Genomic DNA, 72,089 nt, shown 5'->3' with positions numbered 1-72,089 from the left:
AAGGGTATTTTGTTCTCAATTCTAAGAAGGGCCAAAGTATCCACACTTTGGTCTTCCATCTTCTTGAGCTTCATGTGGTCTGCGAATTGTATCTTGGGTATACCAAGCTTCTGGGCTAATATCCACTTATCATTGAGTACATACCATGTGTGTTCTTTTGTGACTGGGTTACTTCACTCACAATATTTTCTCGTTCCATGCATTTGCCTAAGAATTTTATGAATCCATTGTTTTTAATAGGTGAGTAGGACTCCATTGTGTAAATTTACTACATTTTCTTTATCCATTCCTCTTTAGAAGGACATCTGGGTTCTTTCCAGCTTTTGGCTATTATAAATATGGCTGCTATGAACATAGTGGAGTGTGTTTGCTTACTACATATTGGAGTATCTTCTGGGGTAACATGTTAGAGCATGTCCTGGAGTGGTAGAGCTGGAACATCAGGTAGTATTATGTCTAATTTTCTGAGGAACCACCAGACATATTTCCAGAGGGTTTGTACCAGCAGCCAATACCACAATCAATGGAGTGTTTCATTCAGAATTCCTCAGTTGAGAATTCTTTGTTTAGCTCTTTACCCAATTTTTTATTTTTATATTTTTAGTGTTCTGGAGTCTAACTTCTTGAGTTTTATGTATATATTATATATTAGCCCTGGATCGGACGTAGGGTTGGTAAAGATCTTTCCCCAATTTGTTGATTGACATTTTGTCTAATTGATAGTGTCCTTTGTCTTACAGAAGCTTTGGAATTTTATGAGGTCTCATTTGTCAATTCTTAATCTTAGAGCATAAGCCACTGGTTTTCTGTTCAGGAAATATTCCCCTGTGCCTATGTGTTCCAGGTCCTTCCACACTTACTTTATTAGTTTTAGTGTATCTGGTTTTATGAGGAGGTTCTCCATCTACTTGGACATGAGCTTTGTACAGGAGCTAAGAATGGATCAATTTGCATTCTTCTACATGCTGACTGTCAGTTCAAGCAGCACTATTTGTTGAAAATGTTGTCTGTTTTCCCACTAGATCTTTGTCAAAGATCAAGTGACCATAGGTTTGTGGGCTCATTTCTGGGTCTTCAATTCTATTCCATTGATCTAAGTACCTGTCTGTGTACCAATGCCATACAGATTTTATCACCACTGCTCTGTAATACAGCTTGAGGTCAGTAATGGTGATTTCCTCTAAAGTTCTTTTACTGTTGAGAATAGTTTTCATTATCCTGGGTTTTTTATTATTCCAGATAAATTTGCAAATTGTTCTTTCTAACTTTATGAAGAGTTGAATTGGAATTTTGATGGGGATTGCATCGAATCTGTAAATTGCTTTCAGCATAATGACCATTTTTTTTTTTTTACTATATTAATGTCGATAATCCATGAGCATGGGAGATCTTTCCATCTTCTGAGTTCTTGTTGAATTTCTTCAGAGACTTGAAGTTCTTGTCATAAGATTTTTTTTTTTGTCTTGGTTAAAGTCACACCAAGGTATTTTATATTATCTGTGACTACATTTTCCTAATTTCTTTTTCAGCCTATTTATGCTTTCAGTAGAGGAGGACCACTGATTTAAATTTATATCCAGACACTTTGCTGAAATTATTTATCAGATGTTGGAGTTGTCTTGTGGAATTTTGGGGGTCACTTAAGTACTCTATCATATCAACTGCAAATAGTGACATTTTGTCTTTCTTTTCAATTTGTATCCATTTGACCACTTTTTACTGTCTAATTGCTCCAGTTAGGACTTTGAGTACTCTATTGAATAGGTATGGTGAAAGTGAGCAGCTAGTCTAGTCCCTGATTTTAGTGGGATTGCTCAAGTTTCTTTCCATTTAGTTTTACATTGGCTACTGGTTTGCTATATATTGTATTTACTTTGTTTAGTTATGGGCCTTGAATTACTGGTTTTCCAAGACTTTTATCATGAAGAGATGTTGGATTTGTCAAATGTTTTCTAAGCATTTAATGAAATGATCATGTGATATTGTTCTTTGAGTTTGTTTATGTAGTAAATTATGTTGATGGATTTCCATAAATTGAACCGTCCCTGCCTCCCTGGGATGAAGCCTACTTGATCATGATGGATGATCATTATGATGTGTGTTGGATTCAGTTTGCAAGAATTTTATTGAGAATTTTTCATGGATATTTATAATGGAAATTGGTCTGTAGTCCTCTGTCTTTGTTGGGTCTTTGTGTGGTTTAGGTATAAGGATAATTGTGGCTTCATAGAAAGTATTGTATGGTGTTCCTTCTGTTTTTATTTAGTGTAAGAGTTTGAAGAGTATTGATATTAGGTCTTCATTATAGGTAGAACTCTGCACTTAACCCATCTTGTCCTGGGCGATTTTTGTTGTTGTTGTTGTTGGAAGACAGACTATCAATGACTGCTATATCTTCTGGGGACTGATTGGATGGGTTATCTGATCATCATTTAACTTTGGTACCTGGTATCTGTCTAGAAAATTGTCCATTTAATCCAGATTTTCCAGTTTTGTTGAGTAAAGGTTTTTGTAGTAGGACCTGATGATTTTTTTTAAGATTTCCTCTGTTTCTCGTTATGTCTCCCCTTTTAGTTCTAATTTTGTTAATTTCAATACTGTCTCTGTTCTCACAGTTTAGTCTGCCTATCTTGTTGATTTTGCGAAAGAATCAGCTCCTAGTTTGGTGATTCTTTGTATATTTATATTTGTTTCTACATGACTGATGTCAGCCCTGAAGTTATTTTTTTTTTTTCTATTTCATGTGGTCTACTCCCCTTGGGTGTATTTACTTATTTTTTTTTTCTAGAGCATTCACATATGATGTCAAGTTGTTACTGTGTGCTTTCTCCAGTTTCATTTTGGAGACACTCAGAGCACTGCTTTCATTGTGTTCCATAAGTTTGGGTATGTTGTGGCTACATTTTCATTGATTTCTAAAAAGTCCTTAATTTCTTTTTTTTTAAATTATTTATTTCAAATGATTTCCCCTTTTCTAGCCCCCCCCCACTCCCCGAAAGTCCCGTAAGCCCCCTTCTCTTCCCCTGTCCTCCCACCCACCCCTTCCCACTTCCCCGTTCTGGTTTTCCCGAATACTGTTTCACTGAGTCTTTTCACAACCAGGGGCCACACCTCCTTTCTTCTTGTACCTCATTTGATGTGCGGATTATGTTTTGGGTATTTCAGTTTTCTAGGTTAATATCCACTTATTAGTGAGTGCATACCATGATTCACCTTTTGAGTCTGGGTTGCCGCACTTAGTATGATGTTCTCTAGCTCCATCCATTTGCCTAAGAATTTCATGAATTCATTGTTTCTAATGGCTGAATAGTACTCCATTGTGTAGATATACCACATTTTTTGCATCCACTCTTCTGTTGAGGGATACCTGGGTTCTTTCCAGCATCTGGCAATTATAAATAGGGCTGCTATGAACATAGTAGAGCATGTGTCCTTATTACATGGTGGGGAATCCTCTGGGTATATGCCCTGGAGTGGTATAGCAGGATCTTCTGGAAGTGAGGTGCCCAGTTTTCAGAGGAACCGCCAGACTGATTTCCAGAGTGGTTGTACCAATTTGCAACCCCACCAGCAGTGGAGGAGTGTTCCTCTTTCTCCACACCCTCTCCAACACTTGCTGTCTCCTGAATTTTTAATCTTAGCCATTCTGACTGGTGTAAGATGAAATCTTAGGGTTGTTTTGATTTGCATTTCCCTAATGACTAATGAAGTTGAGCATTTTTTAAGATGCTTCTCCGCCATCCGAAGTTCTTCAGGTGAGAATTCTTTGTTTAACTCTGTACCCCATTTTTAATAGGGTTGTTCTGTTTTCTGGAGTCTAACTTCTTCAGTTCTTTATATATATTGGATATTAGCCCTGTATCTGATGTAGGATTGGTGAAGATCTTTTCCGAATTTGTTGGTTGCCGATTTGTCCTCTTGATGGTGTCCTTTGCCTTACAGAAACTTTGTAATTTTATGAGGTCCCATTTGTGAATTCTTGCTCTTAGAGCATACGCTATTGGTGTTCTGTTCAGAAACTTTCTCCCTGTATCGATGTCCTCAAGGGTCTTCCCCAGTTTCTTTTCTATTAGCTTCAGATTGTCTGGCTTTATGTGGAGGTCCTTGATCCATATGGATTTGAGCTTAGTACAAGGAGACAAGGTTGGATCAATTCGCATTCTTCGGCATGCTGACCTCCAGTTGAACCAGCACCATTTGTTGAAAAGACTATCTTTTTTCCATTGGATGTTTTCAGCCTCTTTGTCGAGGATCAAGTGGCCATAGGTGTGTGGGTTCATTTCTGGATCTTCAATCCTGTTCCATTGATCCTCCTGCCTGTCACTGTACCAATACCATGCAGTTTTTAACACTATTGCTCTGTAGTATTGCTTGAGGTCAGGGATACTGATTCCCCCAGATTTTCTTTTGTTGCTGAGAATAGTTTTAGCTATCCTGGGTTTTTTGTTGTTTCAGATGAATTTAAAAATTGCTCTTTCTAACTCTGTGAAGAATTGAGTTGGGATTTTGATGGGTATTGCATTGAATCTGTATATTGCTTTTGGCAAAATGGCCATTTTAACTATATTGATTCTACCGATCCATGAGCATGGGAGGTTTTCCCATTTTTTGAGGTCTTCTTCCATTTCCTTCTTCAGAGTCTTGAAGTTCTTGTCATACAGATCTTTCACATGTTTGGTAAGAGTCACCCCAAGATACTTTATACTGTTTGTGGCTATTGTGAAGGGGGTCATTTCACTAATTTCTTTCTCAGCCTGCTTATTATTTGAGTATAGGAAGGCCACTGATTTGCTTGAGTTGATTTAATAACCTGCCACTTTGCTGAAGTTGTTTATCAGCTGTAGGAGCTCACTGGTGGAGTTTTTTGGGTCACTTAGGTAGACGATCATGTCGTCTGCAAATAATGATAGTTTGACTTCTTCCGTTCCAATTTGTATCCCTTTGACCTCCTTATGTTGTCAAATTGCCCGAGCTAGTACCTCAAGTACAATATTGAAAAGATAAGGAGAAAGGGGGCAGCCTTGTCTGGTCCCTGATTTCAGTGGGATTGCTTCAAGTTTCTCTCCATTTTGTTTGATGCTGGCTACCGGTTTGCTGTATATTGCTTTTACTATGCTTAGGTATGGGCCTTGAATTCCTGTTCCCTCCAAGACTTTAAGCATGAAAGGATGCTGAATTTTGTCAAATGCTTTTTCAGCATCCAATGAAATGACCATGTGGTTTTGCTCTTTGAGTTTGTTTATGTAGTGGATTGTATTGATGTATTTCCGTATATTGAACCAACCCTGCATTCCCGGGATAAAGCCTTCTTGATCATGGTGGATGATCATTTTGATGTGTTCTTGGATTCGGTTGGCAAGAATTTTATTGAGTATTTTTGCATCGATGTTCATAAGGGAAATTGGTCTGAAGTTCTCTTTCTTTATTGGATCTTTGTATGGCTTTGGTATCAGCGTGATTGTGGCTTCATAGAAGGAATTGGGTAGTGTTCCTTCTGTTTCTATTTTGTAGAATAGTTTGAAGAGTATTGGTGTTAACTCTTCTTTGAAGGTCTGGTAGAATTCTGCACTGAAGCCATCTGGTCCTGTGATTTTTTTGGTTGGAAGACTTTCTATGACTCCTTCTATTTCTTTAGGCATTATGAGACTGTTTAGATGGTCTATTTGGTCCTGATTTAATTTTGGTATTTGGTATCTGTCAAGGAAATTGTCCATTTCCTCCAGATTCTCCAGTTGTGTTGAGTACAGGCTCTTGTAGTAGGATCTGATGATTTTTTGGATTTCCTCAGTTTCCGTTGTTATATCTCCCTTTTCATTTCTAAGTTTGTTAATTTGGATACTTTCTCTGTGCCCTTTGGTCAGTCTGGCTAAGGGTTTATCTATCTTGTTGATTTTCTCAAAGAACCAGCTCCTGGTTTTGTTGATTTTTTGTATGGTTCTCTTTGTTTCTACTTGATTGATTTCGGCCCTGAGTTTGATGATTTCCTGCCTTCTACTCCTCCTGGGTGAAATAGCTTCTTTTTGCTCTAGGGCTTTCAGGTGTGTCATTAAGCTGGTAATGTATGCTCTCTCCATTTTCTTTTTAGAGGCACTCAGGGCTATGAGTTTTCCTCTTAGCACTGCTTTCATTGTGTCCCATACATTTGGGTATGTTGTGTTTTCATTTTCATTGTGTTCTAAAAAGTCTTTAATTTCTTTCTTTATTTCTTCCTTGACCAAGGCATCATTGAGTAGAGTATTGTTCAGTTTCCACGTGTATGTGGGTTTTCTGTTGTTTCTGTTGCTATTGAAGACCACTTTCACTCCATAGTGATCTGATAGGAGGCATGGGATTAGTTCGATCTTCTTATATTTGTTGAGGTCTGTATTGTGACAAATTATATGGTCGATTTTGGAGAAGGTACCATGAGGTGCTGAGAAAAAGGTATATTCTTTTGTTTTAGGATAGAATGTTCTATATATATCTGTTAAATCTAATTGGTCCAAAGCTTCAATTAGTTTCATTGTGTCCCTGTTTAGTTTCTGTTTTCCTGACCGGTCCATTGAGGAAAGTGCAGTGTTGAAGTCACCCACAATCATTGTGTTAGGTGCAATGTGTGCTTTTAGTTTTAATAAAGTTTCTTTTACGAAAGAGGGTGCCCTTGCATTTGGGGTATAGATGTTCAGGATTGACAGTTCTTCTTTTTGTATTTTTCCTTTGACCAGCAAGAAGTGTCCCTCAGAGTCTCTTTGGATGACTTTGGGTTGAAAGTCAATTTTATCTGATATTAAAATGGCTACTCCAGCTTGTTTCCTGAGACCATTTGCTTGTAAAATTGTCTTCCAGCCTTTTACTAAGGTAGTGTTTGTCTTTGACCCTGAGGTGTGTTTCCTGTAAGCAGCAAAATGTAGGGTCCTGTTTACGTATCCAGTCAGTTAGTCTGTGTCTTTTTATTGGGGCATTAAGTCCATTGATGTTAAGAGATATTAAGGAATAGTGATTGTTACTTCCTATCATTTTTGACGTTATTTTTTAAATTTGATTGCTTAACTTCTTTTGGGTTTGATGAAAGGTTACTATCTTGCTTTTTCCAGGGTGAAGTTTCCCTCCTTGTATTGGTGTTGTCCTCCTATTATCCTTTTTAGGGCAGGATTTGTGGATAGATATTGGGTAAACTTGGTTTTGTCATGAAATATCTTAGTTTCTCCATCTATGGTGATTGAGAGTTTTGCTGGATATAGTAGTTTTGGTTGGCATTTGTGTTCTCTTTGAGTCTGCATGAGATCTGCGCAGGACCTTCTAGCCTTCATAGTCTCAGGTGAAAAGTCTGCTGTGATTCTGATAGGTCTTCCTTTATATGTTACTTGGCCTTTTTCTCTTACTGCCTTTAGTATTCTTTCTTTGTTTAGAACAATTGGTGTTTTGATTATTATGTGACGGGAAATATTTCTGTTCTGGTCCAGTCTGTTTGGAGTTCTGTAGGCTTCTTGTATATTCATGGGCATCTCTCTCTTTAGGTTAGGGAAGTTTTCTTCCATAATTTTATTGAAGATATTTGCTGGCCCTTTAAGTTGTAAATCTTCACTCTCATCTATGCCTATAATCCTTAGGTTTGGTCTTCTCATTGTGTCCTGGATTTCCTGGATATTTTGGGTTGCAAGCTTTTTGCATTTTGCATTTTCTTTAACTGTTGAGTCCATGGTTTCTATGGAATCTTCAGCATCTGAGATTCTTTCTTCTATCTCTTGTATTCTGTTGTTGATATTTGCATCTCTGTCCCCTGATTTCTTCCCAAGGCTTTCTATCTCCAAAGTTGTCTCCCTTTGAGTTTTCTTAGTTGTTTCTACTTCTGATTTTAGATCCTGGATTGTTTTTCTTAGCTCCTTCACTTGCTTGTTTGTGCTTTCCTGTAATTCTTTAAGAGATTTTTGTGTTTCCTCTTTCATGATCTCAGCCTGTTCACCAAATTTCTCCTGTATTTCTTTAAGTGTTTTTTGCATTTCCTCCTTGTTGGCTTTTGTATTCTCCTGGATTTCTTTCAATGATTTTTGTGTTTCCCTTGCAAGGGCTTCTAACTTTTGATCCATTTTCTCCTGAATTTCTTTAAGTATGTCCTTCATGTGTTCCTGTACCAGCATCATGACCAGTGATTTTAAATCCAAATCTTGTTTTACTGGTGTGATGGGGTATCCAGGACATGCTGGTAGAGGAGAATTGGGTTCAGATGTTGCCATATTGCCTTGATTTCTGTTAGTGACGTTCCTGCGTTTGCCTTTTGCCATCTAGTTCTCACTGGTGTTAGTTTGTCTTGTCAGTGCTGGACTCACCAGTGCAAGCTGCCCCTTCCCCATTGGCCTCTGGTGCACAGCTTACCCCCTGCACTGCCTGTAGACAGGGTGCTGCTGCCCAGGCTGATCAGATCCCGAAGCAGGCACCAGAAGGCTCCCGCTGGGGCCCGCTGGATTCACTGGAGCACACTGACTTCTCCCAGCTGGCCGCCCAGAAGCCCAGCTAGCCTCAAGTCCTTAATTTCTTTCTTCATTTCTTTCTTGACCAATTTATCATTGAGTATAATTTTGTTCAGATTCTGTATATATTTTGGCTTTCTATTTTTTCTATTGTTTTTGTTGTTATGGAATACCAGTCTTAGTTCATGTTGTTCTGATAAGATGCATGAGGTTATTTCCATCTTTTTGTATCTTTTGAGGCCTGTTTTGTTACTGATCATGTGGTCAATTTTAGAGAAGGTACCATGAGGTTCTGAGAACAAGGTATATTCTTTTGTTTAAAGATGGAATGTTCTATAGATAACTTTTAAATCCATTTGGTTCAAAACTTCTGTTAGTTTCATGGTGCCTTTGCTTTGTTTCTGTTTCCATGATCTGCCCATTGATGAGAGTAGAGTGTTGAAATTCCCCACTATTATTTTGTGAGGTACAATGTTTGGCTTGAGCTTTAGAAAAATTTCTTTTATGAATGTGGGTGACCTTACATTTGGAGCATAGATGTTCAGAATTGAGAGTTCATCTTGGTAGACTTTTCCTTTGATGAGTATGAAGTGTCCTTCCTTATCTTTTTTGAGTACTTTAGGTTGATTGTCGATGTTATTTGATATTAGAATGACTGCCCCAGTGTTTGTCTTGGGACCTTTTGCTTAAAAAGGTGTTTTCTGGCCTTTTACTCTGAGATAGTGTCTGTCTTTATTACTGAAGTGGATTTCCTATGCAATAAAATGTTGGGTCCTCTTTATGTATCCAGTCAGTCTATGTCTTATTGATGAATTGAGTCCATTGATATTAAGAGATATTAAAGGGAAGTAATTATGGTTTCCTGTTATTTTTGTTGTTAGAGGTGGAATTATGGTTATATGGTTATCTTCTTTTTGACTTGTTAAAAGATCATTTTCTTGCTTTTTCTATGGTGTAGTTTCCCTCCTTGTGTTGGAGTTTTCCATTTATTATCCTTTGAAGGGATGGACTTGTGTAAAGATATTGGGTAAATTTGTTTTTTTCATGGAATATCTTGCTTTCTCCATCTATATTAATTGAGAGTTTTGCTGGGTTTAGTAGCCTGGACTGGCATTTGTGTTCTCTTAGGGTCTGTATGGCATCTGCCCAGGATGAGAAGACTGGTGCAATTTTGATAGTTCTATCTTTATATGTTACTTATTTTTCTCTTACTGCTTTTTAATATTCTTTCTTTGTTTAGGGGATTTGGTCCTTTGATTATTATGTGACTTGAGGAATTTTTTCTCTTATCCAATCTATGTGGAGTTCTGTATGTTTCTTGTATAATCATGGACATCTCTCACTGTAGGTTAGAGACATTTTCTTCGAGAATTTTGTTGAGGATACCTACTGGCACTTTGAGTTGGGAATCTTCACTCTCTTCTATACATTTTATCCTTAAGTTTTGATCTTTTTATTGTACCCTGGATTTCCTGGATGTTTTGTGTCAGAAGCTTTTCTCATTTTGCATTTTCTTTGACAGTTGGGTCAATGTTTTCTGTCTCTTGTATTCTGTTGGTGATACTTGCATTTATGACTACTGATCTGTTTCCTAGCTTTTCTATCCCCAGAGTTGTCTCACTTTGTCATTTCTTTATTGTTTCTATTTCTATTTTTAAGATCCTGGATGATTTTGTTCAATACCTTCACCGGTTTGGTTCTGTTTTCCTGTAATTTTTAAGACATTTTTGTGTTTCCTCTTTATGGTTTCCTACCTGTTTACCTCTGTTCTCATGTATTTCTTTAAGTGAGTTATTTTTGTCCTTCTTAAAGTTATCTAACAGCATTATGAGATGTTATTTTAAATCTGAATCTTGCTTTCCCGTGTGTTGGGGTATTAAGGACTTGTTGTGGTGGGAGAACTGGATTCTGATGATGCCAAGTCATTTTGGTTTTTGTTCAAAAGATTCTTGTACCTGACTCTTGCCATTTTGTTATTTCTGGTATTAATTGGGTTTTGCTGTTTCTGTATTTATCGCGTCCCTTCTATGGGCCTGTAAACTTGTGTCAGCACTCCTGGCAAGATCATTTCTCTTCTGGGCAGAGATTGGGTGTGGAGGGGCTGTCAATCAGTTCCATGAGGTACAGAGAAGTTATATTCTCATGTTTTGAAGTGGATTGTTCTGTAGAGGGGATGGGAACATGTTCTTGGAGATGAGGGGAGAGAAGATAAGGGATGCAACACAGTCAGAGGGAAGACTGGGAGTGGGATACAGACTGGAATGTAAAACAGATTAAAGAATAATAAAATAAAAAAGAAAGAAATGTTCTGTAGATATCTGTTAAATCCATTTGGTTCATACTTCTGTATCTAATCCTCTGTTGAAAGATGTCTAACTTCTTTCCAGCATCTGGCTATTATAAATAAGGCTGCTATGAACATTGTGGGGCATGTGTCCTTATTATATATTGGAGTATCTTCTGTGTATATGCACAGGAGTGCTATAGCTAGGTCCTTCTGTAGTACTATGGTCAATTTTCTGAAGAATCAACAAACTGATTTCCAGAGTGGTTGTACCAGCTTGCAATCCCACTAACAATGGAGGAGTGTTCGTCTTTCTCCATATCCTCGCCAGTACCTGCTGTCATCTGAGTTTTTGGTCTTAGCCATTCTGAATCTTGTGACATGAAATCTCAGGTTTGTTTTGATTTGCATTTCCCTGATGACTAAGGATGTGGATCATTTTTTAAGTGCTTCTCAGCCATTTGGTATTTCTTAGTTGAGAAGTCTTTGTTTATCTCCGTGCCCCATTTTTAATAGGGTTATTTTCACTATCCTGGGTTTTTTGCTGTTCAAGATGAAATTGCGAATTGCTCTAATACTATGAAGAATTGATTTGGAATGTTAATGAAAATTGCATTGAATATGCAGATTGATTTTGGCAAATTGGCCATTTTATTATATTAATTCTGCCAATCCATGAATATGGGAGATCTTTACATTCTCTGAGTTCTTTCTTCAGAGACTTGGAGTTCTTGTCATACAGATCGTTCACTTGCTTGGTTAGAGTCACACCAAGATACTTTATATTGTGTTTGCCTATTATAAAGGGTGTCATTTCCCTGATTTCTTTCTCAGCCTCTAAAGAGGCTTCCTTTGAGTATAGGAAGTCCACTGATTTAAGTTAATTCTGTATCTGGCAACTTTGCTGAAGTTGTTATCAGCTTAACGAGTACTCTGGTGGTGTATTTCTGCATTAGTATTCATAAGGAAAATTGGTCAGAAATTCTCTTTCTTTTGGATCTTTGTTTGGTTTTGGTATAAGTGTAATTGTGGCTTCATAGAAGGAGATGGGCAGTGTTACTTCTGTTTCTATTTTGCAGAATAGTTTGAAGAGTATATTAGGTCTTCTTTGAAGTTCTGATAGAATTCTGCACTAAACCCATCTGGTCCTGGACTTTTTTTGGTTGGGAGACTTTTTTTTTTCCTTTTCTTTTTTTATTCGATAAAATTTTTTATTTACATTTCAAATGATTTCCCCTTTTCTAGCCCCCCACTCCCCGAAAGTCCTATAAACCCCTTTCTCGTCCCCTGTCCTCCCACCCACACCTTCCCACTTCCCTGTTCTGGTTTTGCCGAATACTGCTTCACTGAGTATTTCCAGAATAAGGGGCCACTCCTCCTTTCTTCTTGTACCTCATTTGATGTGTGGTTTATGTTTTGGGTATTCCAGTTTTCTAGGTTAATATCCACTTATTAGTGAGTGCATACCATGATTCACCTTTTGAGTCTGGGTTACCACACTTAGTATGATGTTCTCTAGCTCCATCCATTTGCCTAAGAGTTTCATGAATTCGTTGTTTCTAATGGCTGAATAGTACTCCATTGTGTAGATATACCACATTTTTTGCATCCACTCTTCTGTTGAGGGATACCTGGGTTCTTTCCAGCATCTGGCAATTATAAATAGGAGTGCTATGAACATAGTAAAGGATGTATCCTTATTACATGGTGGGGAATCCTCTGGGTATATGCCCAGGAGTGGTATAGCAGGATCTTCTGGAAGTGAGGTGCCCAGTTTTCGGAGGAACCACCAGACTGATTTCCAGAGTGGTTGTACAAATTTGCAACCCCACCAGCAGTGGAGGAGTGTTCCTCTTTCTCCACACCCTCTCCAACACCTGCAGTCTCCTGAATTTTTAATCTTAGCCATTCTGACTCATGTAATGTAAAATCTCAGGGTTGTTTTGATTTGCATTTCCCTAACGACTAATGAAGTTGAGCATTTTTTAAGATGCTTCTCCGCCATCCGAAGTTCTTCCGGTGAGAATTCTTTGTTTAACTCTGTACCCCATTTTTTAATAGGGCTGTTCGGTTTTCTGGAGTCTTACTTCTTGAGTTCTTTATATATATTGGATATTAGCCTTCTATCTGATGTAGAATTGGTGAAGATCTTTTCCCAATTTGTTGGTTGCCAATTTGACTTCTTGATGGTATCCTTTGCCTTACAGAAACTTTATAATTTTATGAGGTCCCATTTGTCAATTCTTGCTCTTAGAGCATACACTATTGGTGTTGTGTTCAGAAACTTTCTCCCTGTACCGATGTCCTCAAGGCTCTTCCCCAGTTTCTTTTCTATTAGCTTCAGAGTGTCTGGCTTTATGTGGAGGTCCTTGATCCATTTGGATTTGAGCTTAGTACAAGGAGACAAGGATGGATCAATTCGCATTCTTCTGCATGCTGACCTCCAGTTGAACCAGCACCATTTGTTGAAAAGGCTATCTTTTTTCCATTGGATGTTTTCAGCCTCTTTGTCGAGGATCAAGTGGCCATAGGTGTGTGGGTTCATTTCTGGATCTTCAATCCTGTTCCATTGATCCTCCTGCCTGTCACTGTACCAATACCATGCAGTGTTTAACACTTTTGTTCTCTAGTATTGCTTGAGGTCAGGGATACTGATTCCCCTGGACTTTCTTTTGTTGCTGAGAATAGTTTTAGCTACCCTGGGTTTTCTGTTGTTCCAGATGAATTTGATAATTGCTCTTTCTAACTCTGTGAAGAATTGAGTTGGGATTTTGATGGATATTGCATTGAATCTGTATATTGCTTTTGGCAAAATGGCCATTTTAACTATATTGATTCTACCGATCCATGAGCATGGGAGGTTTTCCCATTTTTTGAGGTCTTCTTCCATTTCCTTCTTCAGAGTCTTGAAGTTCTTGTCATACAGATCTTTCACATATTTGGTAAGAGTCACCCCAAGATACTTTATACTGTTTGTGGCTATTGTGAAGGGGGTCATTTCCCTAATTTCTTTCTCAGCCTGCTTATTCTTTGAGTATAGGAAGGCCACTGATTTGCTTGAGTTGATTTTATAGCCTGTTACTTTGCTGAAGTTGTTTATCAACTGCAGGAACTCTCTAGTGGAGTTTTTTGGGTCACTTAGGTAGACTAACATGTCATCTGCAAATAATGATAGTTTGACTTCTTCCTTTCCGATTTGTATCCCTTTGACCTCCTTATGTTGTCGAATTGCCCGAGCTAATACCTCAAGTACAATATTGAAAAGATAAGGAGAAAGGGGTCAGCCTTGTCTCGTCCCTGATTTCAGTGGGATTGCTTCAAGTTTCTCTCCATTTAGTTTGATGCTGGCTACCGGTTTGCTGTATATTGCTTTTACTATGTTTAGGTATGGGCCGTGAATTCCTGTTCCCTCCAAGACTTTAAGCATGAAAGGATGCTGAATTTTGTCAAATGCTTTTTCAGCATCCAATGAAATGACCATGTGGTTTTTTTTTCTTTGAGTTTGTTTATGTAGTGGTTGCATTGATGGATTTCCATAAATTGAACCAACCCTGCATCCCTGAGATAAAGCCTACTTGATCATAGTGGATGATCGTTTTGATGTGTTCTTGGATTCGGTTGGCAAGAATTTTATTGAGTATTTTTGCATCGATGTTCATAAGGGAAATTGGTCTGAAGTTTTCTTTCTTTGTTGGATCTTTGTGTGGTTTTGGTATCAGCGTAATTGTGGCTTCATAGAAGGAATTGGGTGGGGTTCCTTCTGTTTCTATTTTGTGGAGTAGTTTGAAGAGTATTGGTGTTAGGTCTTCTTTGAAGTTCTGATATAATTCTGCACTGACACCATCTGCTCCTGTGCTTTTTTGGTTGGAAGACTTTCTAGGACCCCTTCTATTTCTTTAGGGGTTATGGGATTATTTAGATGATCTATTTGGTCCTGATTTAATTTTGGTATTTGGTATCTGTCTAGGAAATTGTCCATTTCCTCCAGAGTCTCCAGTTTTGTGGAGTATAGGATTTTGTAGTAGGATCTGATGATTTTTTGGATTTCCTCAGTTTCTGTTGTAATATCTCCCATTTCATTTCTAATTTTGTTAATTTGGATACTTTCTCTGTGCCCTTTGGTCAGTCTGGCTAAGGGTTTATCTATCTTGTTGATTTTCTCAAAGAACCAGCTCCTGGACTCGTTGATTCTTTGTATGGTTCTCTTTGTTTCCACTTGATTGATTTCAGCCCTGAGTTTGATGATTTCCTGTCTTCTACTCCTCTTGGGTGAAATAGCTCCTTTTTGTTCCAGGGCTTTCAGGGGTGTCATTAAGCTGCTGGTATATGCTCTCTCCATTTTCTTTTTAGAGGCACTCAGGGCTATGAGTTTTCCTCTTAGCACTACTTTCATTGTGTCCCAGAGATTTGGGTATGTTGTGTCTTCATTTTCATTGTGTTCTAAAAAGTCTTTAATTTCTTTCCTTATTTCTTCCTTGACCAAGGTATCATTGAGTAGAATATTGTTCAGTTTCCACATGTATGTGGGTTTTCTGTTGTTTTTGTTGCTATTGAAGACCACTTTTACTCCATAGTGATCCAATAGGAGGCATGGGATTAATTCGATCTTCTTATATTTGTTGATGTCTGTCTTGTGACCAATTATTTGGTCGATTTTGGAGAAGGTACCATGAGGTGCTGAGAAAAAGGTATATTCTTTTGCTTTAGGATAGAATGTTCTATATATATCTGTTATCTAATTGGTCCAAAGCTTCAATTAGTTTCATTGTGTCCCTGTTTAGTTTCTGTTTTCCTGATCGGTCCATTGAGGAAAGTGCAGTGTTGAAGTCAACCACAATTAATGTGTTAGGTGCAATGTGTGCTTTGAGTTTCAATAAAGTTTCTTTTACGAAAGAGGCTGCCCTTGCATTTGGAGCATAGATGTTCAGGATTGAGAGTTCTCCTTGTTGTATTTTTCCTTTGACCAGCAAGAAGTGTCCCTCAGAGTCTCTTTTGATGACTTTGGGTTGAAAGTCAATTTTATCTGATATTAAAATGGCTACTCCATCTTGTTTCCTGAGACCATTTGCTTGTAAAATTGTCTTCCAGCCTTTTACTCTAAGGTAGTATTTGTCTTTGACCCTGAGGTGTGTTTCCTGTAAGCAGCAAAATGTAGGGTCCTGTTTACGTATCCAGTCAGTTAGTCTGTGTCTTTTTATTGGGGCATTAAGTCCATTGATGTTAAGAGATATTAAGGAATAGTGATTGTTACTACCTATCATTTTTGACGTTATTTTTTAAATTTGATTGCTTAACTTCTTTTGGGTTTGATGAAAGGTTACTATCTTGCTTTTTCCAGGGTGAAGCTGCCCTCCTTGTATTGGTGTTTTCCTCCTATTATCCTTTGTAGGGCTGGGTTTGTGGATAGATATTGGGTAAACTTGGTTTTGTCATGAAATATCTTAATTTCTCCATCTATGGTGATTGAGAGTTTTGCTGGATATAGTAGTTTTGGATGGCATTTGTGTTCTCTTAGAGTCTGCATGAGATCTGCCCAGGACCTTCTAGCCTTCATAGTCTCAGGTGAAAAGTCTGCTGTGATTCTGATAGGTCTTCCTTTATATGTTACTTGGCCTTTTTCTCTTACTGCCTTTAATATTCTTTCTTTGTTTAGTACATTTGGTGTTTTGATTATTATGTGACAGGAAGTATTTCTGTTCTGGTCCAGTCTGTTTGGAGTTCTGTAGGCTTCTTGTATATTCATGGGAATCTCTCTCTTTAGGTTAGGGAAGTTTTCTTCCATAATTTTATTGAAGATATTTGCTGGCCCTTTAAGTTGTAAATCTTCACTCTCATCTATGCCTATAATCCTTAGGTTTGGTCTTCTCATTGTGTCCTGGATTTCCTGGATATTTTGGGTTGCAAGCTTTTTGCATTTTGCATTTTCTTTAACTGTTGAGTCCATGGTTTCTATGGAATCTTCAGCATCTGAGATTCTTTCTTCTATCTCTTGTATTCTGTTGTTGATATTTGCATCTCTGTCCCCTGATTTCTTCCCAAGACTTTCTATCTCCAAAGTTGTCTCCCTTTGAGTTTTCTTAGTTGTTTCTACTTCTGATTTTAGATCCTGGATGGTTTTGCTTAGCTCCTTCACTTGCTTGTTTGTGCTTTCCTGTAATTCTTTAAGAGATTTTTGTGATTCCTCTTTCATGACCTCAGCCTGTTGACCAAACTTCTCCTGTATTTCTTTAAGTGTTTTTGCGTTTCCTCATTATTGGCTTTTGTATTCTCCTGGATTTCTTTCAATGATTTTTGTGTTTCCCTTGCAAGGGCTTCTAACTTTTGATCCATTTTCTCCTGAATTTCTTTAAGTATGTCCTTCATGTGTTCCTGTACCAGCATCATGACCAGTGATTTTAAATCCAAATCTTGTTTTACTGGTGTGATGGGGTATCCAGGACATGCTGGTAGAGGAGAATTGGGTTCAGATGTTGCCATATTGCCTTGACTTCTGTTAGTGACGTTCCTGCGTTTGCCTTTTGCCATCTAGTTCTCACTGGTGTTAGTTGGTCTTGTCAGTGCTGGACTCACCAGTGCAAGCTGCCCCTTCCCAGTTGGCCTCTGGTGCACAGCTTACCTCCTGCACTGCCTGGAGACAGGGTGCTCTTGCCCAGGCTGTTCAGATCCCGAAGCAGACACCAGAAGGCTCCCTCTGGTGCCCGCTGGATTTACCAGAGCACACCGACTTCTCCCAGCTGGCCGCCCACAAGCCCCTCCTGCCTCTTGCAGGACCTGTAGAGGACCTGGGTGCTGCCACCCAGGCTGATCTGGATCCAGAAGTGGAGAGAGTTGAGCTGAGGTCTCCAGCCAGAGGCCTCAGGACTGGGACCCAAGCTCTGGGCTGCAGGAGCAAGCCGCGCTGCGAGCTCCCAGACTGCCTCTGGGTGCACACCATGTCTCCCGCACTTCCTTGAGACTGAGCACTGTGGCCCTGGTCGTTCTTATTCCAAAGAATGCACCCGAAGGCTCCCGCTGGGTTCACCGGAGCACACCCACTTCTCCCTGCTGGCCGCCCGGAAGCCCCTCTTGCCTCTTGCAGGAACTGGAGATGTGGTTTTGTTGCCCAGGCTTATCTGGATCTGGAATCTGAGTGAGTTGAGCTGAGGGCTCCCGCCAGAGGCCTCAGGACTGGGACCCAAGCTCTGGGCCGCAGGAGCAAACCGCGCTGCGAACTCCCAGACTGTCTCTGGGTGCACACCAGGTCTCTCGCACTTGCTGGAGACCGAGCGCTGTGGCCCTGGTCATTCAGATCCCAAAGCAGGCACCCGAAGGCTCCCGCTGGGGCCTGCTGGAATCACCAGAGCACACCGACTTCTCCCCGCTGGCCTGCTGATGTGTTCTTGGGTGCCCTTGCAGCTCTAGTGTGCTTTGCCCCAGATTGTGTCTGTGAACCAGATGGAGCCCGTGTGCACCCCCAGGGAGCGCAGACGGTGTACGCTGCCGGGACCTCACCCGTGTGCTGATCACTCCCCTGGGCAGCTGATCCCCCAACTGGGCTGGCGCACACAAGGTTAGCCTGTCCTCCCAGGTCCTGGGTCCATGCAGAAGCCTGGGAGGCCAAGGTCTGAGCAAAGTTCCCCTCGGGCTATGACTGTCAATGGGGTCCGCCAGGTGACCAGGATGGCGGGCGTGCGCATTCGCGTTCCCTGAAAGCTCTGGGAGAGTCTGCTGGGCTAACAACCTCCTGGGCGAGTTGACACACAGATGGCCCACCAAGCCGCCCAGTTCTTGGGGTCAGTCCAGGGCCTATTGGGGCCTAGACCCCCACTTTGTTAGCCTCAGGCTATGCTTGTCAGCCGTCTCTGTCCTCCCGAGCACTCTGGGTCCTGTAGGCAAAATGGCGGCTCATGTGCCGGCCAGGGTAAAAAAACCTCCTGGCTGGGTTGGCACCACGATGGCCCCCCGAACAGCCCAGGGCCTGGGTGCTGGCCAACGCTCGTCGGGCTCAGACCCCCGCGATGTTGGCCTCGGGTTATGTTTGTGTACCTCAGTCTGTCTGATTTCTCTGGAGTCCGAAACCAAGATGGAGGTGAGCCTCTCCTGACTGGCAGGAGGCCGAGTTCTGAAGTGGCTTCCCTGCAGCAAAAGGCCGGTTGGGAGACTTTTAATGACTGCTTCTATTTCTTTGGGTGTTATGGGACTGCTTAGATGGTTTACCTGATCCTGATTTAAATTTGGTATTTGATATCTGTCTAGTAAATAATCCATTTCATTCAGATATTCCAGTTGTATTGAGTAAAAGCTTTTGTAGGATCTGATGATTTTTTGAATTTCCTCAGTTTCTGTTGTTGAGTCTCCCTTTTCATTTCTGACTTTATTAATTTGGATACTCTCTCTGTGCCCTCTGGTTAGTCTGTCTAAGTGTTTATCTATCTTGTTGATTTTCTCCAAGAACCAGCTCCTGGTTTTGTTGATTCTTTACATTCTTCTCTTGGTTTCTACTTGGTTGATTTGGGGCCTGAGTTTGATTATTTCCTGCCATCTACTCCCCTAGGCATATTAGCTTCCTTTTGATTAAGTGCTTTCTGGTGTTCTGTCAAGATGTTAATGTATGTTTTCTCCAGTTTGTTTTTGGAGGCACTAAGTGCTATGAGTTTTCCTCTTAACACTGCTTTCATTGTGTCCAATAAGTCTGTATATGCTAAGCTTTCATTTTCTTTTTTAAATTATTAGATATTTACATTATTTACATTTCAAATGGTATCCTCTTTCAGAGTTACACCTCCGAATGCACACTATCCACTTCCCTTCCCTCTGCTCAACCACCCAATTTCCTGAATTGCCTTCCTCTATTCTGGGAAAGTAAGCCTTCACAGGACCAATGGCCTCTCTTCTCGTTGATGTCTGGAATGGTCATCTTCTGCTACATATGTAGTTGGAGTCATGGGTCTCTCCATGTGTACTCTTTGAGTGGTGGTTTAGTTCCTAGGATCTCTGGGGGGTACTGGTTCATATTATTGTTCCTCCTGCAGCTCTGAAAACCTCTTCAGCTCCTTGGGTCTTCTTATTAGCTGCTCTATTGGGGACCCTATGCTCATTCTATTGGTAGGCTGTGAGGCATGTGTGTTGTGATCTACCTTCCAATAAGGATCAAACTATCCACACTTGGGTCTTCCTTCATCATGAGCTTCATGTGGTCTCTGAGTTGTGTCTTGGGTATTCTGAGCTTTTGGGCTAATATCCACCTATTAGCAAGTGCATACCATGTGCGGTCTTTTGTGATTGGGTTACCTCACTCAGGATGATAGTTTCTAGTCTACAGAAACAGTAGTCTATTATTGCTTTGGAAGGGTATTTTCTGTGTTGCCTGACACCACTACCTATATAACAATATAAATTTCCATGGAACAATCTCAAACACAAACATGGCACCTCAACTTTCATCTCCAAAATTTCCTTCATAAGACTGTAGAGATTCTGAAACATTGCCTTGCTCTCATCCATTTTCTTATCATTTTCCTTAGTCTCTAGTAGGGTTAGACCCTTCTTAGTCACGATGTACAGACAGTGTCCATCATAGTCCTTGAGTTACTCCATGCAATACTCATCAGTAGAATCAATTATATACCCTACCTCAGTGCTTGGCTTCTGTACACACTCCACAGGTATAATTGAACACCTATTCTTTCCTCTTATCTAAAGGACTGTTTACACAATATGACTCAATGATTTAAAGTAAGTCCTCACTTTCAAGTAGGCATCAGTTGTAGGGTAGGCTTTGATGTGTCTGCCATTCTTCCACTTCCATTACCTTAAGGTAACTTGATCAGACCCAACAGAAAAACCAACGATGCAGTAGATAAACTTCTGTGTCTCCTTCATGCAAGACACATAATTACAGGGAGGTCATTTCGAAAGGTCGGTTAGCAGAGGAACTCAGTCAGGCACTGTCAGTTAGGAGAATTTTCATGGATTCCAAGTTTCAAAGATAAAGAAAGAGAGCCCTAATTGTGTCAATGACCAGCTTTGGCATCCCTGGGATGGGTAAACCTAGGTAATCAGCCAATCAGTGTCAGTGCTAAGAACCACTGATATGGATCTGTCCTGATAGCAATGGGGGCTGCTGCCTGTGGTAGACAGTGATTAGAGAAATTACTCAGCAAACTCTTTTCTGAGAGAACAAAGTTTAATTTGCTGGAACTGGCATTCCCTGTGGCCTGAGGCAAATGTCTGAATTCTTTTAACTCCTTGGGTCTGGCTAGAAAGCAAAAGAAAGGAAAAAATATCTGTATACATACATACATATACATATACATTGAGTAAATGAAGAAAAAGGCAGACTCCAATAACAATACATACAAATACATGCATGCATATATGCATTCAAAAAAGAGACACATATATCAATGAAAATGAATGAAAATCTGCCAGTAACTAAAGTGAGGAGGTAAGGACATCTCCAGGAGGAGATAGAGACCAGGGCTATAGGAGGTACACAAGAAACATTGGGGGTGACCTTTACTGTGACTCACACCATTGAGAATATGTAACCTGAAGAGGCCACTTCCTGTACCTGAGCAGGAACCCTAGTGAAGCAATAGAGTCACTAATGAACCCACAAACCTTTCAACCCAAAATGTATCCTGTTTACAAGAAATGCAGGCACAGGGAATGGACTAAAGACTAAGCGAATGGCCAAACAATTATCGCCCAACTTGAGACCCATCCCTTCTACAAGCACCAGTCCCAAACAATATTAATGATAGTGTTGTTCTTGTACACAGGAGTATGTTGTCCTCTTAGAGGCTCCACCCAGCAGCTGACTTAGACTGATATAGACATCCACAGCCAAACACTGGATAAAGCTTGGCGACTCTTAAGGAAGAATGGGGAGAAGGAATAAGAGCCCAGAAGGGGATAGAAACTCCACAGGAAGATCAACAGAGTCAACTAACCTGGATGCTTGTAGCTTTCATAGTTTGAATCACAAACCAAAGAACATAAAATGGCTGGACCTAGTACACTCCACACATATATGCAGCTCAACAACTGGAATGGGGGTTATTCCAAAGTTGTTGCTTATACCTGGGATATGTTCTTCTACCTGGGCTGCCTTGTTTCTCCTAAGTGTGAGAGGAAGTGCCTAGCTTTGAAGATACCCAAAGTGCCAGGGTGGAGTGCTACCAGGGGTTGCCTCTCCTGGTCAGAGAACAGGAGAGGGGATGGGTATAGGGGTGTGGGAGGGGTAACCGGGAAGGGGCAATGAGTGAGAAGTAAAGTGAATAAATGAAATACTTTTTAAAATTTAATTAAAAAAATGAATCATCACCTTAGTGAATCATGTCATCCAGTGCTGCCACTATTCTTGTTCCTTGGCCAGAAAAAGTCCCCAGGTTTACTATTAAGCATGCACCATTCTGAACTTCAAATTGTTCCCTAAGCTTTTATACACCAAAGCCAGTAGCAGAAACATCTTAACCTTACTTCACTAACAATTTTATTTTTCCAAATAGTTTCTAAAGGGTAGTGGTCATAGCTGACAATCTTCATCTCTTAGTTCTTTCCTAGAGTGATGATTAATTCACAAGAGCATGAAGTCCTCAGGACAAGTAGTCTTTGGGGTCTACCCTGAATCAACTAAGGTGCACCCATTATGCCTTTGATAAGTGGTAGGCCACTTTCCACAAGACTTACAGCCATTAGATGTTTCTGTTTTATGGCTACTGGCACAATTGTGAGTTGGAAAGCAGTATCTCAAGCACAAAATGTTTAGAAGAAAAAGGACTTGCCCATCTTACCTAGAAATTTTTCTGGTGTTCACCAGTTCTGGAGAACACCTCTCAGAATTTCATTACTTTCATTTTTTCTTCTGCCAACTCAGAAAACCTGAAGGCTGTTCTTCATATGTCTCTTCCTGATTACTTGCAGAATCTTGCTCTGCTGGACCATTTCCTGAAGAGACATTTAGCAACATGTACCAGAAGTTTACCATGCCAGAGACAATAAAGTATACAATCAACCGAAGTAGAAATTTCAAGTTAAGACCTGGTCTGGTTATCACATTTAAACAACCCAGCCAAGTGTGGGTTTGGGGAGACAAATATGATTAGTATTTGTATTGAAGACAGTTTCTGATGTACACTCAACATTACTAGAAGAGAGTTTACCTGAACGACGTACATTAACCCTGGAGACAATTACTGAGATACTCTAGTATCAGATCATCAAAGTTGTCCGTGAGGAATACGTGAGAGACATAGAGTTTGATATCATTCACATTCTTGTTCTTAATAAAGTAAAATGGATCTTGGCAAGGAAGGAAGCAATGCCCCAAATTCCAAGGACCTTCCTCAAAGAAGTGCTGAAAGAAAACACAGAGCATACTTCAGGACAATATTGTTACAAGTCCTAATATCAAACATTTGACAATGGAATAGTGTCACACTCCTGAAGACCTAGGAACAACATAGAAACTATCGTTAACTAAAACAAAACAAAGCAAAACAAAACAAAAAAAAAAAAAAAACATCCAACCAACCAACCAACCAAACAAACAAAACCTAGCTTTTAAACCAAGTCAAACTAGACAGAACGCTAGTATCAAAGAATGTCCTTTCAATCAGAATAGTGTCTGCCATGGACACCAACAAGAATTGACAGTGAAGACACTGCCTAGCACAGGACTACCTCAATAGTCATCAGTGAATCAAGTCAAGCAGTTCCATGGCTTTCAGTTCTCAGCTACCAACCTGTAGGAAAATTATTCCCTACCACATTTGGCACATTATAAATGCCCCTGCAATTTAATTGCACACCAGAAATGCAAAAAAAAAAAAATTATGCTGCCCTTTGAGAAAAGAGGACTATAATTGAATTCAATCATCCTTTGTCTCTAGAAATGTCTAGACTACAAAACAGAATAGAACAACTTGCATATCTCTCTGAGTATACATGTGCATTGGCTGGCACTCTTTACTTTGATTCCAATTTGCAAAGTTTCAGTTGCAAATGTTTGTGCTCCATAGAGCCTATTATATCCTGTTTGGTCTTTCTCCCTCTGGTCCTATCTTAGCCTAGTAAAAATTAATTTGTGGCAGCCATGGTCATGGGCTCTCCTAATGTCAAATTGTTCTAGTGCATTTCTTTTATGGACTCCCCAGGTGGAGCCTATCCCTTTGGGCTGCATTATTTTCTATATCTTCCTGGGACAATTTGGTATGGACTCTGTAGGCAGGGCCAATCACATTTGGGTTCCTCTTATTTCCAAGTCTTCCAGGGTCTATGCCATCTCATGAGCTTCTGTCAGTAGGAATCTAAGGCCACTCACATATTCTGAGTCTCAAATCTCCCAGGAATCTTGTTGAGACCTCCAAATGTTGTAGCTTTTTAACCCACTGGGAAAGACTAATGACTTATGGTCTATTTAATTTCAGACTAAGGGGATTTATTCTCACTGCTAACAGAACTGGAGACTTAGAGTAAAAAAGCTTGCCATGCAGATGGGTCATTTAGGTGAGTGTTAAAATGGACAAAAAAAAATGGTGTATAATATAAATATCTATGGAATCCACACTCGGAAGTGTTTTCATACTTTCCCAATATAGTATTAAGAATATCATTTCGGCTTCCGGACGGCCAGCAGGGAGAAGTCTGTGTGCTCCAGTGAATCCAGCAGGCCCCAGCGGGAGCCTTCGGGTGCCTGCTTTGGGATCTGATCGGCCAGGGCCACAGCGCTTGGTCTCCTGGAAGTGCGGGAGACCCGGTGTGTACACAGAGGCAGTCTGGGAGCTAGCAGCAAGGCTTGCTCCTGTGGCCCAGAGCTTGGATTCCAGTCCTGAGGCCTCTGGCGGGAGCCCTCAGCTTTCTAAGCTTCCAGATCCAGATTAGCCTGGGCAGCAACACCACATCTCCAGGTCCTGCAAGAGGCAAGAGCGGCATCCGGGAGGCCAGCTAGGAGAAGTCAGTGTGCTCCAGTGAATCCAGCGGGCCCCGGCGGGAGCCTTCGGGTGTCTGCTTCGGGATCTGAACAGCCTGAGCAACAGCACCCTGTCTCCAGGCAGTGCAGGAGATAAGCTATGCACAGAGGCCACATGGGAAGGGGCAGCTTGCACTGGTGAGTCCAGCATTGACAAGACCAACTAACACCAGTGAGATCTAGATGGCAAAAGGCAAACGCAGGAACATCACTAACAGAAATCAAGGCAATATGGCAACATCTGAACACAATTCTCCTCTACCAGCATGTCCTGGATACCCCATCACACCAGTAAAACAAGATTTGGATTTAAAATCACTGGTCATGATGCTGGTACAGGAACACATGAAGGACATACTTAAAGAAATTCAGGAGAAAATGGATCAAAAGTTAGAAGCCCTTGCAAGGGAAACACAAAAATCATTGAAAGAAATACAGGAGAATACAAAAGCCAATAATGAGGAAACACAAAAAACACTTAAAGAAATACAGGAGAACTTTGGTCAACAGGCTGAGGTCATGAAAGAGGAATCACAAAAATCTCTTAAAGAATTACAGGAAAGCACAAACAAGCAAGTGAAGGAGCTAAGCAAAACCATCCAGGATCTAAAATCAGAAGTAGAAACAACTAAGAAAACTCAAAGGGAGACAACTTTGGAGATAGAAAGCCTTGGGAAGAAATCAGGGGGCATTGATGCAAATATCAACAACAGAATACAAGAAATAGAAGAAAGAATCTCATATACTGAAGATTCCATAGAAACCATGGACTCAGCAGTTAAAGAAACTGCAAAATGCAAAAAGCTTGTAACCCAAAATATCCAGGAAATCCAGGACACAATGAGAAGACCAAACCTAAGGATTATAGGCATGGATGAGAGTGAAGATTTAGAACTTAAAGGGCCAGCAAATATCTTCAATAAAATTATGGAAGAAAACTTCCCTAACCTAAAGAGAGAGATTCCCATGAATATACAAGAAGCCTACAGAACTCCAAACAGACTGGACCAGAGCAGAAATACTTCCTGTCACATAATAATCAAAACACCAAATGTTCTAAACAAAGAAAGAATATTAAAGGCAGTAAGAGAAAAAGGCCAAGTAACATATAAAGGAAGACCTATCAGAATCACAGCAGACTTTTCACCTGAGACTATGAAGGCTAGAAGGTCCTGGGCAGATCTCATGCAGACTCTAAGAGAACATAAATGCCAGCCAAGACTACTATATCCAGCAAAACTCTCAATCACCGTAGATGGAGAAACTAGGATATTCCATGACAAAACCAAGTTTACCCAATATCTATCCACAAACCCAGCCCTGCAAAGGATAATAGGAGGAAAACACCAATACAAGGAGGGAAACTTCACCCTGGAAAAAGCAAGATAGTAACCTTTCATCAAACCCAAAAGAAGTTAAGCAATCAAATTTAAAAAATAACGTCAAAAATGACAGGAAGTAACAATCACTATTCCTTAATATCTCTTAATATCAATGGACTTAATGCCCCAATAAAAAGACACAGACTAACTGACTGGATAAGTAAACAAGACCCTACATTTTGCTGCTTACAGGAAACACACCTCAGGGTCAAAGACAAACACTACCTTAGAGTAAAAGGCTGGAAGACAATTTTAAAAGCAAAAGGTCTAAGGAAACAAGCTGGAGTAGCCATTTTAATATCAGATAAAATTGACTTTCAACCCAAAGTCATCACAAGAGACTCTGAGTGACACTTCTTGCTGGTCAAAGGAAAAATACAACAAGAAGAACTCTCAATCCTGAACATCTGTGCTCCAAATGCAAAGGCACCCTCTTTAGTAAAAGAAACTTTATTAAAACTCAAAGCACACATTGCACCTAACACAATAATTGTGGGTGACTTCAACATTCCACTTTCCTCAATGGACCTACCAGGAAAACAGAAACTAAACAGGGACACAATGAAACTAATTGAAGCTTTGGACCAATTAGATTTAACAGATATATATAGAACATTCTATCCTAAAGCAAAAGAATATACCTTTTTCTCAGCACCTCATGGTACCTTCTCCAAAATCGACCATATAATTGGTCACAAGACAGATCTCAACAAATATAAGAAGATTGAACTAATCCCATGCTTCCTATCAGATCACTATGGAGTAAAAGTGGTCTTCAATACCAACAAAAACAACAGAAAACCCACATACACGTAGAAATTGAACAATATTCTACTCAATGATACCTTCGTCAAGGAAGAAATAAAGAAAGAAATTAAAGGCTTTTTAGAACACAATGAAAATGAAGACACAACATACCCAAATCTATGGGACACAATGAAAGCAGTGCTAAGAGGAAAACTCATAGCCCTGAGTGCCTCCAAAAAGAAAATGGAGAGAGCATACAATACCAGCTTAGTGACACACCTGAAAGCCCTGGAATAAAAAGAAGCTATTTCACCCAGGAAGAGTAGAAGGCAGGAAATCATCAAACTCAGGGCTGAAATCAATCAAGTAGAAACAAAGAGAACCATACAAAGAATCAACAAAACCAGGAGCTGGTTCTTTGAGAAAATCAACAAGATAGATAAACCCTTAGCCAGACTGACCAAAGGGCACAGAGAAAGTATCCAAATTAACAAACTTAGAAATGAAAAGGAAGATATAACAACGGAAACTGGGGAAATCCAAAAAATCATCAGATCCTACTACAAGAGACTGTACTCAACACAACTGGAGAATCTGGAGGAAATGGACAATTTCCTTGACAGATACCAAATACCAAAATTAAATCAGGACCAAATAGACCATCTAAACAGTCCCATAATGCGTAAAGAAATAGAAGGAATCATAGAAAGTCTTCCAGCCAAAAAAAGCACAGGACCAGATGGTTTCAGTGCAGAATTCTATCAGACCTTCAAGGAAGAGTTAACACCAATACTCTTCAAACTATTCCACAAAATAGAAACAGAAGGAACACTACCCAATTCCTTCTAAGAAGCCACAATTATGCTGATACCAAAACCACACAAAGATCCAACAAAGAAAGAGAACTTCAGACCAATTTCCCTTATGAACATTGATGCAAAAATACTCAATAAAATTCTTGCCAACCGAATCCAAGAACACATCAAAACGATCATCCACCATGATCAAGTAGGCTTTATCCCAGGAATGCAGGGTTGGTTCAATATATGGAAATCCATCAATGCAATCCACTACATAAACAAACTCAAAGAAAAAAACCACATGGACATTTCATTGGATGCTGAAAAAGCATTTGACAAAATTCAGCATCCTTTCATGCTTAAAGTCCTGGAGAGAACAGGAATTCAAGACCCATACCTAAACATAATAAAAGCAATATACAGCAAACCGGTAGCCAGCATCAAACAAAATGGAGAGAAACTTGAAGCAATCACACTGAAATCAGGGACTAGAAAAGGCTGGCCCCTCTCTCCTTATCTTTTCAATATTGTACTTGAGGTACAAGCTTGGGCAATTCAACAACATAAGGAGGTCAAAGCGATACAAATTGGAAAGAAAGAAGTCAAACTATCACTATTTGCAGACGACATGATAGTCTACCTAAGTGACCCAAAAAACTCCACTAGAGAGCTCCTACAGCTGATAAACATCTTCAGCAAAGTGGCAGGTTATAAAATCAACTCAAGCAAATCAGTGGCCTTCCTATACTCAAAGGATAAGCAGGCTGAGAAAGAAATTAGGGAAATGACCCCCTTCACAATAGCCACAAAGAGTATAAAGTATCTTGGGGTGACTCTTACCAAACATGTGAAAGATCTGTATGACAAGAACTTCAATACTCTGAAGAAGGAAATGGAAGAAGACCTCAAAAAATGGGAAAACCTCCCATGCTCATGGATTGGTAGAATCAATATAGTTAAAATGGCCATTTTGCCAAAAGCAATATACAGATTCAATGCAATACCCATCAAAATCCCAACTCAATTCTTCACAGAGTTAGAAAGAGCAATTATCAAATTCATCTGGACTAACAAAAAACCCAGGATAGCTAAAACTATTCTTAGCAACAAAAGAAAGTCTGGGGGAATCAGTATCCCTAACCTCAAGAAATAGTACAGAGCAACAGTGTTAAAAACTGCATAGTATTGGTACAGTGACAGGCAGGAGGATCAGTGGAACAGGATTGAAGATCCAGAAATGAGCCCACACACCTATGGCCACTTGATACTCGACAAAGAGGCTGAAAACATCCAATGGAAAAAAGATAGCCTTTTCAACAAATGGTGCTGGTTCAACTGGAGGTCAGCATGCAGAAGAATGCGAATTGATCCATCCTTGTCTCCTGTACTAAGCTCAAATCCAAATGGATCAAGGACCTCCACATAAAGCCAGACACTGAAGCTAATAGAAAAGAAACTGGGGAAGAGCCTTGAGGACTTCGGTACAGGGAGAAATTTTCTTAAAAGAACACCAATAGCATATGCTCTAAGAGCAAGAATTCACAAATGGGACCTCATAAACTTACAAAGTTTCTGTAAGGCAAAGGACACCATCAAGAGGACAAATCGGCAACCAACAAATTCGGAAAAGATCTTCACCAATCCTACATGAGATAGAGGGCTAATATCCAATATATATAAAGAACTCAAGAAGTTAGACTCCAGAAAACCAAACAACCCTATTAAAAAATGCGGTACAGAGTTAAACAAAGAACTCTCACCTGAAGAACTTCGGATGGTGGAGAAGCATCTTAAAAAATGCTCAACTTCATTAATCATTAGGGAAAATGCAAATCAAAACAAACCTGAGATTTCACCTTACACCAGTCAGAATGGCTAAGATTAAAAATTCAGGAGACAGCAGGTGTTGAAGAGGGTGTGGAGAAAGAGGAACACTCCTCCACTGCTGGTAGGGTTGCAAATTGGTACAACCAGTCTGGAAATCAGTCCGGCGGTTCCTCAGAAAACTGGGCACCTCACTTCCAGAAGATCCTGCTATACCACTCCTGGGCATATACCCAGAGGATTCCCCACCATGTAATAAGGATACATGCTCTACTATGTTCATAGCAGCCCTATTTATTATTGCCAGATGCTGGAAAGAACCCAGGTATCCCTCAACAGAAGAATGGATGCAAAAAATGTGGTATATCTACACAATGGAGTACTATTCAGCCATTAGAAACAATGAATTCATGAAATTCTTAGGCAAATGGATGGAGCTAGAGAACATCATACTAAGTGAGGTAACCCAGACTCAAAAGGTGAATCATGGTATGCACTCACTAATAAGTGGATATTAACCTAGAAAACTGGAATACCCAAAACATAATCTACACATCAAATGAGGTACAAGAAGAAAGGAGGAGTGGCCCCTTTTTCTGGAAAGACTCAGTGACGCAGTATTCGGCAAAACCAGAACAGGGAAGTGGGAAGGGGTGAGTGGGAGGACAGGGGGAGAGAAGGGGGCTTACGGGACTTTCAGGGAGTGTGGGGCTAGAAAAGGGGAAATCATTTGAAATGTAAATAAAAAATTATATCGAATAATAAAAGAGAGAGAAAGAAAGGAAGAAAGGAAGAAAGGAAGAAAGAAAGAAAGAAAGAAAGAAAGAAAGAAAGAAAGAAAGAAAGAAAGAAAGAAAGAAAGAAAGAAAGAAAGAAAGAAAGAAAGAAAGATAGAAAGAAAGAAAGAAAGAAAGAAAGAAAGAAAGAAAGAAAGAAAGAAAGAAAGAAAGAAAGAATGAAAGAAAGAAAGAAAGAAAGAAGGAAAGAAAGAAAAGACCCTTCATATCCTCCCTCACTGCATAATCTCTCATTATGTGTGAGACCAAATGTGATGTGGGTTCAGCATTTTATGTAGAAAGAGATTGAGAAAAGCTAAATATTGGGGATGATGAAGGATGGAAAGGAGGGAGATGCACGGGAGTCATAAAGGAGAATAGAAAGCTAATTGTTTTTCTGCATCTAACCCTGTCCTGTATTTCTCATTTTTGGTGGTGGATAAGTGTATAAAAAAGACAATAAGAAGCTATATAGTTTCCATTCTGGATGGCTATTCTAACTGCCAACAAGTTCATGAAGATGTATAGACATTGGTTTGATTGATGTTAGCATGTGCTATTTTTATTTCCACGTTTTTCATAATAAAGTTTTTTTTTAAAGAAAAAAAAAGAATACCATTTCATCTCATTCCTACAGTATGAAACAAATTTTATACGAGCAAAGCCAGCTGCTACTACTTCACTGATCATAATCCTATTCTTATGTCATTTACAGCCACTGGGACCTCCCAAGAATGGCAGAGAAAACGGTCAATGGTTCTTAATGGAGGCCATATTAATTTTCGTTATTCATCACAAGGGACCTGTGTAAATTATTGCTCAGGTCTGAACATTGTAATGACTGGGATAGAGCAGTTGATTTCTGGATAAGCAAAACCACAATGCCATCAGGTTATGGCTAATTGTCATGTCAACACCAGAAGAGAACCTGTTATTTATTTTACTCTCTTATTATCCATTTTTCTTCATGTGCTTCCCTTACCTTCACAGGTTTTTACACACTTTGTCAGTTGTCATGGTTAGGGTCTATGCTCATAGAATTTTCTCCAGTTTTCATTTATTTTTGAATCATTAATTGTTTAATCATGTTTTCCTTATCCATATTGACAATTATTTTGATAGTGCAGAATGCTCAAAGTTCCCTCTCTTTTTCTGAGTTTGTCTTTGACAACGTTTTCTATAGGGTCACTGCCATATGAGTCTATTTCTGAGCTCTACATTTTCTTCTTCATTCTATATTTTTTATGTGCACATGATTTCATCTATGTGCTTCTCTTTTGTGATTTGGTATCAGATCTTGTGATATCAGGGATACACAATTTGAGGTTTAGCTTTGATCTTTGTGGTTTTCCATTTTCCATATCTACATTTAAGAAGAGTGTCAATTTTGGGTGATGGAGACTGAATGGATTCTATCAGCTACTGTTAATAATATAGATTAACCATTTTCTTTTTCTCTCAAAGTATATGAAAATTATGTAATTTCATTTTTTCTGTGTACCTTATACAATCCCTCATAAAGGTTTTTCATCTCACTACTTAAGCTTATTCCAAGATGTTTTGAAGCAACTGAAATGGGTTTATTTTCTAATTTTCTTCTGAAGTTGCCATTAATGATTGATATTCAGGAAAATTAGTGATTGTGTATGTTAGGTTCTTTATTTTTATTTTTATTTTTTTTTTAGTTATCAATAATACTTTAAGCACTTAAGGATCTGGGAGATTACCATAGTATCTGTGGTAAGTTCTTTCTGTGAATACATCATTATTACAAATAATTTTGATGTCTTCCTGTCCTGCTAGTCTCTTCTTTATACCTATGTTTTAAATTCAAATTTCTGTAGGTTACTCCTATGACTCTGGAAGATTAAAGAACTGAGAGCACATGCATCTTCTTCTCCTCACTGTGTTCCTGACAATGTTATTCACTTTGTCTCTGTCTTGTACTGTTGGAAAAGGAGTGGCATGTAGACTACTTATACTACAGAGCTGGGTTCCATTTTTTTCCAGATGTCTTTTCATACAAAAAATGCTGAATTGTATATTATGACATTTCTACTTTTTATCATCACTGGACACTATTTGCTCTATGTATTATTTTTTAGTTTAATATACTTATATATATTAAATATAATTATATATATTAAATACATATGTTTTATCGACTTCTGTCAATAGGAATCTGTCTGCGGCCACACACAGGTTCTGGGTCTCAGATCTCTCAGGGATCTTGTTCCCTACAGGAAAAGATTAATGACTTAGGGTCTATTTAATTTCAGACCAAAGGAAATTCCTCATGGGTTCCATTTTTGGGGTCACCGGGTTTTCAATGTCAAAATTATTAAAGTGATCATGAAAATTCATGTAACTTTTTGCTGAAATCACTAATAAATATATGGAAAATGTGAATTAGAAGAGTCTCACTGTCTTGAATCCTAACACCATTTCAGCACCACAGAGAGAGTTCATATGATGGATGAAAATATATGACCTGGTTTTGCCCTAAAACTGATGTTCCTGTTATGAGATGTAGATTGCAGTATATTGGTTTCTATTTTTGACATTTGATATCATATGATGATGATGTGCCTTTTGTGACTTGAATAATCTATTGGTCTCTGTAGAGTTCTTAATATCTCCTTTCAATTCCAGGTCTCAGTGGCAAGTTTTCTCTAGACAGATTTGGACAGATCAATATTTTATCTTCTGCTTATTTTTTCAACTAAATAGAGTTATTTAAGCACTGTATGCCCCACTTCTATCTTCATGTAGCACATTCAAGAAAGAATCTTCTAGGGTGTTAACTTCTTGCTCTGTGTAAGCAATCAATATTGAAACATAAATAAATCTCTCTTAAAGGTTTTTTCTCTTCTTCTAGAGAAGGTAGACTCCCTAACCTTATGTTTTTACTTTTCCTGAAATTACTGTATTCCATAGATAAAGATTTTGAAGATAGGTTGATGCGAATAGATTTTAATTGAATTCTTAAAAAATATATATGTTATGTACAGGAGTATTTATCTTCATGTTTTATATGTGCCATATGTGTACATGATAACTGTGGCAGTCTGAGTTTGCACCAAATCCTTGGTTCTGGAGTCAGGCACATTAGTCTCATGCAAAGTGTATAGAATCAAATAGGGCTTTTCTGCATGAAAATGATGTGCCCTTTAATACCAATCCATCTCTTCAGATCTACATTTACATTACTGATCACGATATGTATGAGAGAAACAGTACATAGACTTGCAAGTTTTATTTTCAGAAGAAATGAAAAATCATAAATGATATTTCTTTAGCAACTTACAATCTTAGGCAAATGGTTAGAACTGGAAAATATCATCCTAAGTGAGGTAACCCAATCACAAAAGAATGCACATGGAATGCAATCACTGATAAGTGGATATTAATTAGCCCAGAAGCTCTGAATTCTCAAGACACAGCATATCAAATGATACCCAAGAAGAGGGAAAGAGAGGGCCCTGGTTCTGAAAAGACTTGATCCATCATTGTAGGGGAGTACCAGGACAGAGAAATGGGAGGGGGTGATTGGGAAATGGGCAGAGGGAAGAGGGCTTATGAGACTGATAGGGAGGGGGGAACAGGGAAAGGGGAAACCCTTTGGAATGTAAACAAAGAATATAGAAAATAAAAACATTAAATAATAAATATATCATTTATAATTAAAAAAAGAAGATTGAGCTCAGATGCTGAAGATAGAATAGAGTTGAAATTACAAGACTGAAATTATCAACCAAGCAAATGCACATTCAAAAATCAGTTAGTAGTATTATTGTCACAAAGCTTAATATATTGCATTTGATCACAGATTACATTTTACCCCATGGGAATACATTTATGTATATAAAATTTTATAATGAATCTGTAATGAAACCACATAATATATTTACTGGTATTGTAATTTAAGTGCATCGATTTGCTGACTTTTAGAGGTATTTTGATAACATTAATATTATCTAGTCCTGATTTTCCTATTTATTTCACAATTCCTATAACATAATTTTACATAATATTTTTTCGATATCTTGTTTAATAAATTGGATGTACACAAATTTGCTATTATCTTTACAGTTATAAAAATAAAATGTTTTTCCTCTTTTTACTAGATATTTTCTTTATTTACATTTCAAATATTATCCCCTTTCCTGGTTTCCCCTCCAAAAACACCATATCTCATCCCCCTTCCCCTGCTCACCAACCCACCCACTTCTTCCCTGTCCTGGTATTCCCCTAAACTCGGGCATCCAGCCTTCTCAGGACTAAGGGCCTTTCATCCCTTTCATGTCCAACAAGACTGCTCTGTGTTGCATATACAGCTGGAGCCATTTGTCCCTTCATGTGTATTCTTTATTTGGTAGTTTAGTCCCTGGGAGCTCTGGGGAAAAATAAAACTCTTTGACTTTTATCTATGAATTGTGCTTTCCACGTTCTACCTCTTTGTTCTACAAAGCATGCAGTTTTAAACCTGTACCTCAGCATTGCAGCTGAGCAAATTGGAATAGTTAGGTGATGTCAAGCTGTAGATAGAACTAATCCAGTGTTTATATTTGATCAAGCATAACACTTGTAGCACATGGAAGCCCAATTTTTCTCATAATCTGTCCATTCTATACTTTTGAGACACTTTGCTCTTAGTCCTCACAGTTTTGTTGAGAGTTTCTTCTGAGCATTCATATAGTCATAGTGAAGTAACGAAGACATCTGCTCAGTGCAGTGTTGCTGAGAAATGCTATGCATCTTTTCCTGTAAGATTGAAAGAGATATCAGTTCTTGAATATATTACTCATGCATCAATCCCCATCAATTCTCTTTGTGCTCATTTTCTAGAGAAATTTAATGTATGTTGTAAATATATGAACATATTGGTTCAAGGATCAAAGCACCTGATCTATCAGCATAAGCATATTCAAGAGATTTCTTAAAAATTTAATGAGATTGAAAAATGTCCATGAATTCTTGCATTGTATGTCATATAACACAAATAATCCTATCCAGAACTGCAGTAAGTGTGGATGCTCTAAACACAGGATGCCTCTATTGAATCAGAAAATAGAAACAATCATAAATGTGATCTTAGTGCCTAAGCTATTGGTATCTTCTTCAGGAAGTTGTCTCCCCTGCTAAAATGTTCATGGTTATTCCCCACTTTCTCTTCTATTAGATTTAGTTTATCCAGTTTTATGTTAATATCTTTCATCCACTTGGTTTTGAGTTTTGTGGAGCATGGTGATAGATATGGATCTACTTGCATTCTTCTACATATTGACAACCAGTTAGACCAGCACTGTAGGGGACCACTGGAATCAGACATGTCTTTCTCGGGCCTGAGCAGGGTCAAGGTGAAGGCATTAGTCACAGGAAGTAGTCTGGTCAACCTGGAACTGTTGCTGCTGACTGTACCCTGAGATCGTGATGAGACCCAGTATGCTGACATATACTTTAGATCCTCTGTGAAAGTCAGGTTGTTTATCTTTGCTGGTTGCTTACCACATCCTGTTTTATTTTTTGCTACCAAATGCTTTACCATATAATGGATATGTGAACCTACATTAAATGAGACTTGATCAGAATCCTGTCTTGTCTCCATTTCTTGCATGCCTTACCCCTAGGTCCTCACTCTGTTAACAAACAAGTGCTCATGAGTGCAGAAATTCATTTCTAGGTCTTTGATTCTATTCCATTGACCAGCCTGTTTGTCTTTAAACCGATACCATGTATTTGTTTTTGTTTTTGTTGTTGTTGTTGCTGTTTTTATTTATATTGCTCTATAATACAGCTTGAAATCAGGGACAGTGATACAGCTTGAAGTTATTTCATTATACAGGATTGTTTTAGATTTCCAGGGTTTTATGTTTCTAGGTTTAGGTAAAGAAATATTGTTCTTTCCAGGTTGGTAAATAATTGTGTTGGAATACTGATGGGAATGTTGTGGAATCTGTAGAGTGTTTCTGGTAAGATGGCCATTGTTACTGTGTTAAGCCTACTGATCCATGAGCATGGGAGAAACATCTGTCTTCTATCTTATTAAACTTATTTCTTTAAAGTTTTGAAATTGACATACAGTTATTTCATTTATTTGGTTAGACTTTATATTTACATTATTTGTGGCTGTTGTGAAGGCTTTTGTTTCCATAATTTTTTCTCAGCCTGTTTATTGTTTATATATAGGAATATGTATGTATGTGTGTATGTATGTATGTATGTATGTATGTATGTAGGTAGGTAGGTATGTAGGTATGTATGTATTTATAATTTGTTGAAGGTGTTTACCACCTGTAGGAATTTCCATGCTTGAATGTTGGGGATCACTCATGTATATCATCATATCGTCTGAAAATAGCAATACTTTGGCTACATTCCTTCTAATTTGTATCCCCTTTATCTCATTTAGTTGTCTTATTGATCTGGCTAAACTTCAAGGTACTATATTGAATAGATATGGAGAGAATGGAGAACCTTGTCTTATTCCTAATTTCAGAAGATTTGCTTTAAGTTTTTCTCTATTAGTTCAATGTTGTCTATTAGCTTGTTGTATATTCCCTTAATTGTATTTAGGTGTGAATGTTTTATCCCTCATCTCTCCAAGACATTTATCATGGAAAGGTATTGGGTCCTGCCAATGGAATTTTTAGCATTTAATGAGATGCTGTGTTTTAATTTTTTTCCATTTGTTTATATTGTGGACTATTCTGATGGATTTTCAAATGTTGAATCATCTCTGCATCTCCAGTGCGAAGCCTACTTGACCATGATGGATGATGTTTTTGATGTGTAAATGGATTCAGTTTATAAGTAATTTATTGAGTACTTTTGCATCAGTGTTCATGAGAGAAATTGGTCTGAAAGTCATTCTTTGTTGAGTCTTTATGTGATTTATGTATCAGGATGACTATGATGTCATAAATGAATTTGGCAGTGTTCCTTCTGTTTCTATTTTATGGAATAATTTCAGGAGTATTGGCCTTAGCTATTCTTTGAAAGTCTGTTACAGTTTTGCACTAAAACCATCTGGCCATGGGCTTTTTTTTTTTTCTTTTTGGTTGGGAAATTTTTAATGACGGCTTTTATTTCCTTTGGGGATATAAGTAGATTTATTATTATTATTATTATTATTATTGATCTGATCTTGTTTAACTTTGGTAAGTGGTACCTATTGAAAAAAGTATCCATCTAATTCAGCCATTAGAAACAATGAATTCATGAAATTCTTAGGCAAATGGATGGAGCTAGAGAACATCATACTAAGTGAGGTAACCCAGACTCAAAAGGTGAATCATGGTATGCACTCACTAATAAGTGGATATTAACCTAGAAAACTGGAATACCCAAAACATAATCCACACAGCAAATGAGGTACAAGGAGAAAGGAGGAGGGGCCCCTTGTTCTGGAAAGACTCAGTGACGCAGTATTCGGGGAAGTGGGAAGGGGTGGGTGGGAGGACAGGGGGAGAGAAGGGGGCTTACGAGACTTTCGGGGAGTGGGGGGCTAGAAAAGGGGAAATCATTTGAAATGTAAACAAAAAATATATCGAATAAAAAAAAGAAATAAGAAAAAAGTATCCATCTCATTTAGATTTTTCCAAGGATTCTTTGGATTTTCGTGGTGTCTATTGGAATGTACCCTTTTTTTTCTGTTTTTGTTAATTTGGATATTTTTTGTCTGATCTTTAGTAAGGTAAAGTAACAGTTTGTCAGTGTTCATTATTTTTTCAAATAGCCTAATTTTGTTTCATTCATAATTTGTATTTCTCTCCTTTTCCTATTTTATTGATTTCAGCACTGAGTTTGATTATTTTTGCCATCTATTCATCTTAGGTCTGTTTTTTTTTCTTCCTTTTTCCTTTTCCCTAGAGCTTCCAACTGTGCTTTAAGACTAACAAAACATATATGATAAAAGGATCCATCCATCTGCTATATACGAGTAACACACCTTAACATCAAGAATAGACATCACACAAGGAAAAGGTGTTGGAAAAACTATATCAAGCAAATGAAGCAAAGAAGTAAGGTGTTATAGCATTTTAATATCAAACAAAATATACTTCAAACCAAAGATAACTAGATGATATATGGAAGGACACTACATATGTATAAAGGAAAAATTTATCAAAAAATTGCTATTCTTCTGCACCTAGTATTAAAGATAGATTTTCTCAGATATTAAATCCTAATCACATTCTTCCTTAATTCTGTATTATTTCCAGTCAAGTTAACAAAAGCCAAAGAAATCTGAGAGGAAGGAACCTTAGTTAAGGGAATACATCCCTAAGATTGACCTTGGGCAAGTCTGCATGGTGTTTTCTTAAGTACCAATTGATGAGGGAGGATACAGTCCATTGTGGGTGTTACTATCACTGAGCTGTTCCTGAATTCTATAATAAAGTAGGCTTAGCAAACCAGTAATCAGCATCCCTCCATGCCTCTGCTTCAGCAGGTGTCTCCAGGTTCTAGGCCTGTAGCATTGTAAACCAAGTAAACACTTTGTTCTCCCGCTTGCTTTTTGATTGTGATGTTTCATTAGAGCAACAGAATCTAAGACACACTTCTTTTACTCCTCACAGTTCCTCTGTACTTGTCTTCCATATGGATCCATACCCTTTCAGTGTTTCATTAGAAACGAAAAAGCTTCTAAGAGATGGTAACTAAATATAAGAAAATGAAAGATATAAGATAAAACAAAGCCCATCACATTGAAGTTGGACAAGGCATACCACAAAAACAAAATACTAACAAATAAAAAAGAAAAAGAGCTTCAAGAGAAGCACAAAGAATTGAGACTCACTACTTCACACAGTCAGGACTCCCATAAAAATACTAAATCGAGAGCTGTAATATATACCCGGAGAACCTAATGTAGACCTAATAAGTCATGTGCTTGCTATAGACTCTGTAGGCTCATATGGCCTTTGTTCATTTTAGAGGGCCTTGTTTTCTTTGTGTCCTCCAGTCTCTATGTCTCTTACATTGTTTTCACCTTTATTTCTGTTGTATTACTTGACTTATGATGGGGAATTTGTTGGAGACAAGCCATTTAAAGATGAGTGTTCCATGGTCTCTTTCTGTGATAATATCTGGCTATGAATATTTGCACTTAACCCCATTTGATGTAGGAAGGAGATGATCCAAGGGTGGCTGAATAAGGCAATGATCTATGAAGACATCAGAATATCATTTGGAGTCATTTTATCACTTTTTATCCTATGTCTCTGGGCAATTTTGTCTGGTTCTTGGCAGCCCAGGCTAGCAGTGTCAGGCTTTGGTTTTCATTTCATGGAGTAAGGCTTTAAGTCAAAATGGACAGTAGTTGGTTACTCCTACAGTTTTGTGCCATTGTTGCCCTAGAATATTTTGCAATTTGGAAAGCATTATAGATCAATGATATTGTAGTTGGGATGGTATTTTTATTTCTGTTTTAAGAACCTTAAATAATGACCCTCTCTATCCCCAAATCCCAGGGAACTGGATTGATGGCTCCTCATAACTTCTTCAAGTTGGATATGGGTGATGAGATATTATGAAGGGGGATGGGGAAGATCAGGAGAACAGTCTCTGATATCTGTGTCCTGGCTGGATCCAGCTGATGTCTAAGACATGAGGAGCCCTGAGCAGGTCAGTTCAGCTTGCCTGAAGAGGAGACTCAGCAAGAGTGTATTTTCTGTAATATACAAATCTCAAAGCAAAATTTTAGTATCATCAACATAATCTTTTTGTTTGATTTTTTTGTGAACTAATTTTCTGGAGGTCTCCCTCTTTCAAATCTAATCCATATAATTTTGGAAGGTATATATACCTAAATCACCTTTTCCAAAAACACAAAAACAACACCTTTTCCCCAAATCAGCATATCCTTAAGCCAGTAACTAGAAAAACCTTCATTTTGACCTCTCTCCAAGAGGGATGATAAAACCACAAAACTCAACATCACAACCATTTTCAAAATCAAAACAATCTAAAACAAATGACATATTGTATGAGCCTCTACTTAGGCATTTATTATTTCAAAAAGCAAGAATAGACACTTAAAATTTATATGTAGACCATGTTAACAGAATATGAGTCTCCTCTGGATAGGTAAACTATTTTTATAGCATCGTAATATAATTGTATGACCCTTATATCTGTATCTGTTTATAAGCAAGCAGCTAGTCAAAGCAGGATTTAAAATAAGAATTCCCATGGCACCCAGGTTAGAATTTGAGCATCATGTTAAGATGCATTAGAGCAATATATCTTTATAGTATCTTTTTGTTTGGCTCTCTACCCAGAGTAGCCACCTTGTTATATTATTTATCTGTTGAGCTCTCTACTTGAGCCACAGTCTTCTATTAATTAATACCTGACTCAAGTAAGCAAGTTTTATCACTTCACTCTCTACTCTAGACTCAGTGACTACTTGTCTATCCTAGTTTAATTAAAACAATCTAAAACCAATGAAGTAAACTAAAGGAATACTTTATGAGCCTATTAGGGCTTTGCCAAGTAGGAGAATGTCACCCAAAATTTCTCTGAGAGCCACATTAGAAAGAATTAGAAAGAGTTTTCTGAGGAGCAAGACACACAGAGCAGAAGAGCCACCTTGGTGAAGCCTCTGAAACATTGTCATGTGAATGAGGTCCATGTTACCAAAACAGATGGAAGAACTGGGGTGTTGGAAGACACCATCTTTTTTACCTTGGATTCTCTTAAACTTCCTTCTGGATATGTGCCGCAACCAGATGATGTTGTCAATGTGGTTGCAGTACAGAGTATTCAACCCAACTATTTCTGGAGAGCAGTTGCAATGACCCCAGTAGTACTGTAGGAACCAAACCCCTGTGTTCCTCCTTCAATAATACTTATATGAGTAGTGAAGGACCTGGTTTAATGCAAGTTTTTGAAATAGTAATAGCAATAGTAAGCCAAAATACATGTTAAATACATTTTTGTTTGTGGAAATGCCCTGGTAATTATTTTTGGACTCACTTTAGGAAGGTGTCTAATCTACTCAAAGATATCCTCAAATTGTTTTTTGTCTACAGCAAGGAAACAACACTGCATATTACAATAAATTTTGTTTTTTTCCAAGGTCAGGAATGCTGCTAGTGGCCTTGTTTTTCCCTTGAGAAACATATACAGGGAGGCCAGAGGTAGATGTGTGTAATTTAAAGTTTTGGATGCCTTCAATTCTGAGTTCCCTCCTGCTGTGTACAGTGTTTACTTTTCCATGACATTTTTCATTTTCCATTACCTGCTCAGTTTGCTAAATTTAATATTTTTTTCTAGTAGACCCCATCTTCCCATGTTAGAATGCCAAAGCCATACACACAGTGTTGTTGTTTATTCCATGGTCTCTCAGCAGTGCTCGGTGGCTGGGGCAGACCGCACATTACTACCTTCAGTAAAGCTGTTGTTTGAGCATCAAAAAAAAAAAAAAAAAGAAAAAGAAAAAAGAAAGAATATGAGCTTCCTATGGCTAAGTAAATAAGCAATATCATCTTTCTGTTTGACTCTTCCCAGAGCAGCCATCTTGTTATATCATCTATCTGTTGAGCTCTCTACCTGAGCCACAGACTTCTATTAATTAAAACCTGCTTATAGTAGGTGATTATCAATGTTCTCTCTAATTGGAGTCAGTGACTAATTTTTCCTATCCTTGTTCCCAACCTCAGGTGAAATCCCCCCACATGATACAACAAAACCTGTATATAAATCTATCTTAAGCAAATAATCCTAATGTTAAATGCACAGTTTAAAACCTCTGCCCAAAACATTGGGTGCCAACTATTGTGGGAAATATTAAAATGAAACCCCTGCCAACTCTCCACTGTGGCTCTGGACTGTAATGGACTCTTTGGAGCAGTGTCTGTCACTCTCTCCAACTCTCCTGTCCCATGAGGGTGTGGTCCAGCTTTGGTATCCACACTAGCTATTACAACACTGCTATCTCAATAGAGTCCACCTCCATATGACCCCAGGTCCCCAGCTGGCCTAGTCACTTTTCAGCCCCCGTTTAGCTATTCTTCAACAATGGTCTCAGGATAGCAGCATGGTTCTTGCCAGTTTATTTCCTTTTACGCAAATCCTACACACCACACAGGCAGCCAACTCTCCACCATCTGCAGATCCACATTCCAGTAATCAAGTAAATCAAAACTCTTTTTCTTTCTTTATTTATTTTAAGTCATCAAAATAATTTAGAATAGTTAAATGCCTCTTAAACATACATGATATCTTCTCAAGATAAGAAGTATGCACTCAACCAGTTTTTAAAATCTGTTTGGAACATTAAGCATGACAGAAGTAGGAAAAACTCTTAAGAAGTCCTCTATGGAGGGAAAATGTGAATAGTTCCTGATTAGACAGAAACCGTTCTGTCTCCAAGGAAGAATACCCAGTGTAACTATGGCTTCATAGAATGAATTGGGTAGGGTTCTTTCTGTTTCTGTATTGTGGAATAGGTTTCTTTTATTATTTTCTATAATCTTTGTTTACATTCCAAATGATTTTCCCTTTTCCAGTTCCCCCTTCCTGTAAGTCTCATAAGCCCTCTTCCCTCCACCCATTCCCCAATCAACTCCCTCCCACTTCTCTGTCCTGGCAATCCCCTACAATGCTGTATCAAGCCTTTCCAGGACCAGGGCCCTCTCCTTTCTTCTTCTTGGGAATGATTTGATATGTGAGTTGTGTCTTGGGTATTCAGAGCTTCTAGGATAATATCCACTTATCAGTGACTTCATTCCATGTGTGTTCTTTTGTGAATGAGTTACCTCACTTAGGACAATATTTTCCAGTTCCAAGCATTTGCCTAAGACTTCTGCTTTACTGAGCACCCATCCTCCTCCTCTACCCCTCTTAGATCCTCCCCCAATATCCCATCCAATCATAGACACTCTCTATACTGATAAAATTGGACAAAAAAAATTTCTACAACATAGTTCAAACTCAGAAAATGTGATTGTTGATACACCATGTCGTTTCAGAGAATCAAGGTCAGAATAAGATTACTGGCGGGAAAGACCTGTATGCAAAGAGACATTTAAGGAAAACCATATTGTAACCTTATATGTAAATGTTAGAATGGTAGAGAATTTGCACATTCAGTTCAGTTTGTAGAATCATGTCAATTATATTTTAAGTAAATTTTGCTCCTTTCATAACTTTTATCCTTGATGTGATGAACAGTGTTCCTATGTCACTTCAACAAAAATAATGTAGCACTTAGGGGCAAGGATTAGACTTAGAATGCCTGCACTGGAAGCCAATATAGAGAATACTTCCATAGCCACCATGACCTTCCCTGTGGTGCTGTGGTAGACAGGGAGGAACGTGACCCAGACTGTGCAGAACACCAGCATGCTGAAAGCCAGGTATTTGGCTTCATTAAATGTGTCAGGTAGATTCCTTGACAAGAAAGCCATGAGGTAACTACCAAAGGCCATGACTCCCAGGTAGGCAAGGGTGCAATAGAAGGCAATAGCTGAGCCCTTGCTGCATAGAATAATTATGCATCCATGTTCAGAATGAGCATCCATGTCAATAAATGGAGGAGATGTTGCCAGCTATATGCCAGAGAGAATTATCTGCATCAATGTGCAAACTTGAATGATGAAAGTAGGGGCGTTTGATATCAGCAGGCGTCTTGCTTTTCTCCCCGGAGCGGTAAACTTGAAAGCCATAACTACAATGGTGGTTTTGGCCAACACTGTGGATAGAGCCACAGTAAACAAAATTCCAAATAAATTTTGCTGCAGAATGCATGTAGCAGGGTTTGGAAGGCCAATGTAGAGCAAGGGGCAGAGGAAACAGAGGGTCAGGTGATGAGCAGGATGTAACTGAGAGATCTGTTATTGGCCTTCACAATCGGAGTGTCTCTGTGGTTTACAAAGACCCAAATAACAAGAGCTGTGAGTGCAGAGAATCCCACAGATATGAGTGCGAGTCCTTTACCCAAGGTATCATCATAGGCCAGAAATGTCACAGTTTTCTCCAGGCAGTGTCTCTTCTCTGCATTTGCATAGTGAGTTTCTGGACATTTTTCACACTGATCCATACCTGGTAGAAATGCAGTTGGTCATGAATTCATTTCTACTTTTCCCTTTAGCCTAATATATTTTACATTAACAACTCATTAGATTATTATTAAAACTGTGTTACCTTGTCACAAAGACATAAATAAATGACTATTCTAAAGTGAATAATCTCCCAAGTTAAAGTTTCTGTTTCTTTCATAACGTCACATGAGCAAAAGCAGATTTTGTAGGAAAGGTTCTTTTTCACCTTACAGTTTATAAATATATCACTAAGGGAAAACAGGCAGCATCTCAAGGTGTGATATGGAGGTAAGAACTAAGGCAGAGTCCAATGGTGGTGTGCTTTTTCCTAACCCGTCTCTGCTGTCTTTTTCAAGATTCCTTGTTATATAGCTCAGGGTCACCTTCTTAAATTTGGAACCACCACAGTGGAGTAAGCCAATGCACAAAATTCTTTAATCAGTAGTATGAAGACAGGTGTACCAGAAGGCCAGTCCTTGAAGGGATATTTTAATTGTGATTTTTTCTTTTCACATAAGTCTGGCTTCTGTCAAATAAATATAGAAAATCCTCAAGACACCACAATCATTAGCCCATTTAATTTAGTTGCATATTGAATATTCAAATAATTTTCTCTATTTTTACCAAAACGTTCTGCTTATATTTTATAATATTATTGAAACATATATTTTAATAATAAGAATACCAAATTACACTGCAAAAAAAATCACAATTATTTTTTTTGCTCAAAAAAATCTCTTGATTCTACTTTTGTTTTTGTCCTTTGTTATTAGATGTGTTCTTTATATACAATTCAAATGTTATCCCCTTTCCAAGTTTCCCCTCCAAATCCACCCTATCCCATTCCTCATCTCCATGTTCACAAACCAACCTACTCCCACTTCCCTGACCTGGCATTCCCCAATATTGGAGCAATGAGCCTTCATAGGTTCAAATGTCTCTTCTCTAATTGATGTCCCACCATGCCATCCTCTGCTACTCATATGACTGGAGCCGTGGGTCCCTCCATGTGCACTCTTTGGTTGTTGGTTTTGTCCCTGGGAGTACTGGTTGGCTCATATTGTTGTTACTCCTATGGGGCTGCAACGACCTTCAGCTCCTTGGGTCCTTTTTCTAGCTTCTCCACTGGGGACTCTGTGCTCACTTCAATGGTTGGCTGAGAGCATTCCCCTCTGTATTTATCAGGCACTGACAGGGATTCTCAGGAGACAACTGTATCAGGCTCCTCTCAATTCCTATTTTTCAATAGATCATGTGAATTTGATTTTAAGAAAAATATTGCCCTCTGAATTTTACACCTAATGATCGTTGTCTCGAGCGTATGAAACACTTCCATATTTTATTCATAAATTCCCATTGGAGCATTCTCATGTAGAACTTCATTTGCTACCACTAAATACTTGTCTAAAGCTTTTCTTACCTTTCCCCACCTCATTTCATATTTGCTGGCAAGGAGGTTTTACATATGCTAGTGCCCATGTGATGATGCTAGAGAAAATTAACAGGATATAATCCCTTTGTCTATTCTGTGTTCTAGTATCAAATTCATGTCACTTACTGGGAATTAAGTTCCTGTAAATACATGGACAAATCCATGACTATTAAATTACTAAATTTTGGAAAATCCCATAGTGAAATATTGTTCAGAAAAACATCTATGTAAAAACCCAGAATAGACTGCCTTTGTTCTTTCTAGAACAGATTTAGATATTAATTCTTGTGAATTGAACATCCAGATTAAAAAACATATATTCTACTTATGTTATTAATATCTATTTATTCATTTCTTATTCACATTTCACTCAGGATGAAATTTTCCATGTTTTGTGAATGTTTCTTTAAAAAAAAACTTTACTTTTATATTTTCATGAAACATATAGAAAAACTATACATTTACTTCTTTTACAATCATCTTTATTTGAGTGTTTCTTATTCTTTCTTACACTCTCCTGTCAAAATAGAAAACATTTTCTCCATGTGATGTTTATTGCTCATGTTATCCAATTCTGTTCCATCTTAGATATTTCTGTTAAATTTTAGCTTCTAATGAGTATAATATGTAAGGAATGTTAATCCTTTAAACAATTACCATTTAAGTTAAAATTGTAGAAATTTGCCTAACAGCTATCTCTGTTGCAGGTGCCGGGATGGAGGCTTGAATAGAAGATGTGTCAGATATTCATTGTATTGTCAAAAATTTTACCATTAAAGTGCATTATGTAACAGCAACAACAACAAACCAGCAATTGACCTATAAGGGAAATAATTACTTCTTATAGGATTTTAGATTTGTCTTGAAATAAAAGTTTACCATTTCTACTATATTGATCAGTAATTGATTTAGGTTTGAATGTTCAATATATGTGTACCTGTCTTTTTATTTTTATTTTCTAGTGGTGTTAAATATTTTACATAAAAATCACATTAGAAAACTCTCCAACTATGAGGAAAGAAGTACCCAATGAGGCACAGGAAGCATTTAGATCATCAAACAGGGTTTCAGAGAAATAAAACAAACCAGACAGGTGCCAGCTGTCAGCACTTGAAAGCCACCCACTGGTGGATATCCCGATTCCCTCAAGTTACTCTCTGACCTCGACATGCATACAACACACACACACACACACACACACACACACACACACACTAAGAAACATGAAAGTAGAAGCAAAAATAATTATGAGGAGAAAGGTTAATGAGACTGTTAAAAGATAAAAAACAAGGGTGTGGTGTAAGAGTATTAAGATCATGATAAAATTCATATTTCTGTGAAAATATTCTTATATAACAGATATAACATAAATATTTACAATGAACTTTTTAAAGATGTGATAAAAATAAAAAAGAATGCTACATACCCAACATCAACTTTCGTAAACTTCTTTATCTTCTTTAATCCCAGATTTTGAATCTGAATATTCAGTATATCATCCAGACAATTTTTCAAAATAGTTCATATAAGTGGCCATTATGTCATCTTTGTAAATTCCATCACCAGCTCTAGTATCACATGCAGTTTTCTTTGTGAAACTTAGTTTCAAATAGAACAATTGTAAAGTCATACAGCTCTGTATCATTAAACACATTAATTTATATAAAATGTTTACAGAGTTGTGACAAAAGCAAGCTTATATAATTTTAATAACATAAATATTAACTAGTGAGTGATGTTTTATTATGTCTTTATTTCCTTAAATAATTTGAGGATAACAAAGTTTAAGCTTTTTATGCTATTCCTAAAGAGTTTGGGTTTACAGCAGTAATAAAAGAATAGATAAGGTAAGACAAATTACTACCTAGAAGATTCGTTTGCTTATTTATACCCTTTCATTGAAAATAGCTTTTCTCATGCAAAATATCCTGATTATAGTTTTTCTTCCCTCTACTCCTCCAAATTCCTTTCCATTCTCCTACAATCTGAACCCATTTCTTTTCTGTCTCTCGTTAGAAATGAACATCCTTCTAAGAGATAACAACAAAACAACAAAATAAAATACAATAAGATAAAACAAAAACCTTCACATTGAGTTTGAACATGGCAAACCAATGAAAGAAAAAGAGCCTCCAAGAGGATGCATGAAAAAGTAAGAGACTCACTCATTTGCACACTAAATGAGGTGAAGATCTCAACAGAATTCTCAATAGACTAAACTCAAATGGCTGAGAAACATTTATAGAAATGTAACACCTCCTGCTTTCAAGGATATGGAATAAGAGACCACTTATCTATTACTAGTGGGAGCAAAAACATGTACAGCCACTCTGGGAAAAAGTATGGTGGTTCCCTACAAAGATGAAGGTAGACCTGCTTCAAGATTCAGATCCACCACTCTTAGACATAGACACAAGAGATGGTATGTCTTACCTCAAGGACATTTGCTCAACTATGCTCATCACTGCTCTATTCACAATAGCCAGAAATTGAAAACAACTAAGATGAACCCTCAAACAGAAGAGTGGAAAGCAAAAATCTGCTACATTTACATAAATGAGTGTTAGTCATCTGCTTAAAAAATGACATGAAACTTGAAGGGAAATGGGTGGAACAAATAATTCATGAGTGATGTAACCCAAACTCTGAAAGACAAATAATGGTATGTATTGTATGTGGCTATCAGCCATTAAGCAACTGATAACTAAGCTACAGTCCGTAGACTCAGAGGCTTTAGGCATAGAGGAAGCGATGGGGTAACACATAAATCTCCCGGATAGGGGAAAATAGAATGAACATGGTTGGTAGACTAAGGTTAAAGGGGATGGGAACATGAGTATGAGGTAGGAGAAAAGAAGGAGCAGATACAATTGGGGAAAAAAATGTGAAGAGTGACAGGAGGAATTGAGTGGCATTTGAAGGGTCATATGAAAATTTAGTGTGATGGAAATTTCCTAAAATATATGGAGGTGATCTTAATAAAGTCTCCAAAAAATGAAGGAAACAGAGTTCTAGGTACCTATTCTTTTGTTGCATCACACCATCATGGTCTGTAAGCTCAAATCAATATACACTGAGTTCATATAAGAAGAAAAAATAACAAAATTAGAAATATACATGTGATTATAGAGGTCATATTTGACAAAATTGGGTTCTCAATATTGAGCTATTATTTTGCTACACAGTATTTTTTAGATTTCAAAATTTTGTGCTTGGACAAGTCAGAATCTACAAGAAAAAAAGATTGAATTTCTGTCTTTCTTTTTATATACACTAAGTTTCATTTTAAGTGGCCTGATGCAAAAGACTATAGAGAGATAATTAACATATATACTAATCCAGCAAACGCTATTAAAATACCTCTACCTCTGTCATTTTTTGGAGTGGATCAGATCTACTGTATGTGATTTATTCTTATAACTTGTATATTTTTAAAAATGTTTTATATGTATCTTTCATTGGATGCTAGATATTATAATTTTTATATTGCTTGTTTCTAGATAGTTTTATCATTAGCTTTGTTATGGGACATAAGTGGTACAGTTTGAATGAAGAAAATTTAAATATTTTTAAAATGACATATAAGTAAAAGAAATGATAATTATTTGGAGTATTATTAAATATACATTTGAAATTAACTTTTAAAAATATAGGACTGCCTAGATAGCAGAACGCAGGTAGCTTTGAACAGCACCAATATTCCTCATAGATGTTTTTCGTTTTTACTTTATTAAAAAAAAGAGAAATTTATTTGTACAAATGTTGATTAGGGTCCTTTGATATGTCACACCCAACTCTAATAAAATCTGTGGGTAAAGTATAGCCATGACTTGCAATGGAAATTGAATTAGTAATTTCCACTTGACAAGGAGTCTATTATTTGATCATATATGATATGTCCCTTGAAAACATGAAAAGTATGAAAAAAGATTTATTTTATTAAGAACCACCTGTCTTTTTGTTTGTTTTTGTTTTATTGAATATTTTCTTTATTTACATTTCAAATGTTCTCCCGTTTCCCGGTTTCTCCTCCAGAAACCACATATCACATCACCTCACCCTCTTCTTTGAGGGAGCTCCTCCATCCACCCACCCACTCCCACCTCCCTGCTCTGGCACTCCCCTATAGTGGGGCATTGACCCTTCACTGAAACAAGGGCCTCTCCTCCCGTTGATGTCTGATAAGACCATCCTCTGCTACATGCTGGAGCTATGGGTAGTTCCATGTATACTCTTCACAGACCACATGAAGCTCAAGAAGAAGGAAGACCAAAGTGTGGATGCTTCAGTTCTTAGAAGTGGGAACAAAATACTCACAGGAACTATTATGGAGACAGTGTGAAGCAGAGACTGAAAGAAAGGAAACCCAGAGACTTCCCTACCTGGGGATCCATCCCAAATACAGTCACCAAATCCAGACACTATTGCAGATGCCAAGAAGTGTTGCTGGCAGGAGCCTGAGATAGCTGTCTCCTGAGAGGCTCTGCCAGAGCCTGGCAAATACAGAGGCAGATGCTCACAGCCAAACATAGGACTGAGCACCGGGTCCCCAATGGGTGAGTTAAAGAAAGGTCTGAAAGAGCTGAAAGGGTTTTCAACACTATAGGGAGAACAACAATATCAACCAAACAGAACCCCAGAGCTTCCAGGGACTAAAGCACTTCTCTTTTTAAACCCAAAAGTTTAAATTTTTAGATAAGAAAGTAAGTTATTTATTTCCTTCCATCCCTCCAAATATACACATCCATGAAGAGTTAAACTTCACTCTGTAACCATGGAAGTTCTTTGAATTGATCTGTGCTCATACTATAGAAATATAGTATGAACTATAGTTCATACAATAGCCACATCAAACACCTATGTGAATTTACTATGTCTTTAGTCTTGTTAGTATAATGATAAACAAGTTCACATATGCTCAATGTTGAGTATCAGTATATTCCACAGAAAGAAACTAAGTGTCCTTTGTTTTATGTTAAATAATATAAATCAATAGATAACGGAAGAAATTAGACCCCAGAAAACCAAATAATCCTATTAAAAATGGGGTACAGAGCTAAACAAAGAATTTTCACCCGAAGAACTTTGGATGGCTGAGAAGCATCTTAAAAAATGCTTAACATCATTAGTCATTAGGGAAATGCAAATCAAAACAACCCTGAGATTTCACCTTACACCAGTCAGAATGGCTAAGATTAAAAACTCAGGAGACAGGAGGTGTTGGCGAGGATGTGGAGAAAGAGGAACACTCCTCCACTGCTGGTAGGGTTGCAAATTGGTACAACCACTCTGGAAATCAGTTTGGCGGTTCCTCAGAAAACTGGGCACATTACTTCTGGAGGATCCTGCTATACCACTCCTGGGCATATACCCAGAGGATTCTCCAGCATGTAATAAGGATACATGCTCCACTAGGTTCATAGCAGCCCCATTTATAATAGCCAGAAGCTGGAAAGAAACCAGGTATCCCTCAATGGAAGAATGGATACAAAAAATGTGGTCCATATACACAATGGAGTACTATTCAGCCATTAGAAACAATGAATTCGTGAAATTCTTAGACAAATGGATGGAACTGGAGAACATCATACTAAGTGACATATCCCAGTCTCAAAAGATCAATCATGGTATGCACTCACTAATAAGTGGATATTAGAAAATTGGAATACTCAAAACATAATCCACACATCAAATAATGACCAAGAATAACGAAGGAGTGGCCTCTGGCTATGGAAAGACTCTGTAGCAGTATAGGGCAATACCAGATCAGGGAAGTGGGAAGGGGTGGATGTGGGAATGGGGGAGGGAAGAGGGCTTATGGGACCTTTGCGGAGTGGGAAGCCAGAAAAGGGGAAATCATTTGAAATTAAAAGAAAAAATATATCGAATTTAAAAAGGAGATATTAAGTAAAAAAAAAAGAAATTAAGGAATCATATCTCTTTCAAAAATGAGGTATTTTTAATTCAAGGCATACCAGGAAATGAAAATTATATTATGCAAAATAGTAGATGCTTGTTACCTTTTGTATTCAACATGGAATGACACAGTGCTTACTGTACAACCCCTGATTATAGTTGCATTTTTACTTTCTTGTTTGACACGATGTGTCAATTTTGCCCAAGTTTCCTTGGAAGTAATTATCATTGATGTCAATATCCTAGCATGTGATCACAAGTGTGTGCTTCAGACTTTGGCATATTTACTTCTGCAACTTTAGGTGGATGGTCATGTGCCAGGTTTTCTTATTTCAAAAGCAGTAAAATGATTTTGATCTATACCATAATTTTGTTTCTAATACTTCTAATGAGATCATTAATACTCTTTTGGAATCTGGGCATAAGTTCAGGAAATACTATTCAAAATTAGGATTCTGGTTCCAATTATATCCCATAAGTTTATTGCTGCCTCTGTATTACATATTGTTCACAATACCCAAATTTCATTGTGCAGCCTATTGTTTCATGTGTCCATTGTGTTAGAAATGACCCGGCAGTAAAATCTTGGAAGTTAATTTAGAAGTTTACTTATTCCATACAACAAAAACCAAGTAAAAACAATCCCACTGGAAGAAATATCTTTCCTCGTCACCAGAGTGATTCAAGGCTGTGGGGGAATTATGATAGTGTGGCCAAAAACACCCACTATTTGCATGAGTGATAACTGTGATTGAAATATTTTTTTCAAAATGATAAAGACACAATACTCAGAATTTTGTCAATTAAATTCTATGTGTAAATTAAACTTTCATCTCTCCTCTGTGAAAGTGGGTTGGGGAGGCTACAAGGCCCACGATGGATCAAAAATTTGAATCAATTGTATTCGTTGTTTTAAGAGAAAATGAAGGAGTATTAAGGATTCAGTGAAGGAGTCAGTGAACACGGACATGGTATAGAATAGAGTTTATTCAGAATAGGGGATGGGAGTTAGTGGTAGAGGGAGAGAGAGAGAGAGAGAGTGTGTGTGGAGGCCGGCCATGACCACGTGGAGGGGGGGGAGAGCCCCAGGGGCAGAGAGGTGAGAGTAAGTGGGAGAGCGGTGAGCAAAGAGAGAGAGGAGGAGCAAGTAGCCCCTCTTATAGTGGGCCAGATCTCTGGGGCGGGGCATACCTGGCTATTGCCAGGTAGGTGTGGGGTGGAGCTTACACAAAACCCCAACAGAAAGTATAGGTGTAATGTTTAAATCGTTAAATTGAAGTAAAGAAATGGCCATGTGCTTCACATGCATACTTTTCTCCCTTTAGATGAGCTCTTTTGGGTTTCTTAAACAACTTTTCATTTACCTGTCTTATTGGAGATCTCATTCTCTGGGCAAGGTATGCAGTCAAAGCAACAGGCAGCCTTGCCCTCCAGGCTGACTTTCATGAATCCAGGACTGCAGTCCTTATTGCATACGGACTTGGGAGTCTGAAAAAAAATTAATACAGAATACAAAATGTCAGCTTGTTATCTGCCCCTCCCCCTACAGCATTGAGCTGGGCTTTTCAGCCCTGACCTGCGATTTTCCTGGCCGCCAGCCCCCACCCCTTCCCTTGTGTTATCCCTGGCCTTTGTTCTTCTGAGAACAAGACAGCTTCTTTCACCTGGAAATCAAGGCAGCCTCAGGGCAGTCTCACCTGGAAACATCCCCAGACCTGGGGACATGAAGTCCTTTAATCCTAGCAGGTGACCAGCTGAGAAGAGGAGCCAATGAGTTCTCGGATCTTTCCTTGAATTCTGGGGGCAGGGTTTTATTCTAAAGGCTATATATTAACTAAATATTAGTAAAGCTTTTTGGTCTTGATCGGCTAATGTCATCCTGACTCAAATCTAGGTATTTTTTCATTGTGCATGCCTGTGTGTTACTCTCTGTGCTAAAAATCAGAAAAGTGTTTCTCTTACTGTTCCCATGTACATTTAGATTTACATACCTTAGGTGGTAAATGAGTATTTATAGGAACACACAAAAAACATTTCTTACAAGAAACATCACCTACAAAATGCATTCAATAATTTCTGCTTAATAATTGCTTTCTTTTAGTTCAGGAACATTGAATGTCATTACTTTCATATATTTTCACTGAAATTTTTGGCATTACATTGTACAACGTGTCATAGCTGAAAGAAAAGTGCAAACCAAAAATCTAGGTATTTTCTGTTACTCCACATTTTCATGTGGCACAGCCTACAAAGTTCATTCTTTCTTAAGTTAGGTCCTAAGACTATAAAATCTTTTAGATTTATAGAAAATTTTAAAGGTGGGATGAATAAGGGGTAAGTTAGGTCACTGGGCAAATGGTTAAGGAGTGCATGTTGGGACTACAGACACATCCTGTCTTTGAGATTCATGGCTACAGAAAAGAGTATTATAAGTCATCATGTCTGTGATCTGTACTATAAGCCTGGTATGAATTAATGCCGTTGGCTAAGATAGGGATTTATTGCTGTTAACAGACACCATGACCAAAACAACTCTTATAAGGACAGCATTTAATTAGGACTGGCCTATAGGTTCAGTAGTTCAGTCTATTACCATCAAGGTAGGAGCATGGCAGTGTCCAGGCAGGCACAGTGATGGAGGAACTGACAGTTCTTCATCTTCATCAGAATTCCACTAGGAGAAGACTGACTTTCAGGTAGCTAGAACAAGGAAGGGTCTTAAAGCCCATGCCCACAATGACAAACTTCCTCCAGCAAGGTTACAAATTACAACAATTCCACACTTAACTAATAGTGAATTCTCCAAGTCAAGCATATTCAAACCATCACAGTCTCCATAAAACAAGTATTTGGGCATTTTGAGATGTGCTTTTTGCATTTCATTTGATAAGCTTTAATGACCTCAAAATTACTGCTATTATTTTTGACAATTGAATGAAGTGGTAATTGGATCAGTAGCAGCCACCATGCCTTTTTTTGATTTCCTGATTATGTATGAAATGTTCCTAGTTTCCTAAAATTGATACTGTCATGTTCCCATAATATTATGGGCATTTAACTGTGATGTTAAGACAAAAATCTTTCTTGGTTTCCATTAATTTTGTCAACTACATTACTCCAACAAGCCACCAACAAGGTACGTGAAAAATGGACACTATTCCACTTTGCTGTCTTGTTTGGCGTAAGCTTAAAAGCAAAAGGCCACATCAAGATTGTCACTAAGTTTGCTGTCTTACAATTTCCTTTATGTGATAAAAAAATCATGCAAATATCAATGTATCCACAGAAAGGTCTATTTTATCTTATATATCTAATTTCAATTTATCAGTGGAAGTAAGGAGAGGAGTTAAGAGTGGAAAACTTGAGAAATTAATTGAAATTGAGAAAATGTGTTTTTTCTGCTGTTTGGCTTACATACTTTTTTTGTTTATTGCTTTCTCATTTTGTTTCTTAAAAACTAAGAACCACCACTTTTTTGGATCATTTTTATGGATCCCTTCATGTCAATACTTTATTAGAACTCTACCTGACAGGTTTGCCTTTATTCAAATAATTTGTAAATATTTTTATAGAGATTCTTCTTGCCCAGTAACTCTACTTTATATCAAGTAGTGAAAACTTAACCAAAACACTGGAAGTCAAAAGAAACATCCTGTCAGATGGTTTGTGACAATATTATGACAAACTATTAATTTATATTCTGCCTTTAAATGCAATAAATAGATAATTGGAAAATATTCAGAGACACATCCACCAGAATAAACAATCAGTAAAATTCCTTATATTGATAGCTATGGGTACATTGATTGGGACTAATAAATAAACAACCAATGGATATTAGATCCAGAAACATATCTCTCTTATTTACATGCATTAGAATCTTTAAAATAGAACCACACTCACCTCTGTAAATCCTATGGGCCATTGAATTACATCTTTTGATATCAACAATTGTTGCCTCTTGGGAGTAATTGTATAAAAAGTTCCCACTTTCACAAATAGGGAAAGGTATTTTGGGAAATTCCAAAAGTTGTTAATATCATACTCTGGATCTGTCTTCTTTGCCCAATCCAGAAACACATGGTCACCAACATAATTTTTCACTTGAACATTCTTCAGAAAAGGGTTAAGCTAAAATATAAGTAAAATCGTGTGATAAAATTGGAATCATAGAGGTATAATAACAGAACTGCAAATAAGAAGTTATTTCCTGAATGGAATTTAGAATGTTAATGCTGTTTTAAATTAAGTATCTATGGTATTGAACAAAAAAAAAGCTCAGGAGGAAATAACTAATATTTGGTTTCTATATTGCCTGTTTCTAGAGACTTTACTAACCCAAGCATTACCAAATGATCAAGTGATATGCAGCACACAATCTCAACTTATCAAAGGTAGCTGTCTCATTCTATTTTATGAATTTTTCATAGCCTTACTGTGGAACATAAGATTTCTTGAGTTTTGTAAATAGTCAGGAGTTGTTTAGGGACCACAACAATTCTAGTAGTGTATAGGGAAATTATGCACGTAGTTTTGCTCTTTTATTTGTGAGAAATGGACAGTTAAAGCTGGATTTTCTTTTTTTTTTTTTAACCACACTGCTCTTTTATTCAATGGAACATCCCTCCTCTCTTAGTGAGTGGTGAATCGAACACAGAAAAAAGGCCCAGAGAAATTTCTGTAGATGAACCAGTGAAAAGAACGCTCATCGCACCTTGCTGTCAACGTAATGACCAGGGAAGGGGCAAAGAAGCAGAACAAAGAACGAGGGTCACAAGCCCCAGACACTGCAAAACATCCAGTCGGCTGGGGTCAAAATGAAACATAAAGGGAAGCTTTCCAAGAAGCAGAGAAGCAAGTGGATTCTGAGACAGCTTGGGTGATCAGAGCATGGAACAGGCTCCAGGCTGGCCTATGGTGGCTTGGGCTGTTCCCCGTACTGCTGGCAGGATTGCAGGAAGATGTGAATTCCCACTCCCAGATTAACCCTATCGAACAATGTCAGAATTATCAAAACACTTTAAAATATGTCAAAGATAAACCTCCTATCTTTTCTTTGACTGTGGCCGGGCCCTTCAACAATTAGAACCCTTGGACCCACCACCACCACCACCACCACCACTACCACCACCACCACCAAGCCTGCCATTAATAGCCAAAGCCTGTGCCTAAACCATTTGCCCCTGTCCCCTTGGGAGGAGAGGAATGGAGACAAGAGGAAGGATCCTATCTGCAGCAGAAGAGCGGGAGAGCATCTCCTTGGATGGAGTCTGAAGAAAGGAAAAGATAAGGAAATAACAAATGAAAAAGATTAAAATTAATAAAAATTTCACATTAGGGAGGCAGCATGTTCCCAGTTCTGTCCACAAAAATAACTCAGCCTGCTTTGCCGAACCATCCTGTCCACCAGGGGCGCTGCCTCACTCTCAAGGCTCAGCCATCACTGCCATGGGGAGGGAATCTTTGCTAACATGGAAAGGGGATACTGGAAGCCATACTGCTGCTGAGCAGAGGAGGTAGCAGAGGCTGCTGCTGCTACTGCTGCCATGGAGAAAGGGGACCAGAGGGAGAAGGCGGGGTCTGCACTGGGAGGTGGTGGAGGCAGCTGCATCACACCTTTTCTTGATGCAGGAGATAGACCCCAGAGCCAACAGGCATACATCCAAGGTACTGATCCTTTGGAGGAGGACCATGGTGCCCAGGTGAGTGGGGCTCTGGTTCATTGGTGGTGATGGTGATGGTTGTGGTGGTGGTGGCTACATCCAAGGTGGTAGTGGTCCATTTGGGTTGTGCTTCATGGGATGTCCAGAAAGCCCACCTGTCAGGCTGGATAATGGGTGTGGGGAGTTGTGGGGCCCACCAGGACCACCACCACACATGCCCTGATAGAGCTGATTCTCTAAAGGACCAGAATTCATCCAGGGTGGGCTGATCTAAGTTGTAGACATGAGAGATGGAGGGGGTGGGTTGCTGGCAGGGGTAGCAGGTCTTGGTGCACTAGCCAGGGTTATGGTACCCAGAGGTGGTGCCCACAGATGCAGGGACAGGAGCTTTCCCTAGCTCAGTCAGAGAGGACAAATATTCTTTATCCATCCATGCTGATTGAAGGTCACCAGGCCTCTGAAATTTGCAATCAGAAGCAATGTGACCAGCCCATCCACACTTGGTACACACGGTAGTATGGGTAATGCTGTGTGTTTCTGAGGTTTGCCTGGGTCTTAAGATCCTATTATCATCTTCCTGTAGAGTGCCATTCAAGCAAGTGAGCTCTCGAAGCTGCATTTTCCATGGTCATTCTGGTCCTCTGGGGTCTCAATACCCTGTTTTAGAATGTTTCTGATGTGCTCTACTGCCTTTTTCACATTCTTCATCTTATTGGCAGCAATTGTAGGGAGCACAAAGAGGTTCATCTTCCCCTGGCAACATCTGAACATTTTTATGCCCAACTTACCCTTCTTTCCCTGAACCTTTTCCGGGTATCATGATCTTGGTGTTGCATTCCTTCTCAATGTTCTTCAGGGTGATCTCTCTGGGTCCAGTTAGGAGCCCCACAAAATTGATTTCTGGATACTTGTCTTGCTGGATCATTACTTTATCGCTTACACGTGTTGCTGGATGCTTGCAATCTGGAGGTGGTTTAAAGTAGGGTTGAGAGCAACCATCTCCATACTGAGGGTGTGCGGCTCCTCTTCAAGCTTATTGAGGGTACAGAAATCTAAGCTGCTTCCCTTCACTGTTGTAGATTGGTTCAGGGGAAGGGAACCTGTCCTCAGGGTTAGTGGGGGATGCCCAGGTCTCCTGGGCGCAGTTTACAAGTCAGGTCTTCTATCTGCTGTTCCCACTATATAAACACTTTCTTATCCGGAGTCAGTCCACAGGGTGGGATAATTGTAGGCATGCCTGGCATCAGTCTTTTGTTCCATTTTGTCTTGGTTCTGTGAGATCCTCTTCTTCCTCTTACTTGGGAAGTCCAGAGGCTTGGCCTTCACTCCAGTTGTCATAGCTCCCAGGCGACTAGCACTAGTGGTTCTTGGAGTGGCTTCTGTTCAGGAAATTTCCAGGAGTCTGAGAAGGAGGGGACCCAACTAAGCTGAGTAAGAGCGGGGGAGCCTGTCCTCACGTGGTGGACAGCAGAGCCAGACACACAAAGATGGAAGAGAGAGGATGCTGTGGGGGTGGGCTAGGTGAAGTCTAGGATTGGTAGAGCACCAGTATTTTTTTCCCTTTCCTTTCCTTTCCTTTCCTTTCCTTTCCTTTCCTTTCCTTTCCTTTCCTTTCCTTTCCTTTTCTTTTCTTTCCTTCCCTTTCCCCCTTCCTCCTTCTCCCTTTCCCCCTTCTCCCCTTTCCCCTCTTCCCCACTTCCCCCTTCCTCCCTTCCCCTTTTCCATTTCCCCTTCCCTTCCCTTCCCTTCCCTTTCCTTTTGTTTCTTTATTTGTGTGTGTGTGTGTGTGTGTGTGTGTGTGTGTGTGTGTGTGTGTGTATTTTGAGACAGGCTTTCTCTGTATAGTCCTGGCTGTCCTGGAACACACTCTGTAGACCAGCCTGGCCTCAAACTCAGAAATCTGCCTGCCTCTGCCTCCCAAGTGCTGGGATTATGTGTGTCTGCCACCACCGCCCAGCTGTGACTACTTCTTTTCGATACACATTGGGATTGATCAAACCTAATGGTCAGGCGACTAAATGGCATCTAGGAGGTGTCAGAGTGCACACTTCTTGTTACTAGGCAGACAAATCTAGATTTTCATACTGAGATATTACCAAAAGAAATATTGCTGCTCCTACAACCAAAGTCAGAATTATTATTTTAAATGAAAACTTCCAATAGCCTACTCATAATTTGCCTAGACTTGAGCGTGCATTGATCTATATAAGCTCTTAAACATATAGTACCTCATATGCTTTCTTGAAATAAAAACTAGAATCTAAAATAACTAGTTTCAGAGCATTTATAGTATCTGGTGTCACACGTCTGGTGTTATAATAGAGTTAAAGAAATCTTGCTTGCCAGGGAAATAACATAGCCCTATCTTTATTTGCCCGTGCTTCAACTTGAACTTCACTGAGAGTCATCTCCTGGAGACTTTGGGCCACTGCATGCACAGCATTGTATACATTATAACTCTCTTCACTCATGACCATATCAAAAATATTCCCTGGCAACAATTCCAAAGAGGCATTTGGCAGGCAATTTTCAAAGATTTTGCAACCATAATCCAAAATTGAACAATTGAAAAACCAATTCCACAAGTGATGAAGATAAAAGTCTTCTGGATACTTGGTAGGGGTGGCTTCCTGAACAAAATTTGTGAAACCAAAAATATCCTCATGGTGAGGTGAAAAAGTCAGAGTGCCAGGGGAAACATGGAACATGTTATATTCATCAAAATCTCGGCCATTCCATTTTGAGTACATAACCCAAACTTTCCTTGTTATATACTTGTTCCAGCCATTTACTATTCTAGCCAATAGAAAAGCAATGTCTCTATAAATCACAACTACATTTGCTGATGATTCCAGAATTATCAGCTGACTAGTGAATGATAAAGTATATAATGATTCTCCCATGACAGACACTGTTTCTACAAAAGCTATGCAGATTATATTTCTGTTCATCTCCTTTCTCATGTCTGACAGAAACTGAGCACCTCTGTGGTCATCTGTGATGAAGAGTTCCACCCAAGTCCAGTAGAAATGAAGCATCAAAGAGACAATGTCATGCTTCAGAGATGTATCTTTGGGAGCCACCTGGTATAGAGATGGGAACTGGCTTAGTTCAGTCAGAACCTGGCCAAAAGGTGCAAAAGTAAGCTGAAAGGAATAAAGTATTTTAAACTGGAGAAGAATTGCAATAATAAACAGTCCTAAACAACAGATTGAAATAGTAGAGATAAAAAAGTATTCATCACTTATTAAATTTACATCTCACTTCCTGAGAATTTTCCCAAAATTACTGAAATGTCTCAAGGTTTCAAGTTATTCTATACAATATATGAACGTGTCTTTGTCTCTGTAGCTGCTCTTCTGTAGTAATTAAAATCTCCCCTTCTATTTTGTACACAGCTAAATGTGAGAAAAACTACAGGGTTACACATCACTCATCTGAGGGAATTTGTAAAGATGCAGCACTGACCCAATAAGTTCAGATGTTTTCCATGATATTCCAGTGAGTGCAGCAGCTGACGTGCTCTCTTCTCTACAGCTGTAATTAGGGAGGAAGATGCTGAAACCTGTGAGCCAATAAAATACACTCCTCATCACATTCCTTTCAAAATGTTCGAGATTATATACTTCAAGTCCCAGAGAAGTGTTTGGTAAAATATGGGAGTTTTTGTTTATCTCCTCGACGGCAAATAACAGGGCCAAAACAAGCTGGTAGCTATATGTACGCATCCTGCAAAGAAGTATTAAAGGTTTCAGATGGGGGAACTCATAACTATCATATCTAAAACTTTAGTGCAAGTGTCTCTACACAGTTTAAAGATTGTGCTTTCATACTGCACACCTTTATTTCCACAAATGGATGGATTCAATTAAAATGGTGTACTATGACTTTTGTCGTTTGTGAGATATGGAAGTGGGATATTTACTAACTATAGACCCTAAGGAGCTTGAGTTCTCTGAACTTCAGGTGTGTAAACATAACATAATTCTACCCATGAATGAGGTGGGAATTTCTCAAACAAAAAGACCTCTGTTCTGGACATCTCAGAACCAAAACCATGAAAAACAATTGTTTCTCCATTAAGTGACACAAGTCCTAAGATACATTACTATCAAAGATCTCACTTATTGAATTCAGTCAATCTGTTGAATCAGTTGCCTTTCATACACTTGCATATGTTTAACACACTGCATTTGTGTATCCTATGTGTTAGGATTTTTGTCTGTGCTGTGTTAATATATACATATCTTTTGGAGTACACATGTCAAGGCTTATATATAAAGTGAGAAAGATAAATTCTCAGACTGGCTATGTTTTCCGCCTTCTTCAAATTATGTGTCTATTGTCACTCCTACTCATGCCAGGAAAGCTTCTAGGAATTTTTCAGTATCATCTTCCCTAATTCTCGTACTTCTAGTATAACTGGGCACTGACATTACCAGTGTGATGTGGGCTCTGTGAATCTGAACCCAAGTTCCTCATTTATTCTGTGACTACTTTATATGTTTTGGTATCTCTTCCTTTTTAAATCTAGGACTTCTAGAGAAGAAAATAACTTATACTTTGGAAATCAAAAACTACACATAAATGGAGGCAAACAATTACACTTTCATGATGTAATGTTCAAAAAGAAAGCCTTCATTATTGTTAATTTTTTTATTCTTTCGGGGGGGATCTGAAATGCTTGTTCATCCAAAGACACTTTATTTGTTTCATTAAATGCCACATTATTTTCATCATGTGTAGAATAACCTTTTTTTATGTCTCTCAAGAGTTGGTTATGAACAGGGACATAATTCAATTCACATTAAGATACATTTTTTCTTTTTTTTTTATTCGATATATTCTTTATTTACATTTCAAGTGATTTTTTCCCTTTCCTGAATCCCCCCTCCCCAAAAGTGCCATAAGCCCTCTTCCCTCATCCTGTTCTCCAAACCACTACTTCTCACTTCCCTGTCCTGATATTCCCCTACACTGCTGCATTGAGCCTTTCCAGGACCAGGGGCCACTCCTTCCTTCTTCTTGGGCATCATTTGATATGTGAATTGTGTCTTGGGTATTCCAAGCTTCTAGGCTAATATTCTTTTATCAGTGAGTGCATACCATGAGTGTTGTTTTGAGACTGGGTTACCTCACTTAGGATGATGTTCTCCAGTTCCATCCATTTGTCTAAGAATTTCATGAATTTATTGTTTCTAATGGCTGAATAGTACTCCATTGTGTATATATACCACATTTTCTGTATCAATTCCTCCATTGAGGGACATCTGGTTTCTTTCCAGCTTCTGGCAATTATAAATAGGGCTTCTGTGAACATAGTGGAGCATGCATCCTTGCTACATGCTGGGGAATCCTCTAGGTATATGCCCAGGAGTGGTAGAGTGGGGTCCTCCAGAAGTATCATTCCCAGTTTTCTGAGGAACCACCAGATTGATTTCCAGAGTGAAAGTATCAGCTTGCAACCCCACCAGCAGTGGAGGAGTGTTCCTCTTTCTCCACATACTAGCCAGCACCTCTTTTCTCCTGTGTTTTTGATCTTAGCAATTCTGACTGGTGTGAGATGAAATCTCAGGGTTGTTTTGATTTGTGTTTTCCTCATGACTAAGGATGTTGAACATTTTTTTAGGTGCTTCTCAGCCATTCGATATTACTCAGGTGAGAATTATTTGTTTAGCTCTGTACCCCATTTTTAAGGGGGAAATTTGGCTCTCTGGAGCTTACCTTCTTGAGTTCCTTGTATATCTTGGATATAAACCCTCTGTCAGATGTAGTATTGGTAAAGACCTTTTCACAATTTGTTGGTTGCCGTTTTGGCCTTTTGACAATGCCCTTTTCCTTACAGAAACTTTGTAGTTTTATGAGGTCCCATTTGTCAATTCCTGATCTTAGAGCATAAGCTATTGGTATTCTGTTGAGGAAATTTTCCACTGTGCCCATGTCCTCAAGGGTCTTCCCCAGTTTCTTTTCTATTAGTTTCAGTGTGTCTGGCTTTATGTGGAGGTTCTTGATCTACTTGGACTTGAGCTTAGTACTAGGAAATAAGAATGGATCAATTTGCATTCTTTTGCATGCTGACCTCCAGTTGAATCAGCACCATTTGTTGAAAAGGGTATCTTTTTTCCACTGGATGATTGTAGCTCCTTTATCAAAGATCAAGTAACCATAATTCTGTGAATTCATTTCAGGGTCATCAATTCTATTCCATTGATCTACTTGCCTGTTACTGTACAAATACCATGCAGTTTTTAACACAATTGCTCTGTAATACTGCTTGAGGTCGGGGATATTGATTCCCCCAGAAGTTCTTTTACTCTTGAGAAGAGCTTTAGCTATCCTGGGTTTTTTGTTATTCCAGATGAATTTGAGAATTGCTCTTTCTAAGTCTATGAAGAATTGAGTTGGGATTTTGATGGGGATTGCAATGAATCTGTATATTGCTTTTGGCAAGATGGCCATTTTTACTATATTAATCCTGCCAATCCATGAGCATGGAATATTTTTCCATCTTCTGAGGTCTTCTTCGATGTCTTTCTTCAAAGACTTGAAGTTCCTGTCATACAGATCTTTCACTTGTTTGGTTAGAGTCACATCAAGATACTTTATATTGTTTGTGGCTATTGTGAAAGGTGTCATTTCCCTAATTTCTTTCTCAGCCTGTTTATCCTTTGAGTATGGGAAGGCTTCTGATTTTCTTGAGTTAATTTTATATACAACCACTTTGCTGAAGTTGTTTATCAGCTGTAGGATTTCTCTGGTGGAGTTTTTTGTGTCACTTAAGTATACTATCATATCATCTGCAAATAGTATTAGTTTGACTTCTTCCTTTCTAATTTGTATCCCTTTGAACTCCTTTTGTTTTCTAATTGCTCTGGCTAGAACTTCAAGTACTATGTTGAATAAAGATGGAGAGAGAGGGTAGCCTTTTCTAGTCCCTGATTATAGTGGGATTGCTTCAAGTTTCTCTCCATTTAATTTGATGTTGGCTACTGGTTTGCTTTTATTATGTATAGGTATGGGCCTTGAATTCCTGTTCTTTCCAAGATCTTTAACATGAAATGATGATGAATTTTATTAAATGTTTTTTCAGCATCTAATGAAATGACCATGTGGTTTTTTTCTTTGAGTTTGTTTATATAGTGGATTAAATTGATGGATTTCCATATATTAAACTATCCCTACATCCCTGGGATGAAACCTACTTGATCATGGTGAATGATTGTTTTGACATGTTCTTGGATTCGGTTGGCAAGTATTTTATTGAGTATTTTTGCATCGATATTCATAAGGGAAATTGGTCTAAGGTTTTCTTTTTTTGTTGGATCTTTGTGTGGTTTTGGTATCAGAGAAATTGTGGCTTCACAGAACGAGATGGGTAATGTTCCTTCTGTTTCTATTTTGTGGAATAGTTTGAAGAGTATCGGCATTAGGTCTCCTTTGAATGTCTAATAAAATTATGCACTAAAGCCATCTGGACCTCTGCTTTTTTTTTTTTTTTTTTTTTTTGACAGTCCTGGGAGACTGTCAATGACCACTTCTATTTCTTCATGGGTTTTGGGACCATTTAGATGGTCTATCTGATCCTGATTAATTTTTGTAGTTGTTATCTGCCTAGGAAATTATCCATTTCCTCCAGATTTTCCAGTTTTGTTGACTATAGCCTTTTGTAATAGGATATGATAATTTTTTGGATTTCCTCAGTTTCTGTTGTTATTTCACCCTTTTCATTTCTGATTTTGTTAATTTGGGTACTGTCTCTGTGCCTTCTGGTTACTCTGGCTAAAGGTTTATCTATCTTGTTGATTTTCTCAAAGAACCAGCTCCTACTTTTGTTGATTCTTTGTATAGCTCTTTTTGCTTCAACGTGGTTAATTTCAACCCTTAGTTTGATGATTTCCTGCCTTCTACTCCTCTTGGGTGTATTAGCTTCTTTAAGTTCTAGCGCTTTCAGGTGTGCTGTTAAACTGCTAGTGTATGCTCTCCCAGCTTCTTTTTGGAGGCACTGAGAGCTATGAGTTTTCCTCTTAGCACTGCTTTCACTGTGTCCCATAAATTCGGGTATGTTGTGCCTTCATTTTCATTAAATTCTAAAAAGTCTTTGATTTTCCTTATTTCTTCCTTGACCAAGGTGTTATTGAGTAGATAATTTTTCAGCTTCCATGTGTATGTGGTTTTTTGTTGTTTTTTTGCTATTGAAGACCACCCTTATTCCATAGTGATCTGATAGGAGGCGTGGAATTAGTTCGATTATCTTATATCTGTTGAGGTCTGTTTTGTGACCAATTACATGGTCAATTTTGGAGAAGGTACCATGAGGTGCTTAGAAAAATGTATATTCTTTTGCTTTAGGATGAAATGTTCTCTCTATATATATTGGTTAAATCCAATTGGTCCAAAGCTTCAATTAGTTTCACTGTGTTCCTATTTAGTTTCTGTTTTCCTGGTCGGTCCATTGAACAGAGTGGAGTGGTGAAGTTACCCACAATTATTGTGTTAGGTGAAATGTGTGCTTTGAGCTTTAGTAAAGTTTCTTTTATGAATGAGGATGGCTTTGCATTTAGAGCATAGATGTTCAGAATTGAGAGTTCTTCTTGGTGTATTTTTCCTTTGACCAGCAAGAAGTGTCCTTCCATGTCTCTTTTGATGACTTTAGGTTGAAAGTCTATTTTATCTGATATTAGAATGACTACTCCAGCTTGTTTCCTGAGACCATTTGCTTGTAAAATTGTCTTCTGGCCTTTTACTCTAAGGTAGTGTTTGTCTTTGATCCTGAGGTACATTTCCTGTATGCAGCAAGATGTAGGGTGCTATTTCCATATCCAGTCTGTTAGTCTATGTCTTTTTACTGGGGAATTGAGACCACTGATATTAAGAGATATTAAGGAATTGTGATTATTACTTCCTGTCATTTTTGATGTTATTTTTATATTTGAGTGGTTATCTTCTTTTGGGTTTGATGAAAGAAGGTTATTTATTATCTTGCTTTTTCCAGGGTATAGTTTCCTTCCTTGTATTGGCATTTTCCTCCTATTATCCTTTGTAGGGCTGGGTTTGTGGAAAGATATTGTGTAAATTTGGTTTTGTCATGGAATACCTTGGTTTCTTCACCTAGTGTGATTGAGAGTTTTGCTGGGTATAGTAGTCTTGGCTGGCATTTGTGTTCTCCTAGAGTCTACATGAGACCGGCCCAGAATCTTCTGGCTTTCATGGTCTCTGGTGAGAAGTCTGGTGTAATTCTGGTAGGTCTTCCTTTATATGTTACTTGGCCTTTTTCTCTTACTTCCTTTAATAGTCTTTCTTTGTATAGTATATTTGGGGCATTGATTATTATGTGACGGGAGGTATTTCTGCTCTGGTCCAGTCTGTTTGGAGTTCTATAGGCTTCTTGTATATTCATGGGCATCTCTCTCTTTAGGTTAGGGAAGTTTTCTTCCATAATTTTGTTGAAGATATTTGCTGGCCCTTTAAGTTGTAAATCTTCACTCTCATCTATACCTATAATCTTTAGGTTTGGTCTTCTCATTGTGTCCTGGATTTCCTGGATGTTTTGGGTTACAAACTTTTTGCATTTTGCATTTTCCTTGACTGTTGAGTCAATGGTTTCTATGGTATCTTTGGAATCTGAGATTTTTTTTTCTTCTATCTCTTGTATTCTGTTGTTGATATTTGCATGTATGGCCCCTGATTTCTTCCCAACATTTTCTATCTCCAAAGTTGTCTTCCTTTGCAACACAAGAAATTCAAGAGAACACAAGTAAACAGTGAGAACCCCTTGAAGAACTAAGGGAAAACACAACAAAACAGGTGAAGGAATTAAACAAAGACATCCAGGATCTAAAGAAGGAGGAAGAAACAATAAGAAATCACAAAGGGAAACAGCTCGGGACATGGAAAACCTAGGAAAGAAATCAGGAGTTATGGATCCAAGCATCAACAACAGAAATGCAAAAAGCTCCTGACCCAAAATTTCCAGGAAATCCAGGGCAAAATGAGAAGGCTAAACCTAAGAATTATAGGCATAGAAGAGAGTGAAGATTTCCAACTTAAAGGGCCAGTAGATATCTTCAACAAAATTATAGAAGAAAACTTCCCTAACCTAAAGAAAGAGATGCCCATGAACATACAAGAAGCTTACAGAACTCCAAATAGATATGACCAGAAAAGAAATTCATCCTATCACATAATAATTAAAACACCAAATGTACTAAACAAAGAAAGAATATTAAAAGCAGTAAGGAAAAAATGTCAAGTAACATATAAAGGTAAACCTATCAGAATTACACCGGATTTCTTACCAGAGACTGTGAAAGCCAGAAGAGCCTGGGCAGACATCATGCAGACCCTAAGGGAACACAAATGCCAACCCAAACTGCTATATCCAGCAAATCTGTTAATTACCATAAATGGAGAAACCAAGGCTTTTCATGACCAAAAAAATATTTACACAGTATCTTTCCACAAATCCAGCCCTTCAAAGGATAATGAATGGAAAACACCAACAAAGGGAGGGAAACTACACAACAGAAAAATCAAGAAATGAATCTCCTTTCAACAAACCCTAAAGAAGATAACCACACAACCATAAAAATTACACCAAAAACAGAAGGAAGCAAAAATCACTATTCTTTAATATCTCTTAACATCAATGGACTCAATTCCTCAATAAAAAGACATAGACTAACAGACTGGATTTGTAAATAAGACCCAACATTTTGCTGCATACAGGAAACACATCTCAGTGTCAAAGACAAACACTACCTAAGAGCTAAAGTCGGGAAAACAATTTTCCAAGCAAATGGTCCCGGGAAACAAGCTGGAGTATCCATTCTAATATCAGATAAAGTAGACTTTCAACCAAAAGTCATAAAAAAAGATCAAAACAACCCTGAGATTTCACCTTACACCAGTCAGAATGGCTAAGATTAAAAATTCAGGAGACAGCAGGTGTTGGAGAGGGTGTGGAGAAAGAGGAACACTCCTCCACTGCTGGTGGGGTTGCAAATTGGTACAACCACTCTGGAAATCCGTCTGGCGCTTCCTCCGAAAACTGAGCACCTCACTTCCAGAAGAACCTGCTATACCACTCCTGGGCATATACCTAGAGGATTCCCTACCATGTAATAAGGATACATGCTCTACTATGTTCATAGCAGCCCTATTTATAATTGCCAGATGCTGGAAAGAATCCAGGTATCCCTCAATAGAAGAGTGGATGCAAAAAATGTGGTATATCTACACAATGGAGTACTATTCAGCCATTAGAAACAATGAATTCATGAAACTCTTAGGCAAATGGATGGAGCTAGAGAACATTATACTAACTGAGGTAACCCTGACTCAAAAGGTGAATCATGGTATGCACTCACTAATAAGTGGATATTAACCTAGAAAACTGGAATACCTAAAACATAATCCACACATCAAATGAGGTACAAGAAGAACGGAGGAGTGGCCCCTTGTTCTGGAAAGACTCAGTGAAGCAGTATTTGGCAAAACCAGAACGGGGAAGTGGGAAGGGGTGGGTGGGAGGACAGGGGGAGAGAAGGGGGCTTGCAGGACTTTCGGGGAGTGGGGGGCTAGGAAAGGGGAAATCATTTGAAATGTAAATAAAAATATATCGAATAAAAAAAAAACCAAAAAAAAAAAAAAAAAACCTGAAAGAAAAAAAAAAGTTGTATAGACTTTGAATTAAGGCAAAAAGAGTCTTAAGGGCCTGTGTCTAGCAAGCCCTTCCAGGTGGTTTCTGCCTTTCACTGCCTTTCAGCTACTTTACTTCTTTACAGGTTTCAGAGTATTAGTAATGCAAATCATTCTGCCCCACAGGAACACAAACAGGGTGTGGCCTGAACAATCCAGTCATCTATTGTTCTTTAAACACTGACCGACCTTACATTATTTGTAAAGCCAAGTCAGTCTTCTTTATTTGCCTGTTTGTGTGAAAGTGAATTTGAATTTTCCTTCAAACAGGTTGTAACATCTTACTGCTTCCCTCATTAATTAATGAATTAAATAAAATCATTAACACATAAAAAAAAAAAGATACAGCAGATCACTTTATACTCATCAAAGGAAAAATATACCAGGGAGAACTCTCAATTTTGAACATCTATGCCCCCAATACAAGGGCACCTGCATTTGTAAAGGAAAACTTAACTAAAGCTTAAATCACACATCGTATCCCACATAATAATTCTCGGGGACTTATACACCCCACTCTCTTCACTGGACAGACCAGGGAAACACAAACTAAACAGAGCCACAGTAAAACTAACAGAAGTTTTGGACCAAATGGACTTAATAGATATCTATACATTTCATCCTAAATAAAAAGAATATACCTTCTTCTCAGCACCTCATGGTACCTTCTCCAAAATTGATCATATAAGTGGAATAACCTTTGACAAGGAGATTAATTCATTGACATTTATGTGTAAAAAATAGGCACCACTTTTTAGTGTCCAATATGATGCAATGCTGTATGCATATTTAATCTCCTACAATTTTAAAAGTTGCGTTAAGCTTTCTAAACCTGAACCATAGCTAAATGAATTCTAAATATTTTCCTTATGCCCACAGATAATTGTACCTCCCATTACTCACAAAATACATTTTTCTTTGCAACTGATAACTACAGAATAATTTAATTGGTCAAAGTAGAATTATCAATACTTGGCAGTTTTCTGCTGGTCTCAAGGTGGAGCTGCGCTGAGGCGGCCTGGCTAGTTAAGGTGAAAATGGCTGTATTGTTCCCAACAGACCAAGGGCCGGAGATAACGCCAGGGGAAGAGTGGGGGTTGCCAGCCAGGAGGGTCACAGCTAAATGCTGTGGGGGGAAGGGACAGTCAACCACACACCTGCTACTAACATTGAGAAACATTGTGGAAGTTGGGCCAAAATATTGTAAGAGTAAAATGATCATGACATATGTGAGACTTTGTATCCTATTAATATCAGAAAAGATATACATATGGTAATCCAACAGTGTGGTTGCCAATGGAACAATTCAGCTAGGAAAATAATAATAGACCTGCTTCAACAAAGGGAAGATTCTCATAGAGAGCCACCCACAGACTTAAGTCCACAGGCAACTAACTACTGCTGAATGGATGGGAGACAGTCATTTTTACAGATGAACATCCAATTAATTATCTGCATTGGGGGCATTGATATTCAGTATTTAGAGTTCCTCTTGGTGGATTTTTTTTCCTTTGATGTATATGTAGTGTCCTTCCCCATCTTTTTGATAACTTTTGCTTAAAAATCTATTTGGGGTGGTCACTAGAATTGCTGCTGCTCTAGCTTATTTCTTGGGACCATATACCTGGTAAATATTTTCCAGCCTTTTACTTTGAGGTAGTGTCTGTCTTTGTCACTGATTCATGTTTCTTGTACAAACCAAAATGCTGGGTCCTGATTATATATTCAGACTGTTATTCTATACCTTTTTATCGGGGAATTGAGTCCATTGATATTCTGAGCTATAAGGACCAATGATTGTTGCTTCCTGTTATTTTTTGTTGTTAGTGTTGCAAGTATGCTTGTGTGGTTCTCTTTTGGGTTTGTCGACAGAAAATTAGTTTCTCACTTTTTCTAGGGTGTAGTTTCCATCCTCGTGTTGGAATTTTCCTTCTACTATCCTTTTTTAAGGCTGGTGTAAAGATGTTCTTAAATTTGGTTTTGTCATGGAATATCTTCTTTTTTTCCTCTATGGAAATTGATAGTTTTGCTTGATATAGCAGCCTGGGTTGGCATATTTGTTCTCTTAGGTTTGGTATGACATCTACCCAAGAGGCTTTTAGAGACTCTGTTGTGAAGTCTAGTGTAATTCTGATGGGTCTACCTTTATGTGTTACTTGACATTTTTCCCTTACTGCTTTCAATATTCTTTCTTGTTTTCTGCATTTGGTATTTTAATTATTATATGGTGGGCGGAATCTCTTTTCTGGTGTCCAGCTTTGTCTCCCTTTGTGTTTTCTTTAATGTTGTGTTTTCTTAATGTTCTATTTCCATTTTTAAATCCTGTACAGTTTTGTTCAATTCCTTCAACTCTTTTATTTTGTTTTCCTGTATTTCTTTAAGAAACTTATTTGTTTCCTCTTTAAGGGCTTCTATTTGTTTAAGTATGTTTTCCTGTATTTCTTAAAGTGAGTTATTTATGTCCTTCTTAAATTCCTCTATTATATTAATCAGATGTGATTTTAGATCTGAATCTTTCCTTTCAGGTGTGTTAGGGTATTTAGAGCTTGGTGTGTTTGGGAGTACTGGGTTCTGATGTTGTCAAGTAGCTTTGGTTTCTGTTGCTTCTATTCTTGTCTTTGCCTCTTGCCATCTGGTTATCTCTACTGCTTACTGCCCTTCCTGTCTCTGCCTGGAGCCTGTCTCTCCTGCGATCCCGGTTGTGTGAGAACTCCTTGGAGTCTAGCTGTTCCTCTGTTCTGATGATACTGGGATCCTTTGATCCTTTGATCCTGGGTATGTTAGAGTTCCTTGAAGTCAAGGGTTCTTTGGGTGTTACAGGAGTGAACGGGGAGCCAGTACCCTAGATCTGCTTGAGACACAGGTTCATAACAGAAGGAACCCAATGCCTCAGGCTGTGTGAGAGGTCCTGCATCCCTGGATCCTGGGGGTCCTAGTTATGCTAGGTGTTGGGACAGACATTTTGGCCTTACCTGTGATCCTGGATGTGTCACAATACCTGGGAGGCTAGCTTCCTCTGGGTATTGTTGGAGTGGGTGTGGAGCCAGCACCCTAGGTCCACTCCAGGTTCAAATGCAAAGCAGGTGGAACGCATGCCTCTTACTGTGTTGGAGTTA

General features: G+C 38.4%; 2 pseudogenes; both read right to left on the bottom strand.

Annotated features, from left to right (window-relative positions):
- Positions 1–43,334: 43,334 nt before the first annotated feature.
- On the bottom strand, positions 43,335–61,004 carry LOC127667417 (vomeronasal type-2 receptor 116-like; annotated as a pseudogene).
- On the bottom strand, positions 57,047–58,614 carry LOC127667749 (splicing factor 1-like; annotated as a pseudogene).
- Positions 61,005–72,089: the final 11,085 nt, after the last annotated feature.

The sequence above is a fragment of the Apodemus sylvaticus genome, chromosome 17 (assembly GCF_947179515.1).
Source record: "Apodemus sylvaticus chromosome 17, mApoSyl1.1, whole genome shotgun sequence".
Taxonomy (NCBI): Eukaryota; Metazoa; Chordata; class Mammalia; order Rodentia; family Muridae; genus Apodemus; species Apodemus sylvaticus.
The sequence above is the reverse complement of the archived record's forward strand: the minus strand, read 5'-3'. Positions and strand labels throughout refer to the sequence as shown.